This window comes from Pantherophis guttatus, chromosome 1, assembly GCF_059756535.1.
Source record: "Pantherophis guttatus breed Tessera chromosome 1, ASM5975653v1, whole genome shotgun sequence".
Lineage (NCBI taxonomy): Eukaryota > Metazoa > Chordata > Lepidosauria > Squamata > Colubridae > Pantherophis > Pantherophis guttatus.
The window spans coordinates 345,672,658-345,736,156 of record NC_142063.1 but is presented as its reverse complement, the minus strand read 5'-3'; the positions used below and the strand labels follow the sequence as shown (position 1 = coordinate 345,736,156).

Below are 63,499 nucleotides of genomic sequence, written 5' to 3'. Positions count from 1 at the left end.
CAGTCATGAAATGTCTACAGCAAAACAACCAGTCCGAGACCCAATAGGACCCAATAGTCGTTGTTATCCTCCTCCTCCTCCCGCTTTTCTCCTCTTCCCCTTCTTCTCCACTCCACAAACCCCACTCTACTAACTCTGATGATGTTACTCAGTTGGGTCATGAAACGTCTGCAAGAAAACAACCAGTTAGAGATCACTAAGGACCCCACAGTCCTCCTCATTCTCCTCATTCTCCTCATTCTCCTCCTCTTCTTCTTCTTCCTCCTCCTCCTCCTCCTCCTCCTCCTCCCCTTCCTCATTCTCCACAATCCCCACTCTTTTCTAGCACCAATGATGTTGCCTAGCTGGGTCCTGAAAGCTTCCAGGCTTTCCCCACCCAAAAGAAAGTCCAAGATCCTTCCTCCTGCACCCACATGTCCATCACATGGTCCAATCCATGCACCGTCCCAACTGGAGATGCCTCCCAGTCACACCACTTCAGGTGCAGGGCAGGATGTCCTTAACTCTCAGAGAAAAGAATGTTGTTATGGCTACATATCTCTCCAACTCCATACAATCCCCCCCCCTCCCAGTTTCCCACTGTTAAGGTAATGATTGATTTAATAGCTGACCAGCTGCTGTAAGGCTGTAAACCAGTGTTTCTCAACCTTGGCAGCTTGAAGATGGGTGGACTTCAACTCCCAGAATCCCCCAGCCACCAGTGTTGAGAAACACTGCTGTAAACCAAGATGATGCAATGAGAATGAGTCATCAGGGTTAGAGGCTGTCTATATAAGGGAGGCCATTAGAGGGCGTCTCTCTCTCGCGCTCATGTTCTATCTCCAGTGTAGTTTTCCGTGTATTTCTCTCCATGTGTACTCCGTGTTATAAGTGAAGATTGATTGATTGCCTGGCTTTGCTTAGTATGTGTATGTACCGTGTTTCCCCGAAAATAAGACCCTGTCTTATTTTATTTTATTTTATTTTATTTTAACCTTGAAATAAGTGCTTGGCCTTATTGCCATGCGCTCAAAAGCCCGACTGGGCTTATTATCAGGGGATCAGAGGTGGGTCTCAGCAGGTTCTCACCGGTTCTGGAGAACCGGTAGCGGAAATTTTGAGTAGTTCGGAGAACCGGTAGTAAAAATTCTGATTGGCCCCGCCCCCATCTATTCTCTGCCTCCCAAGACCCAGCTGATTGGGAGGAAATGGGGATTTTGCAGTAACCTTCCCCTGGAGTGGGGAAGGAATGGAGATTTTGTTTTATGTTTATGTTTTATTAAATTTATATACCGCCCTACTCCCGAAGGACTCAGGGCGGTGAACAGGCACAGAATAAAATACATAAATACAAAAGTTAGAAACGATTTAAAACCAAATTAAATAATTTAGCCCAAGACAATTAAAAATCCCCATAATTTAAAACAAATTAAAATTTCAGTTTAAAAATTTAAAAGAAAGGGGAGAAAATTAGGCCAGGCTGGCTTGCTAGAATAGGAGGGTCTTTTTACAGTATCCTTCCCCCTGGAGTGTGGTGGGAATGGAGATTTTACAGTATCCTTCCCCCTAGAGTGGGGTGGGAATGGAGATTTTACAGTATCCTTCCCCCTAGAGTGGGGTGGGAATGGAGATTTTACAGTATCCTTCCCCTAGAGTGGGGTGGGAATGGAGATTTTACAGTATCCTTCCCCCTAGAGTGGGGTGGGAATGGAGATTTTACAAGTATCCTTCCCCCTAGAGTGGGGTGGGAATGGAAATTTTACAGTATCCTTCCCCCTAGAGTGGGGTGGGAATGGAGATTTTACAGTATCCTTCCCCCTAGAGTGGGGTGGGAATGGAGATTTTACAGTATCCTTCCCCCTAGAGTGGGGTGGGAATGGAAATTTTACAGTATCCTTCCCCTAGAGTGGGGTGGGAATGGAGATTTTACAGTATCCTTCCCCTAGAGTGGGGTGGGAATGGAGATTTTACAGTATCCTTCCCCTGCTACACCAAGCCACACCCACCAAGCCACACCCACAGTACCGGTAGTAAAAAAAAATTGAAACCCACCACTGCAGAGGATGTCTTATTTTGGGGGAAACAGGGTATATATACTGTTTATAACTTGTAGATAAACCACTGTTTGAAAGACAAAACTTCTGTGTACTGTATTTTGCTCCTGGGTTGTCTCAAACTAGCAGCCACACTGTGCATCCTCTGACAGGTTATGGGCCCAGTCCAGAGAGAAGGCCAGAGGCTAGTCACTAGAGACCAGAGAGAAGAGAAACCCAGTGAGAGCTTGCACCGGAGCCAGAGAGGTTGAGCAACGTGGTTTGATCGTGGTTAGTGGCTGGTGAACGAAAGCAGGCAGCACGGGCTCCGTCGCAGTGGTGAAATGTAAAATTTGTTACTACAGTACTACTACTGTGCACGTGGCTTGGTGGTGGTGGTGGTAATGTGACTGGGTGGGCGTGGCCACCTTTTTTTTTTTTTTTTTACTTTTAAAAGCATTTTTTCGGCTGAAGAGGTTGTAGAAAAAATGCTTTTAAAAGTAAAAAAAAAAGCCTCTGATGATCGCGTGGCTTAGCGGGGCATGGGGGGAGGGGCAGGAATTTTTGCTACCAGTTCTCCAAACCACCCGCCGCCATCGCTACCGGATCGGGCGATCCGGTCCGAACCGGGAGCATTTCACCCCTGCTCTGTGTACTGTATTTTGCTCCTGGGTTGTCTCAAACTAGCAGTCACACTGTGCACACTCTGACACCCATAGCACTAAACGTGGCAGCCCTGAAGACGGACTGACCGTTTCCTTTGCAGCTTCCAGGTGGCATCGGTCCTTCTCCGTATAGGCAGCCATGACGGGCATCCTGGGCAAGATGAAAAAGCTAGGTAGCTCGGATCTGGAGGAATCCGAAACCACGGACGATCACGCGGATGGCGAAGACTCTGCAGCGGGGACTCCCAACAGCAACAACAAGGGCACCAAACATGGCATCTTTGCCAGACGGGCACGGTTCGGGATTGGCGACGGTGACAAGGACATGGCCCCCATGGATTCCTTCTACCATATGGAGCAGCTGGACTCCAACCCCATCATCAAGTTCAGCTTCAGGTTGGAAAGAGGACGGTGTGGGAACCATTGTCCCAAGTAAGTGGCTGTTGTAAACTTCGCTCAGGAGGGGGTCATATACATATACATACATACATACATACATACATACATACATACATACATATCTTTTTCTTTTTCGTAGGCTTTTATGTGCATATTCTTTCTAGCCAGGCTTTACCTATGTAAGCTAAGATGTTCTACAACCCTGGTTCTGTGAAATCCCATTCACAAGTTTCTGGGCTTTTTGTTTCTTGCTGACATACAGCAACTCTGTGCTGCTCTTTGGGAGACTCAGATAGCTATTTCTGCCTTATAAGGCATCATCAGTGAGCCACACCCTCTTCTCAGGTATCCTCCCTGTAAAGGAGAACCAGGGCTGTAGAACATCTTAGCTTACGTAGGTAAAACCTGGCTAGAAAGAATATGCACATAAAAGCCTACGAAAAAGAAAAAGAAACATTGTACCTTTACGAATGAGACTTCGTCGAAACGTTGCCAAGAAACCTCCAATTTTACGCGGGAGAAAACCCGAATAACCAAAGACCTACATATATATATAAATTTGATTTATATGCCGCCCTTCTCCAGAGACTCAGGGCGGCTTACAATGCGTTAAGCAATAGCCTTCATTCTTTTGTATGTTTTATACAAAGTCAGTTTATTGCCCCCACAAACTGGATCCTCAATTTACCCACCTTAGAAAGGATGGAAGGCTGAGTCAACCTTGCGCCTGGGGAGATTCGAACTTGCAGTAATTGCAGGCAGCTGAATGTTAATAACAGGCTATTAGTCTGCTGCGCCACCAGGCTCTATATTTGACAGATTAACAGAGTTGGAAGGGACCTTGTAGGTCATCTAGTCCAACCCCCTGCCCGAGCAGGAGACCCTACACCAGGGGTCAACAACCTGCGGCTCCGGAGCCACATGCGGCTCTTTCGGCCCTCTGCTATGGCTCCCTGTCAGGTGATCCCACCACTGCCTGATCCCGCCCTTCGCCCTCCCCTCCCAGTCACTCCTCGCCTGGCCTGAGAAGGTAAGGGTGACGACAGGGGATGGAGAAGCAGCCAGGGCAGAGACAGAGAGATACAGAGAGAGAGGAAGAGAGAGAGAGAGACATAGAGAGATACAGAGAGGGAGGGAGGGAGGAAGGGAGAGAGGGATATGTCAAAAGGATTTTGTGGTTCCCGGTGTTTTTTAACAACTGGTTCTCTGCCCTAATGACTGGCTGGGTAGGTGTGGCTAGGGGGGTGTCATGTGACTGGTAGAAGTGAGTGACATCGAGTTGGCCACGCCCACCGAGGGTTTGTGACTCCCGGTGTTTTCTTTTCTGTGGGAAACGGGTCCAAATGGCTCTTTGAGTGTTTAAGGTTGCAGACCCCTGCCCCACACCATTTCTGACAGAGGGCAGCCCAGTCTCTTCTTGAAGAGCCTTGGTAGTACAGTGGTCTAAGGCACCCTGTTATTAAGCTGGTTATTAAGACCAGCTGCCTGCAATTACTGCAGGTTCGAATCTCGCCAAGGCTCAAGGTTGACTCAGCCTTCCATCCTTTCTAAGGTAGGTAAATTGAGGACCCAGTTTGTGGGGGCAATAAGCTGACTTTGTATAAATATACAAAAGGATGAAGGCTATTGCTTAACGCATTGTAAGCTGCCCTGAGTCTCCGGAGAAGGGCGGCATATAAATCTAAATAAAAATAAAAATAAATAAAAAATAAATAAAAGCCTCCAGTGATGAAACTCCCACAATTTCTGAAGGCAACTTCTGTTCCATTCTGGTTATTATTTTATTATTTTCCTTTTTTTAAATTCTTTTTATTTCTTTTATATTGGGTAGACCAGGTTGCCCTGATAGACCTGGGTCTCACCAGAAAAAACACTTCAGCAAATCTCACCCCCTCTTCGTCCCTTCGGCAGGCTGCTGTCCACCGCATCCATCGGAGTCTGCGCCGGGAAAGCTTTCAAGATATACGATCGGAGGAGTCTTTTTGACGCCGTCGCACAAGGAGATCCCAGCCAGCTGGATGATTTGTTGATCTACCTGCTGGAATCGCTAAAAAACCTGACCGATGCGGAGTTTAAAGGTGAGTGGGGTGTGCGCATATCAGAATAATGGAATATTAGAGTTGGAAGGGACCTTGTAGGTCATCTAGTCCAACCCCCACCCCCACCCAAGCAGGAGACCCTACACCATTTCAGACAAGTTGGTAGTCCAATCTCTTCTTTAAAACCCTCCAGTATTGGAGAATTCACAGCTTCTGGTGGCAAGCTGTTCCACTGGTTAATTGTTCTAACTGTCTGGGAATTTCTCCTTAGTTCTAAGTTGCTTCTCTCCTAGATTAGTTTCCATCCGTTGCTTCTTGTCCTGCCCTCAGGTGCTTTGGAGAATAGCTTGACTCCCTCTTCTTTGGGGCAACCGCTGAGATACTGGAACACTGCTATCATGTCTCCCCTAGTCCTTCTTTTCATCAAACTAGACTGTTAAGGATATTGTTGTGTTACCAACCAGCAGAGTAAATGCACAGAGAAACGGTACTGAGAGCAATGAATACAATACATACAAAAGCTTTAACAAAGCTTTTACTTTGTAGTGAAAAAACAATTGCATAGTCTTTTAGTCAATCCAAGTCTTTAGCCATTTAAATCAGTCCGAAGTTACAGATATTTTCTTACCAGACAAACAGCAGTTGGTAATAAACAGCAATTCAACGCTGGTAACAAATCACGATGGTAACAGATCCATCCACTTCTTCACACACGACAGTAACAGTTTCAACCAACAAGTCAACCAGCAAGTCAGGCAATGATGAGAGCAGGTCCAACAATGACTATAGCTCGGCTTCCTCCTTATATACAGTTTACACTAGTAATTATCCACTTAGGATAAGTGAAGTCAGCAGTGCAATGACTCAACAATACAATGATGATAATTGCAGTCAGCATTCAGTCAGCAGTCATTAGTCATTACAATGACTCAGCATTGCATCTTAGGGTTACAGAATGCATTTAAAGTTATAGAACACATATATTCCCTGGACAACTTGTTAGATTTACACCATATTCTAACATAGACATACCCAGTTCCAGCAACCGTTCTTCATATATTTTAGCCTCCAGTCCAGGGGTGGGTTCTAAGAATTTTTACTAGCTGTTCTGTGGGCGTGGCTTATTTTATGGTTTGATGGTCATGTGACAATTCTTTAGGATTTAGCAGAGGTACTGGTCTACCAGGCTTTTAACTGCTTGCAGAGCTGTACCGGTCTACCCATTCGTTTTTGGAGGCACCGGTCTACCACCACACTGCCTTTTAACACTGATCAGCTGTAGGGCGGCCCTTTGAAGCCCCGCGGCAAGAGTTGAAACAGTTTTTTTCCTTCTAGCCGATCAGCTGGGACTCGGGAGGCAGCGAATAGATTGGGGGCGGGGCCAAATAAAAGGTAAGAATAACGTGGGGGGGGTGGGAGGGCCCAGCTCCCGAACAAAGAGAACCGGTTCAGTGACGTCATATCGTCACCGCTACTGGCTTGGCCGAACCGGGCCGAACCGGGAGGAACCCATCACTGCTCCAGTCCCCTAAAAATCATGGTTGCTCTTCTCTGCAATGAACAATCTTGATATCTCGTGGAGACCACATTCTCCAGAAAGATCCAGGTTGGATTTAGCAATCACAGGTAGTCTTCGATTTACGACCGCAACTGAGCCCAAAACTTTCTGTTGCTAAGTGAGACCATTCTTAAGTGAGTTTGCCCAAATTTGTTGTAGTTGTTAAGGGAATCGCTGCGGTTGTTTTAAGTGAGTCCCAGGGTTGTTAAGTGAATCTGGCTTCCCCATGGACTTGGTTTGTCCGAAGGTCGCAAAAGGAGATCCATTCCTACTTCCACACCATTCGAAGGGGGTTCATCCCAAATTTGTATAGCTAAAAGTCTGTAGAGATTCTCCGTCATCCATGGTTGTCCCAAAGGTGTTTTTTTTTAGGAGGCAACTGGGTTTTCTTGTTGTTGTTTTTTCTTTGAAGACGTTTCGCTTCTCATCCAAGGAGCTTCTTCAGCTCTGACTGGATGGTGGAGAACAGAAGGATTTCTACTCCTTGCAGACAGTTGGTCATTTACATCCTTTACATCTGTGTCCTCGGAGTCACCTGAGTTTTGCAAATGGTTCCTGTAGTCTGCAATTTTTTCCCCTCTGGAAATCTATTCCTACTCCCACACCATTCCAAGGGGGCTCATCCCAAAATTTATAGCTAAAAGTCTGTAGAATGCTGTGGGCGTAGGAACGGATTTCCAGAGGAAGAAATTGCAGACTACTGTTCTGTCCCCAACCACACGCACACACACCAACAGACGTTCAAGAGTTAAAGACCAAACCAGCCGGCAAAATCCTTTTCCTTAAGATAACGGAACTTGGCAACAACCTAGTGGCTGCCTGCCAAGAGTTTATTATTTACGAAGAGGAGAGATAACTTCTCCCCACTTCTGGTACATCAAAAGAAACAGCTCAATAATTACGGAGTTAATCAAGTCCAGAGATAATCCAGCTAAGTCTTATAGCAAAAGTCCGGCAATGCAGAATGGCGTGGAAGCTTTCAGCTTTGTTCGTCACAAGGTTTGACTGGCCACCATGCTCCCTTTTATACCCTGTGGGGTGTGGTCCAGTGCCTCAGCCTAATCTCGGGCACGCCTTTTCTTCTGTTGCGTGCGCTTATCTCTGCGACGCTGGCGTGGATCCAGCCAAGACTCATTACCCTCATCACTGTCCATCTGTGGCTGCGTGGACGTGCTTGGCCCCGGCCCTATCTCTTGCCCTTCGGCGGACACCGAAGGCATTGCCAGAGAGGAGGGTCCTGGAGAGGGAGGCCTTGCCAACTCCTCTTCTTCACTCTCTGAGTCCTCTCCTGCCGATGACACGGGTTCAGGTAACGGAGCCACAACAACTACAGGAACCATTTGCACCCCTCAGGTGACCCCTAGGACACAGAGAAACCTCCAAGCGGCCTCAACGACCCTCTGAAACAGAGGTCTTCAAACATGGCAGCTTTAAGACTTGTGGACTTCAACTCCCAGAATTCTCCAGCTGGAGAATTCTGGGAGTTGACGTCCACAAGTCTTAAAGCTGCCAAGTTTGGGGACCCCTGCTCTAAAAGGATGCAAATGACTAGCTTTGTCTGCAAAGAGTATCAACCCTTCCCTTCCCCACCATCCAGTCAGAGCTGAAGAAGCTTCTTGGATGAGAAGCGAAACGTCTTCAAAAGAAACAAACGAGGAAGTCCAGTTGCCTCCTGAAAAAAAGCACCTTTGGGCCCGGTGGAGCTTGCGTTGTCTCGTCGGGTGCCACCTTCTTGACTCATCCCCGTCACTCCAATCCCGTGTCTCGATGCGCAGAGCCCGACACCGGCAAGACCTGCCTGCTGAAGGCCATGCTCAACCTTCACAACGGCCGCAACGACACCATCCCTCTCCTGCTGGAGATTGCGGAGAAGACGGAGAACCTGGAGGAGTTTGTCAACGCCGGATACACAGACGGCTATTACAAGGGTAAAGACGGAAACGAGGAGAGACATTCCTCCTCCTAAATCACTCATAATCCCTTGCGGAGTGGAGTCTGGGCAACTGAATGGAATTTAGTGTTTTCATGGCCGGATGCCTTTCCCTGTTGCCAATGAGAAGTTTATTCTCATTGTGCCCAGAGAGAGAAATATCTGCCTCTACTTAGGATTGAACTCACAGCCTCCTGATTGTGAGGCGAGAGCTCCATCTCTAGGCCCCCGCACCATTGAGAGGTAGCCTTCAAATGATACCCATAATTACGGTCGTAACTCGTAATGGTCGTAACTCGGGTTGCCACCTGGCTGTTTTTTTGTGGCAGTCGTTAAGCAAAAGCCACAGATTGTTAAGCCAATCGTTGGTTTGGGTCCGATTTAAACCCATTTTGGACAAAACTAATCAATTGTAGTCACATGACCATGGGCTGCTTTAAACCAGGGGCCAACCCTTGAAACTTCAAATCTGGGTCGTAAGTACCCCCAGGTAGACCTGTCACAAACTCTGTTAAGTGATTGGTCGTAATTCGAGGACCTACCTGAAATCTACTCCTGCAGCAGCCCTGACCGATTGACTGTCAGCCAGCCTCTCTACCTGATGCATTTCGGCCGTGTTTTGAAAGCAGGGAGCAAGTTTTCCAAAGCCCCCGATAAAACGTGGATCACCTTGTGGTCTCCTTTCCGTGATGTTCCTTCATGTTGAAGTCTTCTTTCCTTCTGGGGCTCCAAAAGGTTTCTTTAACAATGTGCCTTTCTGGATACCCTTCCCTTCGAACCTCAGGTGGGATGGAAACTTTAGTTTGGACCTCTCTGCCAAAGACGGGACAGACTGTATGAGTTACAGAGGCCATCTAGACCAGTGTTTTTCAATCTTGGCAGCTTTAAGATGTGTAGACTTCAATTCATGCTGGCTAGGGAATTCTGGGAGTTGAAGTCTGCACAACTTAAAGCTGCCAAGATTAAATGTTGAGAAAGGAGAATTCCCCAGCCAGCAGAATTCTGGGAATTCCACCCATGCTGGCTGGGGAATTCTGGGAGTTGAAGTCCACCCATGCTGGCTGGGGAATTCTGGGAGTTGAAGTCCACCCATGCTGGCTGGGGAATTCTGGGAGTTGAAGTCCACCCAGGCTGGCTGGGGAATTCTGGGAGTTGAAGTCCACCCAGGCTGGCTGGGGAATTCTGGGAGTTGAAGTCCACCCACGCTGGCTGAGGAATTCTGGGAGTTGAAGTCCACCCATGCTGGCTAGGGAATTCTGGGAGTTGAAGTCCACCCATGCTGGCTGGGGAATTCTGGGAGTTGAAGTCCACCCAAGCTGGCTGGGGAATTCTGGGAGTTGAAGTCCACCCAAGCTGGCTGGGGAATTCTGGGAGTTGAAGTCCACCCAAGCTGGCTGGGGAATTCTGGGATTTGAAGTCCACCCATGCTGGCTGGGGAATTCTGGGACTTTAAGTCCACCCATGCTGGCTGGGGAATTCTGGGACTTTAAGTCCACCCATGCTGGCTGGGGAATTCTGGGAGTTGAAGTCCACCCAAGCTGGCTAGGGAATTCTGGGACTTTAAGTCCACCCATGCTGGCTAGGGAATTCTGGGACTTTAAGTCCACCCATGCTGGCTGGGGAATTCTGGGACTTTAAGTCCACCCATGCTGGCTGGGGAATTCTGGGAGTTGAAGTCCACCCATGCTGGCTGGGGAATTCTGGGATTTGAAGTCCACCCATGCTGGCTGAGGAATTCTGGGAGTTGAAGTCCACCCATGCTGGCTGGGGAATTCTGGGAGTTGAAGTCCACCCATGCTGACTGGGGAATTCTGTGACTTTAAGTCCACCCATGCTGGCTGCGGAATTCTGGGAGTTGAAGTCCACCCATGCTGGCTGAGGAATTCTGGGACTTGAAGTCCACCCATGCTGGCTGAGGAATTCTGGGAGTTGAAGTCCACCCATGCTGGCTGGGGAATTCTGGGAGTTGAAGTCCACCCATGCTGGCTGAGGAATGCTGGGACTTTAAGTCCACCCATGCTGGCTGGGGAATTCTGGGAGTTGAAGTCCACCCATGCTGACTGGGGAATTCTGTGACTTTAAGTCCACCCATGCTGGCTGCGGAATTCTGGGAGTTGAAGTCCACCCATGCTGGCTGAGGAATTCTGGGACTTGAAGTCCACCCAGGCTGGCTGGGGAATTCTGGGAGTTGAAGTCCACCCATGCTGGCTAGGGAATTCTGGGAGTTGAAGTCCACCCAGGCTGGCTGAGGAATTCTGGGACTCGAAGTCCACCCATTTTCAAGCTAGCAATGTTGAGAAATCCTGATCTCATGGGATTTGTCTTTTGCAGGTCAGACGGCCCTTCACATCGCCATCGAGAGGCGCAACATGTTCCTAGTCAACCTCTTGGTGAAGAACGGGGCGGACGTCCACGCGAGAGCCCACGGGGAATTTTTCCAGAAGATCAAGGGGAAGCCCGGGTTTTATTTCGGTAAAATCAGAAGCCAACTTTCGAAGGCTTGTCCCAAAATAATCTTAATTTGCCTTTGAAGAGGCCATGATTGATTGATGCCTCAATCAGTTTGAACTGATGCAGTTGGGAGCGGTTGGGTTGGACTAGAAGACCTCTGAGGTCCCCTCCAGCCCTATGATTATATGTTCTATGGAGACCCCTCCACATACTGGAGAGGCACCCGTCAACTTTCCACAAAGTTACCTCTCCCAATGATCATTTTAACCCATCAAAATGGTTATAACTAGCAGCTGTCACCTGTTTAACTCCCTCGTACAGGTAGTCCTGGACTTACAACCACAACTGAGCCAAACATTTTCCGTTGTTAAGCGAGAAACATTTGTTAAGTTAATTTTGCCCCGGTTTACGACCTTTCTTTCCACTGTAGTTAAGTGAACCACCGCCATTGTTAAGTTAGTCACACAGTCGTTAAGTGAATCCGACTTTCCCCATGGACTTTGCTGGTTAGGAGGTCGCAAAAGGGGATCACATGACCCCAGGACAATGCAACCGTTATAAGTACATGCCAGTTTCCAAGTGTCCGAATTTTAGTCACATAACCATGGGGATGCTGCAATGATCGTAAGCGTGAAAAATGGTCATAAGTCACTTTTTTCAGTGCCATTTTAACTTTGAATGAATGAATGAATGAATACATAAATAAAATTTCAGCTCTAGCATGGATTTCAAACTTTGAATTTTAAACCTGCAGATTTTTTTCAGCCCTGTTGCAACCTTGAATGAATGAATGAATGAATGAATGAATGAATGAATGAATGATAAATAAATAAATAAATAAATAAATAAATAAATAAATAAATAAATAAATAATCCAGCATGGATTTCAAACTTTAAACCTGTAGATTTTTTCAGGGCTGTTGTAACTTTGAATGAGTGAATGAATGAATGAATGAATGAATGAATGAAAAATAAATAAATAAATATCCAAATTCCAGCATAGATTTCAAACTTTGAACCTGTAGGTTTTTTCAGGGCTGTTGTAGCCTTGAATAAATGAGTGAATGAATGAAAAATAAATAAATAAATAAATAAATAAATAAATAAATAAATAAATAATTCAATCAATCAATCAATCAATCAATCAATTAATAAAAAATCCAAACTCCAGCATGGATTTCAAACTTTGAACTTTGAACCTGCAGATTTTTTTCAGCCCTATTGCAACCTTGAATGAATGAATGAATGAATGAATGAATGAAAAATCAATCAATCAATCAATCAATCAATCAATTAATAAAAAATCCAAACGCCAGCATGGATTTCAAACTTTGAACCTGTAGATTTTTTCAGGGCTATTGTAACTTTGAATGACTGAATGTCTGAATAAATGAATGAATAAATAAATACATAAAATCCAAGCTCCAGCATTGATTTCAAACTTTGAACTTTGAATCGGTAGATTTTTTTCAGCCCTGTTGTAGCCTTGAATGAATGAATGAATGAATGAATGAATGAATGAATGAATGAATGAAATCCAGGCTCCAGCATGGATTTTAAACTTTGAACCTGTAGATTTTTTTCAGTTGCTGTTGTAACTTCGAACGGTCACTAAATGAACCGTTGTAAGTTGAGAACTACTTGTAGTGGCCTCCTCTTCATTCCTTTATTTTTTGGATCCCTAAAGTCGTCTCCCAGCGACATAGGCAGCCTATAAATTTTATAATCACTAAATAAAGAATAAATACAGGTAGTCCTCGACTTATATTCGGTGACCGTTCAAAGATACAACGGCACTGAAAAAAGCAACTTATGACCGTTTTTCACACTTACGACCTTTTTGTAGCATCCCCATGATCACATGATCAAAATTCTGATACTTGGCAACTGATTTATATTTATGACTGTCACATATCCTGGCATCCCTTTTGCATCCTTCTGACAAGCCAAGTCAACCGGGAAGCCAGATTCACTTAACAACTGTGTTATAATTGCAGTGGTTCACTTAACAACCAAGACGAGAAAAGTCGTAAAATAGGGCAAACCCCGCTTAACCATTGTCTGACCCAACAAAGGTAAAATTTGGGGCTTCGTCGTGGTCGTACGACGAGGACTACCTGGGGATGTTTGTCTTGTTCAAATCAAGCCCGAGGGCCTTCGTCGTTTCATGTGTCTCTCTCCCTGTTGGATTTCGGCCCGCAGGAGAGTTGCCCCTCTCTCTCGCCGCCTGCACTAACCAGCTGAACATCGTCAAGTTCCTGCTGGAGAATTCTTACCAGCCGGCCAACATTGCCGAGCAGGATTCGATGGGGAACACCGTTCTCCACGCCCTGGTGGAGATCGCCGATGACACCGAAGACAACACCAAATTTGTCACCAAGATGTACAACGATGTGCTCATCCTGGGGGCGAGGATCAACCCCACCCTCCGGCTGGAGGAACTCACCAACCGCAGAGGGCTGACCCCACTCACTCTGGCCGCCAAGACGGGGAAAATACAGGTAGTCCTCGACTTACGACCTACTCGCTTAGCGACCGTTTTGAAGTTGCCATGGCACTGAAAAAAGCGAATTACGGTTGTTTTTCATACTTACGACTGTTGCAGCATTCCCCGTGATCACGTGATCGAAATTCAGCCGCTTCAGAGTCATGTTTACGACAGTCGCAGCGTCCCCGGGGTCACGCGATCCCCTTTCGTGACCAAAGTCAACGGGGAAGTGTGATCTGCTTAATAACGGTGTCACTAACTTAATGACTGCAGTGATTCACTTAACAGTGGTGAGAAAGGTCATCAAATGGGACAAAGCTCTCTTAGCAACAGAAATTTTGGGCTCAATTGTGGTCATAAGTTGAGGACTTAACCTGTACAGGTTTAGAGGGTTAGAATGACAGAGATGGAAGGGGTTGGGGAGATCATTTAGTCCAACCTGCTATGATGGGTTTAAATCAGTGGTGAAATGTAAAATTTGTTACTACCGGTTCTGTGGGTGTGGCTTGGTTGGGGGGGGTGTAATGTGACTGGGTGGGCGTGGCCAACTTTTTTTTTTTTACTTTTAAAAGCACCTTAAGAGGTTGCAGAAAAAAATGCTTTTAAAAGCCTCTGGCAATCAGGCAACTCAGCTGGGATCGTCAGAGGCTTTTAAAGGCATTTTTTTTTCTACAAGCTCTTCGGCCAAAGAGGTTGTAGAAAAAATGCTTTTAAAAGCCTCTGACGATCCCAGCTGAGCCGCGCGATCATCAGAGGCTTTTTTTTTTAACTTTTAAAAGCATTTTTTCTACAACCTTAAGAGGTTGCAGAAAAAAAATGCTTTTAAAAGCCTCTGGTAATCAGGCAACTCAGCTGGGATCGTCAGAGGCTTTTAAAGGCATTTTTTTTTCCTACAACCTCTTCGGCCAAAGAGGTTGTAGAAAAAATGCTTTTAAAAGCCTCTGACGATCCCAGCTGAGCTGCGCGATCATCAGAGGCTTTTTTTTTTTTACTTTTAAAAGCATTTTTTCGACTGAAGAAGTTGTAGAAAAAATGCTTTTAAAAGTTAAAAAAAAAGCCTCTGATGATCGCGTGGCTCAGCTGGGCATGGGGAGGAGGTGCAGGTATTTTTGCTACCGGTTCTCCGAACCACCCGCCACCATCGCTATCGGATCGGGCGATCCCGTCGAACCGGGAGCATTTCACCCCTGGTTTAAATCCGAATGAAAGCATAAAATCCTAGAAAGGCAAGAAGGGGTTTGGGAGAACATCTAGTCCAACCCCGTGCCCGGGGCTGCGATCTGAACGAAAGCATAAAATCCTAGAAATGTAATAACCCTCTTTTCTGAGATTGTCCTCAACTTACAACCATAATGGGACCCAGAATTCATCGTAAATTGTGGCGGTCATTCAGTGGGTCATCACATGACCGTGCTTGATTTTACCAGGTTTTTTGCAGCTGTCATTAAGCAAGTGCCACAGACGTTAAACGAATACTAGGGTTGTTCATCAAAAAAATGTGATAGTTGTTAAATGAATCCATTTTTTTTTTTTTGCCAAGTAGCACTATCTATACAAGTAGCCTCGACTTACGACCACAATGGAGCCCAAACTTCGGGTTGCTATGTGAGACAGTTGTTAAGTGAGTTTTGCCCCAATTTACAACCGTTGTTAAGTAAATCACTGCAGTTGTTCAGTTATTAACACGGTTGTTAAGTGAATCTGGCTTCCCTGTGGATTTTGATGATCAGAAGGTCGCAAAAGGGGATCCCGGGACACTGTGACCGTCATAAGTATGAGTCATGACCTCTGAACTTTGATCACATGACCACGGGGATGCTGCAACGGTCGTAAGTGTGAAAAACGATCCTAAGTCTTTTTTTTTTTTCCCCAGTGCCGTTTGAACTTTGAACCTGTAGATTTAATAAATAAATAAAATCAAGGATTCAGCATCCGGCCTCTCTTCCTCTCGGCTCCAGGTCTTCGCCTACATCCTTCGGCGGGAGATGAAGGAGCCGGAATGCCGTCACCTCTCTCGCAAATTCACCGAGTGGGCCTACGGACCCGTCCACTCCTCGCTTTACGACCTCTCCAGCATCGACACCTGCGAGAAGAACTCCGTCTTGGAGATCATCGCTTACAGCAGTGAGACCCCGGTGGGTTAGAGCGGACGGAGGCAGCTTTCTCCACTGGGCATGCTCCCGAGGCGTTAGGACTGCGACTCCCAGAATTCTCCAGGCGTGGAATCCTGGGAGGTCCAACATCTGGGGAAATGTCCAGTTGGAAAGCTTGGTTGGAGGATTTCGTGGTTAGGGGCTGATTCGGGATGTTCAGTTTCTTTCCTTTTCCTTTTATGCTGTCATAATTTGATTAGATTGAGATTGATTGAGACTGAGATTGATTTAGATTTAGATTGATTGAAATTGAGATTGAAATTGAGATTGAAATTGAGATTGATTGAGATTGATTGAGATTGAGATTGAGATTGAGATTGAGATTGATTGAGATTGAGATCGATTGAGACTGAGATTGATTTAGATTTAGATTGATTTAAATTGAATTGAAATTGAGATTGATTGAGATTGAGATTGAGATTGATTGAGATTGAGATCGATTGAGACTGAGATTGATTTAGATTTAGATTGATTGAAATTGAGATTGAAATTGAGATTGATTGAGATTGAGATTGAGATTGATTGAGATTGAGATCGATTGAGACTGAGATTGATTTAGATTTAGATTGATTTAAATTGAGATTTAAATTGAGATTGATTGAGATTGAAATTGAGATTGATTGAGATTGAGATTGATTGAGACTGAGATTGATTTAGATTTAGATTTAGATTAATAGATTTAGATTTAGATTTAGATTAGGTTTAGATTGAGATTGAGATCTAGATCTAGATTGATAGATTTAGATCTAGATTGATTTAGATTTAGATTTAGATCTAGATCTAGATCAGGTTTAGATTGAGAGTGAGATCTAGATCTAGATCTAGATTGATATAGATCTAGACTGAGATTAGGTTCATATATATGTATATGTATATGTATATGTATATGTATATGTATATGTATACGTATACGTATACGTATATGTATATGTATATGTACATAAAAGTCAATTCATAAAGTTAGGTCGGTAGAGAAGAAAATACTGAAACGGATCATCTAGAGTTGTCTTCCTTTCCGGCAAACATAATTAGATTCCCCTGTAGGCCTCCGTTCAATGGTTTATTGTTTTTGTTTCCTTAGTAATGAGAAAAGACCATCTGCCAGAATCATTTGTCTCGGTTACCAAAGAGACCCTGGTATGATCTCTCGTGTAATTTCCATCTCCTGAGTCAGGATTCTGTCAAAGATAGGCAGGAAAGTTGACTGGGTGACTTTGGTCCCGTCACCAGGAGACTGGGAATTCTAGTTCTGTCTTAGGCAAGAAAGCTGGTTGGGTGATTGTGGGCCAATCGCCAGGAGATGGCGAGTTCTAGTCCCGCCTTAGCCATGAAAACCGCTGGTGACTTTGGGCCAATCACCAGGAGACTGGGAGTTCTAGTCCCGCCTTAGCCTCGAAAGCTGCTGGGTGACTTCGGCCCAGTCACCAGGAGACTGGGAGTTCTAGTTCTGTCTTAGGTAAGAAAGCTGGTTGGATGATTTTGGGCCAATCACCAGGAGATGACGAGTTCTAGTTCCGCCTTAGTCATGAAAGCTGCTGGGTGACTTTGGTCCAATCACCAGGAGACTGGGAGTTCTAGTTCTGTCTTAGGTAAGAAAGCTGGTTGGATGATTTTGGGCCAATCACCAGGAGATGACGAGTTCTAGTTCCGCCTTAGTCATGAAAGCCGCTGGATGACTTTAGTCCAATCACCAGGAGACTGGGAGTTCTAGTTCTGTCTTAGGCAAGAAAGCTGGTTGGGTGATTGTGGGCCAATCACCAGGAGATGGTGAGTTCTAGTCCCGCCTTAGCCATGAAAGCTGCTGGATGATTTTGGTCCAATCACCAGGAGACTGGGAGTTCTAGTTCTGTCTTAGGCAAGAAAACTGGTTGCCGGAGATGGTGAGTTCTAGTCCCGCCTTAGTCACAAAAGGTACTGGGTGACTTTGGTCCAGCCACCAGGAGACTGGGAGTTCTAGTTCTGTCTTAGGCAAGAAAGCTGGTTGGGTGATTGTGGGCCAATCACCAGGAGACAGGGAGTTCTAGTCCCACCTTTAGGGGACAAAACCAGCTGTATGACTTTCAGCCAATGACCAGGAGACTGGGAGTTGTAGTCCTGCCTTAGGCATGGAAATCAGTTGGGTGACTTTGGGTCCAGTCATTCACTCTCAGTCTAACCTACCTCATAGGGTTGTTGTTATGGGACAACGAGGAAGAGAAAAGTGCATTGAATATGTTCACCGCCTTGAATTATTTCTAAAAGGAATAGAAGTGGGATACAAATAAACAGGTAAATAAATATAAATTAAATCCTCGGGGGTGGGTGGGTGTCTCTTCATCCTAGAATCGCCACGAAATGCTCCTGGTGGAACCCCTCAACCAGCTCCTGCAGGATAAGTGGGACCGGTTCGTGAAGCACCTCTTCTACTTCAACTTCTTCATCTACACCGCGCATATCTTCATCCTCACCGTGGCGGCCTACTACCGACCCACCAAGAAAGAAGGAACGGTGAGGCTCCTTAAGCCTCCGGGTTGTTTTTTCCCCACCTTACAGGTAGTCCTCGACTTACGACCACAATGGATTTCCCTATCCTTTCCGTTGCTAAGCAAGATAGTCGTTAAGCGAGTCTTGCCTCATTTTACGACCTTTCTTGTCACAGTTGTTAAATGAATCACCACCATTGTTAAGTTAGTCACCCGGTTGCTAAGTGAATCGGGCTTCCCCATTGACTTGTCAAATGGTCGCAAAAGGGGATTGACATGACCCCAGGACGCTGCCACCGTCACAAGTATGAGTCAGTTGCCAAGTGGTTGAATTTTGATCACGTGACCCTGGGGATGCTGAGACGGACATAAGTGTGAAAAACAGTCACATTTTATGACTTTTCGTGCCACAGTTGTTCCATCATCCCAGGGCGACAACAATTGAGCCCAAAATTTCCATCGCTAAGCGATGTCAGACTTCGATGCTATCTCATAATAAATGAATTTCCAAACTGTCAATCTTTAAGGAAATCTTCTCTTTATTCGAGCACAGCAACCGGATCATGACTCGATGCGGACAAGACTGACCTTTTGCCCCCCAATCCCTCCCTTTCCGATCCCCAAATCTCTGCTTCTCATTGGCTATCTTCCAAGTCATTCTTCAGACTTCTTGTCTCGTCATTTCCCAGGAATGTCTCCCCCCTCCTCATTTCCACGACGACCGGGCTTAAAAGGGATTTAGCAGGCAAACGTTCAGGGCTTATCTCTCTCCTCTCTATGCCAGCGGTGAGACGCTGACAAGCGAAATAGTGATAAAGTGAATTTCCCTCCATTTTTGTTCTGCCCCAGCTACGGACCCCAAAGAACGCAGCACACACAAAGTCCGTTCAAACCTTAGTTTACTGAATAAACCAGTCTTTTACAACAACGGCTGTTAATTAACTGCATTAACAGCCGCCATGAATTCAAAGAATAATAACAGAAAGCTTACTATGGTTGGCAGAATGCCCAGAAGCAATTTGCAGGAAGCTAATAAGATAAGCAAGACAAGACCCGAAGGTATGTGAACGAAGTTGTTCCCTGCAAATTGCTTCAGTCGGCATTCTTCCTTAAATAGGCTAAGGGAGTGGCCAAGTAGCCCCAAGCCTTACTCTCGAGGAGACCTCCTGAGGAGCCACTCCTGCCTTTTGGCAGCTCTGCGCGCCTGTGCATTGAGAAGAGGCTCCTCCTCTTCGTATTCTTCACTTAAGGGAGCTTCTGGAGGTTCTGAAGGCCCTGGCTGAATTATGTTGGATGTTGAAGTTGTTGGATAACCATTTGTCTGAAATGGTATATAGCCATGATGGCAAACCTATGGCACGCATTGAAGCAGAATTGAAATTTAAAGATACAAAGGGTAGGATCCTTATGATTGAAGTTAAGAGAGGGAATTCCAAGGTATTATTAGTGGGCATTTATGCCCCGAATAAAAAACAGGGAGAATTCTTTAAGAAACTGCATGAACAATTAGTGAAAATGGCATATACTGAAATCTGTATGATAGGGGATTTTAACGGCATTGTAGATCCGGAGAAGGACCATAAGAGCAATAAAGTTAAAAAAAATAAAAGGACAAACTTACCGAGAGCATTTTTTGAGTTAGTCGATGAATTAGATCTAATTGATATTTGGCGTACCCTGCACCCAAATGACAGGCAATATACCTTCTTTTCAAATGCACAAAAGTCGTGGTCCAGAATTGACATGGCATGGGCCAGTAGAAATTTGGGGTTGGAAATTGAAACTGCAGTAATTAACCCAAACGATTGGGCTGATCATAATCCATTAGAAATCAGATGGAAGTCTCTCCAGAGAAAATACCAACGGAGGTGGAGGTTTAATGCTAAATTACTGGGCGACAAAGACTGTATACAAAAATTTAAAGAAGAAATAAATTTCTTTTTCAAGGAAAATGAAAACAAAGGCACATCCCGCGCAATAGTTTGGGACACAATGAAGGCCTATCTGAGAGGAGTCGTGATTTCATATATTGCACATAAAAATAAAGAAGAAAGGAAGATCCTGGAAGAGTACTTAAATCATATAGGAGAATCAGAAAGAAAACTCCAAGATAATCCAGAAGATGAAGCAGCCAAAGAAAATTGGATGATGTGGAAGCATAAAGTAAACATCATGGAGCAAGAAGAGTTGGCACAAAGAATGAAAAGAACGAAACAATATCTTTTTGAGAATACCAACAAATCGGGGAGGTGGTTGGCCTATAAATTAAAAAAGGAAAATGAAAGGGGAATAATTCATACTTTAGTAGACTCTAAGGGCAAATTATTGATTACCGAGGAAGAAAAACGGGATAGGGTGAGAGAATATTACGAATCCCTATATAAAGAAGAGGAGATATCGGATGACAAAATAGAACAATACTTGATAAAAGCAGAGCTCCCACAAATAACTGATGATGAGAAAGAAATGCTTAACAGAAAGATCACAATTGAAGAATTAAAAATAGCCCTTTCCAAATTGAAAAATAATAAAGCGCCAGGACCTGACGGATTTCCAGGGGAAATATATAAAAAATTAGAAGAAATACTCCAACCGAAATTAGTAGAAATTTTTAATGATGCACTGTTAGACCACAAAATTCCAGAGTCATGGAAAGAGGCGCATGTCACACTTGTGCCGAAAGAAGGTGCCGACCCAAAACAAATTCAAAATTACAGACCAATCTCGCTCCTAAATACGGACTACAAATTATTCATGGGCATAATGGCCGAAAGAATGAAAAAGATTTTAAATAATTGGATATATAAAGACCAGAATGGATTTTTACCGGGGAGACAAATTAGGGATAATATGAGAATTGTACTAGACACGCTAGAGTATTATGAGGAACACCCTGAAAAACAGATGGCTCTGATTTTTGTCGATGCTCAAAAGGCATTTGACAATCTAAATTGGAAATTCATGAATAAACAAATTGAGATGATGAAATTTGGAACAAATTTTGAAATGATGATTAAATCCATTTATAATAACCAAAAGGCGAGTATCTTGGTGAATGGGGATAGGACTAAAACATTCCAAATCAGTAAGGGAGTAAGGCAAGGTTGTCCCCTATCCCCTTTATTGTTCATTCTGGCCCTAGAAGTTCTTCTAAGGAAAATTAGATTTAACGATGAAATAAAAGGATTGCAGATCAGAAAGGAGATTTACAAGACGCAAGCATTTGCGGATGATGTAGCCCTAATCCTTGAAGACCCTATAGAATCGGGACCTAAAGTATTGGAGGAATTAAGTAAATATGGAGAGGTGGCAGGCTTCATACTGAACAAAACCAAAACCAAAGTATTGATCAAGAACACAACTGAGAGCCAGAAAAACGAGATAGAAGAAGTACTAGGATTACAGGTTGCCAAAAAAATTAAATACCTAGGAATTTGGATTACATCAAGATGTTCGACCTTGAAAGACGATAATTATATTCCCCTAATCAGGAAAATAAAACAAGACCTAGATTGCTGGAAAAAAATAAGACTATCACTTTTGGGCAAGATAGCCACAATTAAGATGAACATCCTCCCCAGAATATTATTTCTATTTCAAAATATACCCATAAATTTAGATAAAAAATTCTTTTTAGAACTAGACAAAATTATTAGAGAATTCATATGGGAGGGGAAAAAACCGAGATTTTCCATTAAAATTTTAAGGGGCAAAAGAGACATAGGTGGATTTGGACTCCCGGACTGGGAAACATACTACAGGTCAGCCAAGCTAGTATGGATAAAAGATTGGATCACCCTGGAAAATAAGAGAATTCTTACCTTAGAAGGCCATGACCTGCAAAAAGGCTGGCACGCCCACATCTGGGAAACGGAGAAGAAAAGGAAGACACATTTTCATAGACACAAAATTAGAGATTCCCTGATACAAACATGGACCCAGATTAGGCAAAAATATTACAAAAAAATCCCAAATTGGCTCTCAACGATGGAGGCCCTGACCCACCCAAATAGGTGGGAGAGGGAGAAAATGGGCAGATATAAAGATATCCTAGACGAAAGAGGGTGGCTTAAACCAAATGATATTTTACGAGAGCAAGGAATAACTTTAGATTGGTGGACTTATGCACAAGTAAAATCCAGATATCAGAAAGACAAAGAACAATATGGTTTAGAACTGGGATCAAACGGACTGGATAAAGTCTTGATGGGAACAAACAAAAAGATTCTGGCAAAATTATACAATTATATATTAAACGGTGACAAGTTCGAAGATGTCACGAAGAATCAAATAATTGCATGGGAGAAAAATATAGGGCGCAATATAAATTTTGGGGAATGGGAGGAGGCATGGAACAGAAATCTTAAATTGACTAGAGCAGTGACATATAAGGAAAACCATTACAAAATGTTTCATAGATGGTACTTAGCCCCGGCCAGACTAGCGAAGATATATCCCAATATACATCCCAATTGTTGGAAATGTGGCCACGGTCAAGGCACCTTCTTTCACATGTGGTGGACATGCCCGGAAGCAAAAGGATACTGGAATAAAATTAGGAGATGGTTATATGAAATAACTGATGAAGATATTGCATTAACACCAGAGATTTTCCTCCTGGGAATAATAAAGAAGCCATATAGAAAGGAAATGATGCATTTAATGATCCATATAATTACAGCCGCTAGATTGGCATACGCACAGTATTGGAAAGAGAAAATTCAACCACCAGAAGAGCTTACAATTAAGAAAATACTTGAGTGCGCAGAGATGTCTAAATTAACCTATGAATTAAATGATGAAAAGTCAGTTTACTATATGGTGTGGGAAAGGTGGTACAAGTGGTTGCATGATAGAATGAAAGAAAGATCTAAAGGTGTATTAAATAATGGTTAAAAGTGAGTTAAAATGTCACCAAGTATTATTTATGGAAATAGTTAAAACACTGCACATCCGATACAAATTGAAAAGCTATATTATGTATATGTTGTTTCATGTTATTGTTTGAATGTTTGTTTGTTTTTTCCTCTTATTTCTCTTTTGTTTTTGTCCTTTGTTTTTTGTTTGTTTTTTTTAAAAGAAAATCTCAATAAAGTTTAATTAAAAAAAAAAAGAATAGAATAGAATAGAATAGAATAGAATAGAATAGAAGTAGAGTAGAGTAGAGTAGAGTAGAGTAGAGTAGAGTAGAATAGAATAGAATAGAATAGAATAGAATAGAATAGAATAGAAGTAGAGTAGAATAGAATAGAATAGAATAGAATAGAATAGAAGTAGAGTAGAATAGAATAGAATAGAATAGAATAGAATAGAAGTAGAGTAGAGTAGAGTAGAGTAGAGTAGAGTAGAGTAGAATAGAATAGAATAGAATAGAATAGAATAGAATAGAATAGAATAGGAGTAGAGTAGAGTAGAGTAAAGTAGAATAGAATAGAATAGAATAGAATAGAATAGGAGTAGAGTAGAGTAGAATAGAATAGAATAGAATAGAATAGAATAGAATAGAATAGAATAGAATAGAATAGAATAGAATAGAATAACAGAGTTGGAAGGGACCTTGGAGGTCTTCTAGTCCAACCCCCTGCTTAGGCAGGAAACTCTACCACTTCAGACCAATGGTTATCCAACCTCTTCTTAAAAACTTCCACTGTTGGAGCATTCACAACTTCTGGTGGCAAGTAGTTCCACTGATTCATTGTTCTCGCTGTCAGGAAATTTCTCCTTAGTTCCAGGTTGCTTCTCTCCTTGATTGGTTTCCACCCATTGCTTCTTGTCCTGCCTTCAGGTGCTTTGGAGAATAGCTTGACTCCCTCTTCTTTGGGGCAGCCCCTGAGATATTGTAACATTGCTATCATGTCTCCCCTACTCCTTCTCTTCATTAAACTAGACATACCCAGTTCCTGCAACCGTTCTTCATATGTTTTAGCCTCCAGTCCCCTAATCCTCTTGGTTGCTCTTCTCTGCACTCTTTCTAGAGTCTCCACATCTTTTTCACATCGTGGCGACCAAAACTGGATGCCGTATTCCAGGTGTGGCCTTACCAAGGCCTTATAAAGTGGTATTAACACTTCACGGGATCTTGATTCTCACCCTCTGTTTATGTTGGATGTTGAAGTTGTTGGATAACCATTTGTCTGAAATGGTATATAGCCATGATGGCAAACCTATGGCACGCATGCCACAGGTGGCACACGGAGCAATATCGGTGGGCACGTGAGCTCAGCTCTGGCGTGCATGCGTGTGCTCGCCAGCTGATTTTCAGGCTTTCTGGGCCCACCGGAAGTAGGGAAACATACTGTTTCCTGCCTCCGGAGCGTCTGTGTGTGTGTGTGTGTGTGTGTGTGAGGAAAGCCTGTTTTTTGCTCTCCCCAGGCTCCAAAGCCTTTCTAGGAGCCTGAGATGATTGAAAATGGCCTTCCCCACCACCCTTGAAGGCCCTCCGGGGGACCGGAAGTTGGCAAACGGGCCGTTTCCAGCCTCCGAAGGGCCTCCAGGGGGGTGGGGAAGGCCGTTTTCACCCTCCCCAAGCTCCTAAAAAGGCTCTTGAGCCTGGGGAGGGCGAAAAATTGGCCCACCAGGCCCACCGGGCCGTCATGTGCCAAAAGTGTGGGGAGCGTGGGGGGGTCACGCATATGCATGGGGGTGGGGCGCATAGAATTATGGGTGTGGGCACGCACGACCCCCCCCCGCTCCCCCGACTTTTGGCACGCGATAGCAAAAAGGTTAGCCATCACTGGTATATAGGGTCTCCTGCTCGAGCAGAGGGCTGGACTAGAAGACCTCCAAGGTCCCTTCTGTTATTCTCTGTTCTCTGTTCAAGCTCAGTGACCAGGTATTGTCTTTCGGTGGCCCTAATGCGCCTGGATTTTCACGCTGTGTCTCTGCTTGCTCTCCGTTCACAGCCTCCGTTTACCTTTCATCACTCGAGTGGCGAGTACTTCCGCGTCACCGGGGAAATCCTGAGCGTGATGGGAGGCGCCTATTTCTTCTTCCGAGGGGTAAGAGTTTGGAGCAGCCCCCCCCCAGGAGACTCCTCCCCACCCTCGTCCACCCCAAAACGCACGGTCACTCATGCCCTCGTCACCTCCCGCCTGGACTATTGCAATGCTCTCTACATGGGGCTCCCCTTGAGGAGCACCCGGAGGCTCCAACTGGCGCAGAGTGCGGCCGCGTGGGTGGTAATGGGAGCGACGTGGCGCTCCCATGTGACACCTCTCCTGCGCGAGCTGCACTGGCTCCCGGTGGTCTTCCGGGTGCGCTTCAAGGTTTTGGTTACCACCTTTAAAGCGCTCCATGGCTTAGGACCTGGTTATCTACGGGACCGCCTACTACCACCAATAGCCTCCCACCGGCCAGTACGCTCTCATAGAGAGGGACTCCTCCGGGTGCCGTCAGCCAAACAATGTCAGCTGGCGACCCCTAGGGGGAGGGCCTTCTCTGTGGAGGCACCTACGATCTGGAATGAGCTCCCCCCCGGAGATACGGAGGATCCCGGATCTGCGCTCCTTCCGCCGCGCTGTGAAGACCTTTTTATTCCAGCAGGCGGGCTTGGCCTAATCTCTTCCCTTTTAAATATGTAAATTTTAATCTGTTTTTAAATTATTGGGGTGTTTTAATCTGTCTGGGCCAAAATAATTTAATTTGATTTTATCTGGTTTTTAAATTTTTTATGTCTATGTTATTTTATTGTTTGGCTGTTCACCGCCCTGAGTCCTTCGGGAGTAGGGCGGTATACAAATCGAATAAATAAATAAATAAATAAATAAATAAATAAAACATGGGAGCAAAAAAGAGAGAATGGAGTTTGAATTACTGGGTATCAATAGACAATAGTCTATTGACTATTGACAATAGTCCTGTCCTGATTTTAGGGTTGGTTTTAAAATTCGATACGGATAAATTTTAAATTCGGGCCAAATTTATTTAATTATTTTAAATCTATTTTTAACTTTATGTATATATGTTTTTTATCTTGGCTGTTCACCGCCCTGAGTCCGAAAGGAGAAGGTATAGAAGTTTGAATAATTAAAAAAAAATAATAATTAAATTAAAAGAATAAAGAGTTGGAAGGGACCTTGGAGGTCTTCTAGTCCAACCCCCTGCTTAAGCAGGGAACCCTACACCACTTCAGACAAATGGTTATCCAACATCCGTATCATCCATTCATGCCGATGGGATCCAAAGCTCGCAAATATACGTAATCCTCGACTTACGACCACAATTGAGCTCAACGTTTCCGCCGCTAAGCGAGACATTTGTGAAGGGAATCGCTTTGGCCCTATTTTGCAAGCTTTTCCTGCCACCGTTGCTAAGTGAATCACTGCAATTCGGTGAGTAACACGGTTGCTAAGTGAATCTGGCTTCCCCATGGACTTGGCTTGACAGAAAGTTGGAAAAAGGGACGGCCACAATTGAGCTCTCGTCGCTAAGTGAGACAGTTGTGAAGTGAGTTTGGCCGCCGTTTACGACCTCTCCTGCCACCGTTGCTAAGGGAATCGCTGCAGTTCTTAAGTTAGTCACACGGTTGTTAAATGAATCTGGCTCCTCCATGGTCGCAAAAGGAGATCCCCTGACCCCGGGAACATGGCGACCGTCATAAGTACGAGCCAGCTGCCAAGCTTCTGAATTTTGGACACGTGACCCACAGGGATGCTGCAAAACGGTCACTTGTTTCCGTGCCGTTGCAACTTTGAACGGTCACTAAACGAATGGTTATAAATCGAATACTATCTTTATTCCCGCCAGGAATATTTTTTTTCTCTTTTTTTTTTCTCTTTTTCTTTTATTTTTTGAAGCATAAACACACAATACATCTTTTGAGAACGAAGCATTGATCCGCTCATAAATTTGTACAATTTCTAACTCCTCTTTAACAATTTTTTTTTTAAATCTCCACTAATTACCATCTTATAAAATATAAAGAAAAAGGAAACAGAAAAAAAATGACCAGCTCATAATGACTTACTCAAAACAATTACCTTTTTATTCTTTCACCTTAAATCTTAATTTTCAAATAACACAACTTAATATTTTACACAATTATTTCCCTAAATTCTGTCTGTTTAACAATACCGTTATCCAAAAACCCATTACTTAAATCTTTAAATCCTAACTCATTTCAATTTTCTTTTCTTTTTGCTTAGATGAATGTATTCTTAGAAATATTCAAATCATTACAATTGTTATGGATATTTAAACAATATTTTAACTCCCAACATAATCATCTTCATTTTTGCTGTTTATCTCAACATAATCATCTTTATTTTAACTATTAATCCCAACATAATCATCTTCTTTTTGCTGTTAATCCCAGTTTACTCATCCTTATTTTTACTATTAATCCCAGCATAATCATCTTATTTTTTACTGTTAATCCCAGCATAATCATCTTCATTTTTGCTATTTATCTCAACATAATCATTTTTATTTTAACTATTAATCCCAACATAATATCTTCTTTTTGCTGTTAATCCCAGTTTACTCGTCCTTATTTTTACTGTTAATCCCAACATAATCATCTTATTTTTACTGTTAATCCCAGCATAATCATCTTTATTTTTACTGTTTATCCCAGCTTAATCATCTTCTTCCACCGATCCTTCTCTTATTGCATCCTTAAAACAACCATGGGGGTCTAGAACCAAGCATGCTACCCCCCTCCCCAATCTAGCAAGAGAGACCCCCTGGCACACAACTTCGGAAAAGTTTCTCATCCCGTTTTCCTTCCCTCTCTCTCTCCTTTTTTTTTTTTCCCTTGCAGATCAAGTACTTCCAGCAAAGGCGCCCGTCTCTGAAAGCCATATTTACCGAATGCTACAGCGAGTTGCTTTTGTACGTAACTCAGAGACGTGCTTTGCTTTTTGGGGTGTGTGTGTGTGTGTGTGTGTGATGGTAATGGGGGGGCGGGAATTTAGCTAGCTTTTTCTTTGTGGTGTCCTAGGTGCTCTCTGAGCTTTGGGGGTTTTGCTTGCAGATGTTTTGCAATCTAGTGTTGTGGCTCCTTTACCTGAGCCTGTGTCATCGGCAGGAGAGGACTCCAAGAGTGAAGGAGAGGAGTTGGCAAGGCCTCCCTCTCCAGGACCCTCCTCTCTGGCAATGCCTTCGGTGTCCGCCGAAGGGCAAGAGATAGGGCCGGGGCCAAGCACGTCCACACAGCCACAGATGGACAGTGATGAGGGTAATGAGTCTTGGCTGGATCCACGCCAGCGTCGCAGAGATAAGCGTGTGCAACAGAAGAAAAGGCGTGCCCGAGATTAGGCTGAGTCACTGGACCACACCCCACAGGATATAAAAGGGAGCGTGGTGGCCAGTCAAACCTTGTGACGAACAAAGCTGAAAGCTTCCACGCCATTCTGCATTGCTGAACTTTTGGCTATAGACTTTGCTGGATTATCTCTGGACTTGATTGTAATTATTGAGCTGCTTTCCTTTGATGTACCAGAAGTGGGGAGAAGTTATCTCTCCTCTTCGTAAATAATAAACTCTTGGCAGGCAGCCACTAGGTTGTTGCCAAGTTCCGTTATCTTAAGGAAAAGGATTTTGCTGGCTGGTTTGGTCTTTAACTCCTGAACGTCTGTTGGTGTGTGTGCGTGGGGTTGGGGACAGAACATCTAGCTGGATAAGTTCATCCAAGAAGGGAGTGGGGTTTGTGGAGAGGAGGAGGAGGAGGAGGAGGAGAACTGTGAGGTCTTTGGTGTTCTGTGAGCTTGGTGGTTTTCTTGGAAACGTTTCATTACCCATCTAGGTAACATGCTCAGTGCTAGAAGGGAAGGGGGTTTGAGGAGAATGTGAGGTCTTTGGCAGTGGTGAAGTGTAAAATTTGTTACTACCAGTTCTGTGGGTGTGTGTGTGTGGGGGGGTAATGTGACTGGGTGGGCGTGGCCAACTTTTTAAAAAAAAAAACTTTTAAAAGCATTTTTTTTACAACCTTAAGAGGTTGCAGAAAAAAAATGCTTTTAAAAGCCTCTGACGATCAGGCCACTCAGCTGGGATCATCAGAGGCTTTTAAAGGCATTTTTTTTCTATGCTTTTTTTTCTAGGGTTTTTTTTTTACTTTTAGAAGCAATTTTTCTACAACCTCTTTCGGCTCGGAGGGCACAAAAAATGCTTTTAAAAGGCTCTGACGATCCCAGCTGAGCTGCGCGATCATTAGAGGGTTTTTTTTTTTTACTTTTAAAAGCATTTTTTCGGTCGAAGAGGTTGTAGAAAAATTGCTTTTAAAAGTAAAAAAAAAAGCCTCTGATGATCGTGCGGCTCAGCTGGGCATGAGGGGGGGGGGCACATGGATTTTTGCTACCGGTTCTCTGAACCACCCGCCTCCATCGCTACCGGATCGGGCGATCCGGTGCAAACTGGGAGCATTTCACCCCTGGTCTTTGGGGTTCTCTGAGTGACGTGTTCTAGCTTTTTCTGGAACGCTGACACTGAGCTTGGAGGTTTTCTTGCAGACGTTTCATTACCCAACTAGGTAACGTCATCAGTTAGAAGGGAGTGGGGTTTGCAAAGAGGAGGAGGAAGAGGAGGAGGAGGAAGAGGAGGAGAAGGAGGAGGAGGAGGAGGAAGAGGAGGAGGAGGAGGAGGAGGAGGAGGAGGAGAAGGAGGAGGAGGAGGAGGAGGAGGAGGAAGAGGAGGAGGAGGAGGAGGAGAACTGTGAGATCCTTGGTGTTCTCTGATGGTTCTCTGGTGGTTTTCTTGCAGACGTTTCATGACCCAATTAGGCAACATCATCAGTGCTAGAAAGGAATGGGTTGTGGTGTAAAAAAGCAGAACGGGAGGAAGAGGAAGAAGAGAAAGAGGACTAAGGGAAAGGAGAGGAGGAGGAGGAGGAGGGAGGAGGAGGACCGTAGGGTCCTAGGTGCTCTTTGAGCTTCGTGGTTTTGCTTGCAGACGTTTCATGACCCAACTAGGGAACACCATCAGTGCTAGTGAATATGAGAATTGCAATCAACGATCATTAGGTCCCAAACTCCAAGCAATAGAGACGAGAGCAGAGTTTCCACCTGTTGCCCCCTTCCCGGACGGCTGAAGGAGATGCCCGTCTGTCCCTAACCCTAACCCCTTCTCTCTTCCTCCCCTTCTCCTCCCTCCAGCTTCGTCCACTCGGTCCTCCTGCTGGGCTCGGCCGTCCTCTACTTCAGCAAGCAGGAAGTCTACGTGGTGCTGATGGTTTTCGCGCTGGCCCTGGGCTGGTCCAACCTGATCTATTACACTCGCGGCTTCCAGCAAATGGGCATCTACTCCGTTATGCTGGAGAAGGTTGCTCTGGAACGGAGGAGAGGGCTGGGCATGGGTAGCTGCTTTGGATTAGGAGGGCAGAAAAGGGCTTCAGATTAGGTGGGCTTCAGATTAGGAGGGCATCTTCAGATTAGGAGGGCCCAAAGCGGGCACGGCATTAGAGGGGCTTCAGGTTAGGAGGGCATCTTCAGATTAGGAGGGCCCAAAGTGGGCACGGCATTAGAGGGGCTTCAGATTAGGAGGGCATCTTCAGATTAGGAGGGCCCAAAGCGGGCACGGCATTAGAGGGGCTTCAGGTTAGGAGGGCATCTTCAGATTAGGAGGGCCCAAAGCGGGCACGGCATTAGAGGGGCTTCAGGTTAGGAGGGCATCTTCAGATTAGGAGGGCCCAAAGCGGGCACGGCATTAGAGGGGCTTCAGGTTAGGAGGGCACCTTCAGATTAGGAGGGCCCAAAGTGGGCACGGCATTAGAGGGGCTTCAGGTTAGGAGGGCATCTTCAGATTAGGAGGGCCCAAAGCGGGCACGGCATTAGAGGGGCTTCAGGTTAGGAGGGCATTTTCAGATTAGGAGGGCCCAAAGCGGGCACGGCATTAGAGGGGCTTCAGGTTAGGAGGGCATCTTCAGATTAGGAGGGCCCAAAGCGGGCACGGCATTAGAGGGGCTTCAGGTTAGGAGGGCATCTTCACATTAGGAGGGCCCAAAGCGGGCACGGCATTAGAGGGGCTTCAGATTAGGAGGGCATTTTCAGATTAGGAGGGCCCAAAGCGGGCACGGCATTAGAGGGGCTTCAGGTTAGGAGGGCACCTTCAGATTAGGAGGGCCCAAAGCGGGCACGGCATTAGAGGGGCTTCAGGTTAGGAGGGCATCTTCAGATTAGGAGGGCCCAAAGCGGGCACGGCATTAGAGGGGCTTCAGGTTAGGAGGGCATCTTCAGATTAGGAGGGCCCAAAGCGGGCACGGCATTAGAGGGGCTTCAGGTTAGGAGGGCATCTTCAGATTAGGAGGGCCCAAAGCGGGCACGGCATTAGAGGGGCTTCAGGTTAGGAGGGCATCTTCAGATTAGGAGGGCCCAAAGCGGGCACGGCATTAGAGGGGCTTCAGGTTAGGAGGGCATCTTCAGATTAGGAGGGCACAAAGCGGGCACGGCATTAGAGGGGCTTCAGGTTAGGAGGGCATCTTCAGATTAGGAGGGCACAAAGCGGGCACGGCATTAGAGGGGCTTCAGGTTAGGAGGGCACCTTCAGATTAGGAGGGCCCAAAGCGGGTACGGCATTAGAGGGGCTTCAGGTTAGGAGGGCACCTTCAGATTAGGAGGACCCAAAGCGGGCACGGCATTAGAGGGGCTTCAGGTTAGGAGGGCACCTTCAGATTAGGAGGGCCCAAAGCGGGCACTTTTGTTTTGTTTTATTAGATTTATATACCGCCCTACTCCCGGAGGACTCAGGGCGGTGAACAGACACAGAATAAAATACATAGATACAAAAGTTAAAAGACATAATTAAAACCAGATTAAATAATTTAGCCCGAGACAATTAAAAATCCCAATAATTTAAAACAAATTAAAATTTCAATTTTAAAATTTTTTAAAAAGGGGAGAAAATTAGGCCAGGCCGGCTTGCTGGAATAGGAGGGTCTTAAGAGCATGGCGGAAAGTGCGCAGATCCGGGATCCTCCGTATCTCTGGGGGGAAGCTCGTTCCAGATAGTGGGTGCCCCCACAGAGAAGGCCTTCCCCCTGGGGGCTGCCAGTCGACACTGCTTGGCTGACAGCACCCGGAGGAGCCCCTCTCTGTGGGAGCGTACTGGCCGGTGGGAGGCTGTTTGTGGTAGTAGGCGGTCCCGTAAATAACCAGGTCCTAAGCCATGGAGCGCTCTAAAGGTGGTAACCAAAACCTTGAAGCGCACCCGGAAGACCACCGGGAGCCAGTGCAGCTCGCGCAGGAGAGGTGTCACACGGGAGCGCCATGTTGCTCCCATAACCACCCGCGCGGCCGCACTCTGCGCCAGTTGGAGCCTCCGGGTGCTCCTCAAGGGGAGAGCGTTACAATAGTCCAGGCGGGAGGTGATGAGGGCATGAGTGACTGTGTGTAGGGACAGAGAGGGCCTTCAGATTAGGATGAATTTAGATTAGCTTCCAATTAGGGTAGAAAGTGGCACAGATTAAGATTAGGTGGGCAGACAGGAGGACAGGATTAAGAGGGTTTTAAATTAAGGGAGCCGCTTCCGATTATGAGGGCGGAAAGAGGGCATGGGGTTAGATTAGGAGGGCATCTTCAAATAAAGGGCACGAGATGAGGTGCTTCAGATTAAGAGGGCTTCAGATTAGGAGCCCTTCAGATTAGGATGTCTTCAGATTAGTTTCCGATTAAGAGGGAAGAAAGGGGCAGGGAATTAGGTGCTTCAGATTAAGAGGTTTTCCGATTAGGAAGATCTTTAGATTAAGAGATCTTCAGATTATATTCTGATTATGAGGTCAAAGAGAGGCATGGAATTAGGTGCTTCAGATTAGGGAGGGATCCATTTAGCTTCAGATTAGGAAGGTAAATTCAGATTAGGAAGGTAGGTTTAGATTAGGAGGTTGGAAAGGGGCATGGGATTAGGTACTTCAGATTAAGAGGTTTTTGGATTAGGAGCTCTTTAAAATATCTTCAGATTATATTCTGATTAGGAGATCAGAGAGGGGCATGGGATTAGGCGCTTCAGTTTAGGATATCTTCAGATTATATTCTGATTATGAGGTCAGAGAGAGGCATGGAATTAGGTGCTTCAGATTAGGGCGGCATCCATTTAGCTTCATATTAATCTAATTCGGATTAGAAAGGTAATTCAGATTTGGAAGGTAGGTTCAGATTAGGAAGGTAGGTTCAGATTAGGAGGGTGGAAAGGGGCATGGGATTAGGTGCTTCAGATTAAGAGGTTTTCGGATTAGGAGCTCTTTAGATTAAGATATCTTCAGATTATATTCCGATTATGAGATCAGAGAAGGGCATTGGATTAGGGCCTTCAGATTAGGAGGGAACCTTCAGATTAAGAGGGCAGAACAGGCACAGAAGGACTCTCCTGCCCCTTTCTGCTCTCCTAATCTGCCACACTTGGAAGGGACCCACCTCCATTTTCTCCTCTCTGTGCAGATGATGCTACGAGACCTGGGCCGCTTTATCATGGTTTACCTGCTCTTCCACCTGGGATTTTCAACAGGTGAGGGATGGTCAGGCTGAAGTTGGGCCGGGGATGGGGGGGGAGCAAGGAGGAAGAGGCGAGAGCCACACCAGGGCTGTGCAGTGCATTGGTTATGGCAATGTTTCTCAACCTTGGCAATTTGAAGATGGATGGACTTCAACTCCCAGAATTCTATGCTGGCTGGGGAATTCTGGGAATTGAAGTCCACTCATCTTAAAGCATGCTGCCTGGAGGATTTTGGGTGTGGAAGTCCACTCATCTTAAAGCTTCCTGGCTGGGGGATTCTGGGAGTGGAAGCCCACCCCTCTTAAAGCATTCTGGCTGGGGAATTCTGGGAGTGGAAGTCCACCCCTCTTAAAGCTTCCTGGCTGGGGAATTCTGGGAGTGGAAGTCCACTCATCTTAAAGCTTCCTGGCTGGAGGATTCTGGGAGTGGAAGTCCACCTATCTTCAAGTTGCTAAGATTGAGAAATACAGATCGAGGGTTGTAGCCCTCGACTTACAACCAGAACTGAGCCCATCATTTATGTTGCAAAATGAGAAATTTGTTTTGCCCCATTTTACGACCTTTCTTGCCACAGTTGTTAAGTGAATCACAGCAGCTGTTAGTTAGTAACACGGCTGTTAAGTGAATCTGGTTTCCCCGTTGACTTGGCTTGTCAGAAGGTCGCAAGAGGAAATCACGTGACCCCGGGATGCTGCCACCGTCATAAATATGAGTCAGTGGCCAAGCGTCTGAATTTTGAGGACGTGATAACAGGGATGCTGCAATGGTTGTAAGTGTGAAAAATGGTCATAAGTTTCTTTTTTGAGGGCTGTAACTTCGAACGGTCAATAATAAACTGTTTTAAATTGAGGCCTACCTACTGTACTGGGTTATGGCATCAGTTTGTTCCTCCAGTTCGGGGAGAAGTCTACCCACGATTTTCCCAGGGAAGAAATGATTGAAGAAGGATAAAATGGAGTGGATTTTAATTTCATTTATTAAATTTATTCCTGCCCCTTTTTGCTGTCACACGACTGAAGGACTTCAAGGAAGTTTAAATATAGGTAGTTCTCGACTTACAACCATTTGTTTAGTGACTGTTCAAAGTTAGAACAGCACCGAAAAAAGGGGACTTATGACCATTTTTCACAGTTACGACCTTTGCAGCATCCCCGTGATCAAAATTCAGACGCTCGGCAACTGACTCGTACTTATGACCCTTGCTGGGAGTCCCTGAGTCATTTGATCCCCTTTTGTGACCTTCTAACAATGGGGAAGCCAGATTCACTTCCCAACCACGTTACTAACTGCAACTGATTCACTTAACAACGTTGGCAAGAAAAGGGTCGTACAACGGAACCAAACTCCCTTAACAGGTCTCTCGCTTAGCCGCAGAAATAGGGGGCTCCGTTACGGTCATAAATTGAGGACTACTTTAGCAAAGGCAGGGGGGTGGTCTAGAAGACCTCTGAGGGTCCCTTCCGATGCTCCCCCGCACGTCTTTTGCCTTCTTTCCCGCCTCCGTGATATGTTTCCCCCTTCGTGACAGCGGTGGTGACCCTTATCGAGGAAGACAACGAGGGGCGTCCGGAGATCCCTCAGCTGCAGGACTCCTGCCCGTGTCCCGTGAAGGCCCGCCCGTCCTACAACAACCTCTACACCACCTGCCTGGAGCTCTTCAAGTTCACCATCGGGATGGGCGACCTGGAGTTCACCGAGAACTACCGCTTCAAGTCCGTCTTCATCATCCTCTTGCTCGTCTACGTGGTCCTCACCTACATCCTGCTCCTGAACATGCTCATCGCCCTCATGGGCGAAACCGTCAACAAGATTGCGCAGGAGAGCAAAAGTATCTGGAAGCTGCAGGTGGGTTCCCCCCCCTCCCATTTTCACCCCATCCGCCCCCCCCCGCCCGGTTCTGGAGTTTGGAGGAGGCGCGATTGTGGGTCACACACAAAGGTTTTTGAGGGAGGACGAGGAGGAAGGCTTACGGGTGTTGTTGTGTCTTGGTTTGGACATAGTCGGATGCAATATTTCCCATCTCTGGGGAATTATTCTTATTTTATTTTATTTTATTTTATTTTATTTTATTTTATTTATTCTGTTCTATTCTATTCTATTTTTATTTTTTTATTCTATTCTATTTTATTTTTTATTTTTTATTCTATTCTATTTTATTCTATTTTATTCTATTCTATTTTTTATTTTTTATTCTATTTTATTTTTTATTTTTTATTCTATTCTATTTTATTCTATTTTATTCTATTCTATTCTATTCTATTCTATTCTATTCTATTTTTTATTTTTTTATTCTATTCTATTTTTATTTTTTTATTCTATTCTATTTTATTTTATTATTTTATATTTTATTTTATTTTTTTATTTTTTATTCTATTCTATTCTATTATTTTATTCTATTCTTTTCTATTCTTTTTATATTTTTATTCTATTTTTTATTTTATTTTATTTTATTATTTTATATTTTATATTATATTATATTTTATTATTTTATTTTATTTAGTCTTTATTATTTTTATAAATATAGTAACACAAGTCAGCAATCGTAACTAATTCTCAGCTTTCCCCCTATTTTCCCACAACAACCCTGACAGGTGGGTAGAGAGGAGAGAGAGGGATTGGTCCAAACTTACCTGGACAGATTTCGTGCCTAAGGCGGGACTAGAAGTCACCGTCTCCTGGTGATTGGCCCAAAGTCACCTAGTTGCTTTTGGGCTTAAGCTGGGACTAGAACTCACCATCTCTTGGTGATTGGCCCAAAGTTACCCAGTCAGCTTCATCCCTAAGGCGGGACTAGAACTCACCATCTCCTGGTGATTGGCCCAAAGTCACCCAGCTGCTTTTGTACTTAAGGCGGGACTAGAACTCACATCGCCTGGTGATTGGCTCAAAGTCCTCCAGCCAGCTTTTGTGCCTAAGGCAGAACTAGAACTCACCGTCTCCTGGTGATTGACCTTCACCCAGCCCCTGACGCATACTAGAATCTTTATTATGAAATCAAAAATCGTCATTCAGGAAACCCAGGAGTGTCTGTCTAAATTGCATCTGATTCCATGTTCAGCTACTTTTGCATCCCCTTTTATGATTTTTTTGCCACCGTTGTTAAGCAAATCACTTGCAGTTGTTAACCGAACCATGTGGTTGTTAAGCGAATCCAGCTTCTCCATTGACTTTGTTTGTCAAAAATCAGCAGGGAAAGTTTGCAAACGGTGATCACATGACCCTGGGAAAATGCAACCGTCGTAAATAAATGCTGGTTGCCAAGCACCCAAATTTTGATTCTGTTTTTGCTGGGATGCTGCCACGGTCATAAGTGGAAGGACCAGTCATAAGTCTATCTTTCCGTACAGTTGTTGCTTCGAGCGTTCGCTAAATGAATGCTTATAAGTCGAGGGCTACCTGTATAATTTTATAATTATAACAGTAAAGCTGCAATGACTTTGGTTTACAAATCGGGTCTACCTCGCAGGGCTGATTTTTCTCTCTCTCGTTTCTGCATACAGCGAACCATCACCATTTTAAACATCGAGAACAGCTACTGGAACTGCATCATTAACTCCTTCCGATCCGGGAAACGAGTTTTGGTGGGGATCACTCCAGATGGCAAGGAGGATTATCGCTGGTGCTTTCGGTAATCGCCGTTCTAATTTGGGGAGGTGGGCATCCTTCGAACTGGTGCCACGACTGCACCATCAAAACCCTGCACGCCTATTGAAGATTGTCAGCCTTACGAGATAGACCAGACTGGAAACATGACTGATAAGCTAATTCAGGCGTGTCAAACTCAAGGCACGCCGTGTGGATCTGGCACGCAGGGTGCTTAACTCTGGCACGCAGGGCCGATCTGGATATATCAAAGGACCGGCCCGCAGTGCCTCTGTTGGCCAAAACGTTTTCGGCCTCTCCAGCCTCCAGTAGCACTTTGTCAGCCAAAAATGGGCCTCGCGCAGACCTCGCAGGCCTTGAGTTTGACACCTCGCGGGGCCTCCGTGCGGCCCGTTTACGGCCAGGAGAGTGCTGCAGGAGGTCGTGGAGGCCGAAAATGAGGCACGGGGAGCCTGTGTGTTCTGCCCCAGCTCCGGATTCCTGAGAATATTGACACATACCAACGGTCCTTATCAAATTTATTAAGTAGCAAGGATAAACAAGACCGGCAAAGGTTGGCAATCAGCCCAGAAAACAAGATACGATAAACCAAAATACTCTGATAATAAATACGAGTTGTTTCCAGCAAGAAAGCACTAGCTGCGTGCGACTTAAATAGGCTAAGGGAGTGGCCAATTATCCTCAAGCCCTACTCTCGAGTAGACCTCCTTCTCCTCCTGAGTAGCCACTCCTGCCTTCTGGCAGCCCTGCATGCCCGAGCATTGAAGAGAGGCTCCTCCACTTCACTCTCTCCACTTGAAGGAGCCTCTGGAGGTTCTGAAGGCCCTGGCTGAGTCTCTGCCTCTGACATCACATCCTCTTCAGCCTCCTCGCTGTCCGACACAAGCGCCGGCTGCTGGCGCAACACCACACCAGCCTCCTCATCGTTGGGATCAACCACGATCCGTGTAGGCCGCTGGGGGGCCACTGTGTGTGGTCCCCCCGTGCTCCGTTTTGACCGGCAAAGTGCTGCAGGAGGCTCTCCAGGCCGAAAACAGAGTGCCGCATGCAGCCCCCTCCCCCCGGGCCCCATTTTGGCCGGTAGGGTATTGCAGGAGGTATCCGTCCCATCTCCCCACCCCACCCCGCCGGCCCGCTTAGGAGAACTACAATGCTGATCCGGCCCTCGAAGAAATCCAATTTGACACCCCTAAAGGTAAGAGGTAAAGATTTCCCTTCCAGTTGTGTCTAACTGTAGGAAATGATACACATCTCCATTTCTTGGCCGAAGGAGCCGACGTTGTCCAAGGACAATTTCCGTGGTCATGTGGTCAGTACGGCTATACGCCGAAGACGCACGGAATGCTGTTACCTTACAGAGGCCGACTCTGTAAACCGCTTAGAGAGGGCGGTAAAAGCACTGTGAAGCGGTATATAAGTCTACGTGCTATTGCTAAGTGCTTTTGCTTTCTCAGGCTGTAAAAGAGACAGCGGCTGTTTCATACTTTCATACTTGCAAGATTCTATTCACGCAGCCTTAGAATAAAATGAAATGATCTCACCTGGGTCTGTTTCCTCTTTTCCCCTACCTGGCAAGGCTGAGCTACCATTAAAAGATGTACATTTGTTAAAAAAGAAGAAGAAGAAAAAGAAAAAGAAGAAGAAGAAGAAGAAGAGGAGGAGGAGGAGGAGGAAGAAGAAGAAGAAGAAGAAGAAGAAGAAGAAGAAGAAGAAGAAGAAGAAGAAGAAGAAGAAGAAGAAGAAGAAGAACAACAACAACAACAACAACAACAACAACAACAACAACAACAACAACAAGTCGGGAGGGGTGCAATTACATGACAGCTGCCATCTTGACCTCTTTGCCCTTGCTCTTTCTGTAGGCCACTTTGAGAAGCTAGAACAGGGGTCAGCAACTTTAAACACTCAAAGACCCATTTGGACCCGTTTCCCAAACAAAAGAAAACTCCGGGAGCCACAAAATCCTTCCCGTGCCTGATTATTTCCTGAGCGGCCACAAAACTAGCATATGTCATTGAATTAAATGTTCTGTTTTCTTCTGAAACTTTTCTTTTCTTGGATTTATCCACGGTTGGCCTACCGGGAGTTGAAAAGCTCAATAAATCATGTGCCGGTGGGTGTCGCACATTGATGGCTGTGACGCATATTTTGAGCAACAGGGAGCCGCAGCAGAGAGATGAAAGAGCCACATACGGCTCCAGAGCCACGGGTTGCTGACCCCTGAGCTAGAATCAGACCGCCCCCATACCCTCAATTTGGAGTCCCATCTGTACATTGTCAGCGTCCCAGCGCTGACATATATATGAGGAGAGGAGAAGCTTGAACTTTTGCCTACTTAATTCCTTTGAAGATTCTGTCTCCTTGGAGATGGGAGGAGGGAGACATTCCTGTGATCTGACGGAGAAGGCATGAGGAGAGTGGCTTGGAAGATAGCCAATGAGACGCAGAGAATTGGGGATCGGAAAGGGAGGGATTGGGGGGCAAAGGTCAGTGCTGACCTCATAAAACGGCAGAGCAGTATTTGGGGGAATTATCATAAATTCTGGAAGTAATGTTTGAGAGATATGATATTTGCCGGCTCATGAAATTAATTAAATTAAAATTGTAATGTTTCCCTTCGGACACGCTTGAGCAGGGTGGACGAGGTGAATTGGTCCACATGGAATACCAATCTCAGCATCATCAACGAAGACCCCGGAGGACACACGGAAGAGCTGAAACGCAACCTCAGTTTTTCTTTCAAATCCGGCCGAGGTGAGGAGGCTCTTAAAGGGACTAGTCCTCATTGTTATTCTGCCAGCCAACAGGGAGGATTGCGGTGTGAGTGGTGGCGGGGGTGGGTGGGGCTGAAGTACAGAAGTACAAGTAAGGTCTGAAGTATATAGGTAGTCCTCGACTTACGAAAAAGAATTGGGCGCAGAATTTCTGCTGTTCAGCAAAGCAGTTGCTAAGTGAGTCGTATTAACAGCAAGAGACGACGACCTCAAAAAGAGATCGCCTCTCGTGGATGGATTAATCCTGCATACCAGAGAAGGTTGGACTAGATGGCCTTTTTGGGAGTCCCTTCCAACCAAATGATTCTGCAAATCATTCCCCTTCTTGAAACGATGATTAGGAAGGATTTTGTAGGATAATAATAACTCAGGTTTTGGGGTCTTCTTTAGATGGGTTTTGTCTGGCTTCAGGAGGTCAACCCTGCAAAGAGAGATCCCAATTTTTGCAGAGCAATGTCTGCAAAGAAAAATGGGATCTCTCCTTACAAGGTTGACCGACGTCTGCCAAAATTGGGATCTCTCCTTGTAGGATTGACTGACATCTGCCAAAATTGGGATCTCTCTTTGTAGGGTTGGCCAACATCTGCCAAAATTGGGATCTCTCCTTGTAGGGTTGGCCAAAATCTGCCAAAATTGGGATCTCTCCTTGTAGGGTTGACTGACATCTGCCAAAATTGGGATCTCTCCTTGTAGGGTTGGACGACGTCCACCAAAATTGGGATCTCTCCTTGTAGGGTTGACTGACATCTGCCAAAATTGGGATCTCTCCTTGTATGGTTGGCCGACGTCCACCAAAATTGGGATCTCTCTTTGTAGGGTTGGCCAACATCTGCCAAAATTGGGATCTCTCGTTGTAGGGTTGGCCGACGTCCACCAAAATTAGGATCTCTCCTTGTAGGGTTGACTGACATCTGCCAAAATTGGGATCTCTCCTTGTAGGGTTGGCCGACGTCCACCAAAATTGGGATCTCTCCTTGTAGGGTTGACTGACATCTGCCAAAATTGGGATCTCTCCTTGTACGGTTGGCCGACGTCCACCAAAATTGGGATCTTTCCTTGTAGGGTTGGCCGACGTCTGCCAAAATCGGAATCTCTCGTTGTAGGGTTGGCCGACATCCACCAAAATTGGGATATCTCCTTGTAGGGTTGACCGACGTCCGCCAAAATTAGGATCTCTGTAGGGTTGGCCGACATCTGCCAAAATCGGAATCTGTCTTTGTAGGGTTGACTGACATGTGGAAAAATTGGGATCTCTCTTTGTAGAGTTGACCAATGTGTGGAAAAAACTGGGATCTCTCCTTGGGGTTGATTTCTTGGAGAACCCCAATGAAAGAATGGCTAATGAATCTTGCTGACCTTCGCAGAGAAACAGGCTTGGAGTTCAAAGGATTAAGCAAGCGACCTAACATTAAATCTTAATTATTGTGTCAGTTTCGGGGAAAAACTGGAAGACCTTGGTGCCGATTCTAAGAGACGGGAAACGAGAAGGATCCCTCAAGCCGATTTCCGAGGATTACACTGAGTCAGATGAGCAAGACGTCCGGAAAAAGTCCCTGCCCAAGTTGGTCTAATTTTTATATTTTGTCCCCTGCCTGTCTTTCTTTTGTGGTCCTGATTGAGTTATTTAAAGGCAGTGCTCGACATACAACCACAATGGAGCCCAAAATTTCTGTTGCCAAGTGAGACAATGGTTATCTGAGTCTTGCCCCATTTAACGACCTTTCTTGCTGCAGTTGTTAAGTGAGTCACTGCAGTTGTTAGTAACACCATTGTTAAGCGAATCTGGATTCCCCATTCAGAAGGTCACAAAAAGGGATCACACGATCCCGGGACACTGCAACCGTCATAAATATGAGTCAGTTGCCAAGTATCTGAATTTTGATCACATGACCAGAGGGATCCAGCAACAGTTGTAAATGTGAAACACGGTCATAAGTTACATTTTTTTCAGTGCTGTTCTAATTTCAAACAGTCACTAAACGAACTGTTGTAAGTCGAGGTCTGCCTGTATTAATATCCCCTTGAAGGGTGAGGAGAGGAAGGTCTCTTACAGTAAAACAAAATTCCCACAGACTTTGTCAGGAGTGGTCAAAAAAATCAAGGATAGCCCTGATAATCTGATTGAAGCCCTGTTTATTTATTTATTTTTGTTTATGTCAGTCGTTATTTCATTTCTTTTCTTTCTTTTCTTTTCTTTTCTTTTCTTTTCTTTTCTTTTATTTATTATTTTATATTTTATTTTATTTTATTTATTATGAAATTTATTTGCAGCCCATCTCGTATCCAACGACTCTCGTCGCTGTATGATTTAATGTAATGATTTAATATTGGTTGAAGAGAAGAGAGGAAAAAGATATTTTAGATCTGTTCAGCTAGAATATAGAATACCAGGGTTCGAAGGGGCCTTGGAGGTCTTCTAGTCCAACCCCTGCTCAGGCAGTAGACCTTATAGTAGGGATATCCAAACTGGGCAACTTTAAGACTTCTGCACTTGAACTCCACAGATCTTAAAGGTGCCAAGGTTGGACACCCCTATCCTATACCATTCCAGACAAATTTTGGAACAGACGTTCTTGAAAGACGGCGGGCTATCCTTGGCAGGAGATGTTTTGTCAGGGTATTGCGCAGTAGGCGTCCAACGTACGTCCCTGACATGAACTTGTAGTTTTATATACATAAATATATGTATATATATGGCAATATATATGGCAAACTAGATAGTCAGGCAAACAAGGGCATTCTGAGGTAAATTGACACAGCAGTAGCATCCTGAGGTAAATCCACACAGGAGGAGCATCCTGAAGTAAATACTCACAGCAGGAGCATCCTGAGGTAAATTGACACAGCAGGAGCATCCTGAGGTAAATCACACAGCAAACAGGGCACACAGAAGAAAAAGGCGGGAAAAAAGGGAAACTCCCCCTTCACACCCACAGCAGCCAATCACAGCGCAGCTTGCCTCACACAGGAGCCAGCGCTCGCCAACTAATCAACCATAACTGTGTGTTCTGGCTCACTGCACAACCTCATTGTTTTAGCTGCTAAATTTAAATATCTTAACATGTTTAAACGCAGGTTGGCTGGCCATCAGTTGGGGAGGCTGTAGCACTGGGTTCCTAAATGGGCAGCGGATTGGACTAGTAGTTGATCTCCAAGATCCCTTCCCAACTTTCTGTTCTACGACTCTCCGACACAAATCTAATTACGGTAGACCTCCACTTACTACCGCAATTGGGCCTGGGATTTTGGTTGCTAAGAGATATGGTTGTTAAGTGAGTATCCCATGACCAGACTTGATTTTACAACCATTTCTACCAGTTGTTAAGTGAATCATGCAGTCGTTAAGTGAATCACAGTCATTAAGCGGATCCGCATTCCCCAATTGACTGTTGGAAACCAGATGGGAAGGTTGCCAGTCACAATCAGGTGACTTCAAGATGCCGCAACTGTCATTATTCAGAGATGGTTGCCAAGAGCCCAAATGGCGATCACGTGATCGCAGGGGTGGTGTGACGGTCATAACTCCAAGGATGGGCCATAAGTCAGTTTTCCTGAGGCTGTCGTAACTTTTGAACTGTCTTTAAGTGACATATGGGTTTATTTTCTCCTTGTTTACTTGCAGCCCTGTCTTGTAATCGTTCGGATGGAAGATGCAACTTGTGCTGCTTCGGTGGGCGCAACGTGGCGCAATGCGTGCGCACCGGAGGTCGTTCTCTTCTTCCAGGAGCATCAGATCATCAGATCTCATCCATATCGAATGTCTCAATTATTTATCTCCAGCCGTCTTAGCTTCGTCACACCCGTCTGTTTGTGTCATTCGTATCAGTATTTTTCAAAGTCACCGAAAGGAAATTTGCAAGTTGCATTAAGTTCACAACCTGAGCAACTTTAAGATGTGTGAACTTCAACCCCCAGAATTCCTCAGCCAGCATGGTTGGCTGGGGAATTCTGGGAATTGAAGACCAAACACACTGCCAAGGTTGGAAACCCCTTCAACAAGCATCCTGAAAAACATCATTTCAATGTGAATCCTTGTTAAGTTCCATGTAATAATGATTGAAAAGCTTACTAAAAATATCATCTTATTGCTTGCATTTTAGCCCTCAGCCCCTTTGTCCCGAACGGACTTTGCTATGGCTTTACTCACAGGTAAATCCTATAGGGTAAGAAGGGGAAAAAAGACAATGTCTTCACTATAGTAACTGGGAGAGGGATCTAGGTATCCTGGTGGATTATCACTTAAATATGAGCCAGCCTTGTGCTGTAGCTGCCAAAAAAGCCAACACAGTTCTAGGCTGCATCAACAGAAGGATAGAATCAAGAACACGTGAAGTGTTAATACCACTTTATAAGGCCTTGGTAAGGCCACACTTGGAATATTGCATCCAGTTTTGGCCGCCACGATGTAAAAAAGATGTTGAGACTCTAGAAAGAGTGCAGAGAAGAGCAACCAAGAGGATTAAGGGACCGGAGGCTAAAACATATGAAGAACGGTTGCAGAAACTGGACATGTCTAGTCTAGTGAAGAGAAGGACCAGGGGAGACAGGAGAGCATCTTCCAATATTGGAGGGGCTGCCCCAGAGAGGAGGAAGGGGGTCAAGCTATTTTTCAAAGCACGGGAAGGCCAGAAAAAGGAATAATGGATCGAAACTGATCAAGGAGAGATTCAACCTGGAAATAAAGATAAATTTTCTGACAGTGAGAAAATCAGACAATGGAACAGAAGTTGCTTTCGGAAGTTGTGGGAGCTTCATCTCTGGAGGCTTTCAAGAAGAGACTGGACTGCCATCTGTCAGAAATGGTGCAGGATCTCCTGCTTGGGCGGGGGGGTTGGACTAGATGACCTATAAGGTCCCTTCCAACTGTAAATCTGTATTCTAATCAAGGAGTGAACCAACCTAGAACTAAGGAGGAATTTCCTGACAGTTCATCAGTGGGACAACTTGCTTCCAGAAGTTGTGGTTTCTCCATCGCTGGAGGGTTTTTAAGAAGAGATTGGACAACTATTTGTCTGAAATAGTATAGGGTCTCCAGCTCGAGCAGTGGGTTGGACTAGACAACCTCAGAGGCCCCTTCCAACCCTAGGCTTCTTTGTTCTATGGAAATTCAGAGATATGTTAGTTTGATAGATATCTCAGCTGCTTTCAGCAAAATCTTCACCGCCACTAGATGGGTGCAAAACCTCAGTTTTCTCTTGACTGACCAGCTAGTGAAATTGAGATATTTTCTCAGACAGATTTAATTGGTCTTTTCCTGTGTCTTCTGCTCTAGTTACACCGTGCAAAAGGAAGCATGTGCGCTAACCACATCTGGCTTAATATTAGTAGTAAAGGGCACGCAACATGAGTGTGCAGCAGCATTCTGGTGAAAGCACCCAGCCAAAGATACAGAAGGATCTGCACAGACTTGAATGTTGGGCGCTATCTAACAAAAGTAAGGTTCTACATTTAGGCAAGAAAAACCAAATTCACAAGTATAGTATAGGTCAGAAGTCAGCAACCTGCAGCTCTGGAGCCGCATGTGGCTCTTTCACCACCTCTGCTGCGGCTCCCTGTCGCTCAAAATAGGCATCACAACCGCCAATGTGTGACACCCGCCGGGACGCGATTTATTGAGCTTTTCAACCCCCAGTAGGCCAACCATGGATAAATCCAAGAAAAGAAAAGTTTCAGAAGAAACCAGAGCGTTTAATTCAACTACATACAGTATGCTAGTTTTGTGGCCCACTTAAGAAATAGTCAGGCACGGGAAGGGTTTTGTGGCTCCCGGTGTTTTCTTTTCTGTGGTCCAAATGGCTCTTGGAGCATTTAAGGTTGCAGACCTTGCTCAATAGTAGTAACGGTGAGAGGGATCTTGGAGTCCTAGTGGACAACCATTTAGATATGAGCCAGCCGTGTGCAGCAGCTGCCAAAAAAGCCAACACAGTTCTGGGCTGCATCAACAGAGGGAGAGAATCCAGATCACGTGAAGTGTTAATGCCACTTTATAATGCCTTGGTAATAAGGCCATCCTTGGAATCCTGCATCCAGTTTTGGTCGCCATGATGTGAAAAAGATGTGGAGACTCTAGAAAGAGTGCAGAGTGCAAGTCAATACTTACCGACGGATTTTTATTTATTTTTTAAATTTGATTTATATGCCGCCCTTCTCCAGAGACTCAGGGCGGCTTACAGTGTGTTAAGCAATAGCCTTCATACATTTGTATATTTTATACAAAGTCAGCTTATTGCCCCCACAAACTGGGTCCTCAATTTACCCACCTTAGAAAGGATGGAAGGCTGAGTCAACCTTGAGCCTGGCGAGATTCAATCTTACTTTAATTGCAGACAGCTGGTGTTAAATTACAGTGCTTCTGTCTGTTGAGCTATCCCGGCTCTTCTTTGAAAATAATATATAAAATTAATGAGTGTACGGAATCAGATAGATTAACTAGATTGATCAATGGTAAAAAAGATTCGGAATTTTATAACAGTTGGAAGTTATGGTACGATTGGGTCCAGAAAAGGTGGGATGGAATAGATATAGGATGATGTATATATATATATATTTATTTATTTATTTTATTTTAATTTGATTTATATGCCGCCCTTCTCCGGAGACTCAGGGCGGCTTACAATGCGCTAAGCAATAGGCTTCATTCTTTTGTATATTTATACAAAGTCAGCTTATTGCCCCCACAATCTCGGTCCTCAATTTACCCACCTTAGAAAGGATGGAAGGCTGAGTCAACCTTCAGCCTGGTAAAATTCGAACCTGCAGAAATTGCAGGCAGCTGTGTTAATAACAGGGTGCATTAAACCACTGTACTACCAAGGCTCCTTGGTGATATATGATGCAAGTATGTATGTATAAAGGAATGACTTTATATTTATGGGCAATGTCATCACATTATACCATGGCGGCAGGATTGTATATTTCATTTGTGTATTGGTGCATAGAATATATTAATAAAAATTTAAAGAAAAGAAAGAGTGCAGAGAAGAGCAACAAAGAGGATTAAGGGATTGGAGGCTAAAGCAGATAAAGAACGGTTGCTGGAACTGGGTATGTCTAGTCTGATGGGAGACATGATAGCAGTGTTCCAGTATCTCAATCTGTGTCCTCGGGGTCACCTGAGCCTTCAGCCTTCTGGCTGAAAGGACCATGTTGTAGAAGGCTCCACATCCACTTGCACCACTCAGGTCACCCTGAGGACACAGACAAATCTCCAAGTGGCCTCAACGACCCTCTAAAAAGGATGCAAACGACCAGCTGTCTGCAAGGAGTAGAAATCCTTCCATTCCCCACCATTCAGCCAGAACTGGAGAAGCTTCTTGGATGAGAAGCGAAATGTCTTCAAAAGAAAAAAAAAAACCCAGTTGCCTCTTGAAGAAAGCATCTTTGGGACCACCATGACCTGGATGATGGACAATCTCCATAGACATCATTTGTATCGTTCAATGCCAGTGTCAGAACTTCAAGAGGACAACTACAATCAAAGCCCCCGACTCTTTTTAATGTGTGAGGTTTGAAAGGCATGGGTTGGGTTGTGTTTTTTTCCCTTGTTTTTTTGATTCATGGACCGTGGTCACATTTGTACAATGATATCAAAGGATATAAAAAGGGTCCTTGCCCATTTAGCCCAGCATTCCCTAACACCCAACAGTTCCTCAGATCCTCAGATGCCAACTGAGGATCTGAGAACAGAACAACAGAGTTGGAAGGAACCTTGGAGGTCTTCTAGTCCAACCCCCTGCCTAGGCAGAAAACTCTACACCACTTGGTTGTCCAGTCTCTTCTTAAAAACTTCCAGTGTTGGAGCATTCACAACTTCTGGTGGCAGGCTGTTCCACTGGTTAATTGTCCTCACTGTCGGGAAATTCCTCCTTAGTTCTAAGTTGCTTCTCTCCTTGATTAGTTTCCACCCGTTGCTTCTTGTCCTGCCCTCAGGTGCTTTGGAGAATAGCTTGACTCAGTGGTGGGATTCAAATAATTTAACAACCGGTTCTCTGCCCTAATGACCAACTGGGTAGGCGTGGCTCGGTGGTCATGTGTCCGTGTGGACGTGGCCAACTCAATGTCTCTCACATCGATGGGCGCTTCGTCTTAGCTGTTACAATGTAATAAGGGTTAACCAGAGAGGCAGTTTCTGTAAGCAGGGCAATAACGGTTAGGCTAGAAATACCAGCAGAATGTTCCCTTCCTGCCTTCCTTACAGGATTAGCCCTGTAAAGTGTAAAAAAACAAGATTTCTTCCAACAATTGGGTCTCCAAACTGCTTAGAAAGTTAACAACCGGTTCTCCCGAATAGGTGCGAACTGGCTGAATCCCACCACTGGCTTGACTCCCTCTTCTTTGGGGCAGCCCCTGAGATTTTGGAACACTGCTATCATGTCTCCCCTAGTCCTTCTTTTCATTAAACTAGACATACCCAGTTCTGGGAGTGGAAGTCCACCCATCTTAAAGCAGGCTGGCTGGGGAATTCTGGGAGTTGAAATCCACCCCTCTTAAAGCAGGCTGGCTGAGGAATTCTGGGAATTGGAGTCCACCCCTCTTAAAGCAGGCTGGCTGGGGGATTCTGGGAGTTGAAATCCACCCCTCTTAAAGCAGGCTGGCTGGGGGATTCTGGGAGTTGAAATCCACCCCTCTTAAAGCAGGCTGGCTGGGGAATTCTGGGAGTTGAAATCCACCCCTCTTAAAGCAGGCTGGCTGGGGAATTCTGGGAGTTGAAATCCACCCCTCTTAAAGCAGGCTGGCTGGGGGATTCTGGGAGTTGGAGTCCACCCATCTTAAAGCAGGCTGGCTGGGGGATTCTGGGAGTTGAAGTCCACCCATCTTAAAGCAGGCTGGCTGGGGGATTCTGGGAGTTGAAGTCCACCCATCTTAAAGCAGGCTGGCTGGGGGATTCTGGGAGTTGGAGTCCACCTATCTTAAAGCAGGCTGGCTGGGGGATTCTGGGAGTTGAAATCCACCCCTCTTAAAGCAGGCTGGCTGGGGAATTCTGGGAGTTGAAATCCACCCCTCTTAAAGCATGCTGGCTGGGGAATTCTGGGAGTTGAAGTCCACCCATCTTAAAGCATGCTGGCTGGGGAATTCTGGGAGTTGAAATCCACCCCTCTTAAAGCATGCTGGCTGGGGAATTCTGGGAGTTGAAGTCCACCCATCTTAAAGCAGGCTGGCTGGGGGATTCTGGGAGTTGGAGTCCACCTATCTTAAAGCAGGCTGGCTGGGGGATTCTGGGAGTTGAAGTCCACCCATCTTAAAGCAGGCTGGCTGGGGGATTCTGGGAGTTGAAGTCCACCCATCTTAAAGCAGTCTGGCTGGGGGATTCTGGGAGTTGAAATCCACCCCTCTTAAAGCAGGCTGGCTGGGGAATTGTGGGAGTTGAAATCCACCCCTCTTAAAGCATGCTGGCTGGGGAATTCTGGGAGTTGAAATCCACCCCTCTTAAAGCATGCTGGCTGGGGAATTCTGGGAGTTGAAGTCCACCCATCTTAAAGCAGGCTGGCTGGGGGATTCTGGGAGTTGGAGTCCACCTATCTTAAAGCAGGCTGGCTGGGGGATTCTGGGAGTTGAAGTCCACCCATCTTAAAGCAGGCTGGCTGGGGGAATTGTGGGAGTTGAAATCCAACCCTCTTAAAGCATGCTGGCTGGGGAATTCTGGGAGTTGAAATCCACCCCTCTTAAAGCATGCTGGCTGGGGAATTCTGGGAGTTGAAATCCACCCCTCTTAAAGCATGCTGGCTGGGGAATTCTGGGAGTTGAAGTCCACCCATCTTAAAGCAGGCTGGCTGGGGGATTCTGGGAGTTGGAGTCCACCCATTTTAAAGCAGGCTGGCTGGGGGATTCTGGGAGTTGAAGTCCACCCATCTTAAAGCAGGCTGGCTGGGGGATTCTGGGAGTTGAAGTCCACCCATCTTAAAGCAGGCTGGCTGGGGGATTCTGGGAGTTGAAATCCACCCCTCTTAAAGCAGGCTGGCTGGGGAATTGTGGGAGTTGAAATCCACCCCTCTTAAAGCATGCTGGCTGGGGAATTCTGGGAGTTGAAATCCACCCCTCTTAAAGCAGGCTGGCTGGGGAATTCTGGGAGTTGAAATCCACCCCTCTTAAAGCATGCTGGCTGGGGAATTCTGGGAGTTGAAGTCCACCCATCTTAAAGCAGGCTGGCTGGGGGATTCTGGGAGTTGGAGTCCACCTATCTTAAAGCAGGCTGGCTGGGGGATTCTGGGAGTTGAAGTCCACCCATCTTAAAGCAGGCTGGCTGGGGGATTCTGGGAGTTGGAGTCCACCTATCTTAAAGCAGGCTGGCTGGGGGATTCTGGGAGTTGAAATCCACCCCTCTTAAAGCAGGCTGGCTGGAGAATTCTGGGAGTTGAAATCCACCCCTCTTAAAGCAGGCTGGCTGGGGGATTCTGGGAGTTGGAGTCCACCTATCTTAAAGCAGGCTGGCTGGGGGATTCTGGGAGTTGAAATCCACTCCTCTTAAAGCATGCTGGCTGGAGAATTCTGGGAGTTGAAATCCACCCCTCTTAAAGCAGGCTGGCTGGGGAATTCTGGGAGTTGAAATCCACCCCTCTTAAAGCAGGCTGGCTGGGGAATTCTGGGAGTTGAAATCCACCCCTCTTAAAGCATGCTGGCTGGGGAATTCTGGGAGTTGAAGTCCACCCATCTTAAAGCAGGCTGGCTGGGGGATTCTGGGAGTTGAAATCCACCCCTCTTAAAGCATGCTGGCTGGGGAATTCTGGGAGTTGAAATCCACCCCTCTTAAAGCATGCTGGCTGGGGAATTCTGGGAGTTGAAATCCACCCCTCTTAAAGCATGCTGGCTGGGGGATTCTGGGAGTTGAAATCCACCCCTCTTAAAGCAGGCTGGCTGGGGAATTCTGGGAGTTGAAATCCACCCCTCTTAAAGCATGCTGGCTGGGGAATTCTGGGAGTTGAAGTCCACCCATCTTAAAGCATGCTGGCTGGGGAATTCTGGGAGTTGAAGTCCACCCATCTTAAAGCATGCTGGCTGGGGAATTCTGGGAGTTGAAATCCACCCCTCTTAAAGCAGGCTGGCTGGGGGATTCTGGGAGTTGGAGTCCACCTATCTTAAAGCATGCTGGCTGGGGAATTCTGGGAGTGGAAGTCCACCCATCTTAAAGCATGCTGGCTGGGGAATTCTGGGAGTTGAAATCCACCCCTCTTAAAGCATGCTGGCTGGGGAATTCTGGGAGTTGAAATCCACCCCTCTTAAAGCAGGCTGGCTGGGGGATTCTGGGAGTTGGAGTCGACCTATCTTAAAGCATGCTGGCTGGGGAATTCTGGGAGTGGAAGTCCACCCCTCTTAAAGCAGGCTGGCTGGGGGATTCTGGGAGTTGGAGTCCACCCATCTTAAAGCAGGCTGGCTGGGGGATTCTGGGAGTTGAAATCCACCCCTCTTAAAGCAGGCTGGCTGGGGAATTCTGGGAGTTGAAATCCACCCCTCTTAAAGCATGCTGGCTGGGGAATTCTGGGAGTTGAAGTCCACCCATCTTAAAGCATGCTGGCTGGGGAATTCTGGGAGTTGAAGTCCACCCATCTTAAAGCATGCTGGCTGGGGAATTCTGGGAGTTGAAATCCACCCCTCTTAAAGCAGGCTGGCTGGGGGATTCTGGGAGTTGGAGTCCACCTATCTTAAAGCATGCTGGCTGGGGAATTCTGGGAGTGGAAGTCCACCCATCTTAAAGCATGCTGGCTGGGGAATTCTGGGAGTTGAAGTCCACCCATCTTAAAGCATGCTGGCTGGGGAATTCTGGGAGTTGAAATCCACCCCTCTTAAAGCAGGCTGGCTGGGGGATTCTGGGAGTTGGAGTCCACCTATCTTAAAGCATGCTGGCTGGGGAATTCTGGGAGTGGAAGTCCACCCATCTTAAAGCATGCTGGCTGGGGGATTCTGGGAGTTGGAGTCCACCTATCTTAAAGCATGCTGGCTGGGGAATTCTGGGAGTTGAAGTCCACCCATCTTAAAGCAGGCTGGCTGGGGGATTCTGGGAGTTGGAGTCCACCTATCTTAAAGCAGGCTGGCTGGGGGATTCTGGGAGTTGGAGTCCACCTATCTTAAAGCATGCTGGCTGGGGAATTCTGGGAGTTGAAGTCCACCCATCTTAAAGCAGGCTGGCTGGGGGATTCTGGGAGTTGGAGTCCACCTATCTTAAAGCAGGCTGGCTGGGGGATTCTGGGAGTTGAAGTCCACCCATCTTAAAGCAGGCTGGCTGGGGCATTCTGGGAGTTGGAGTCCACCTATCTTAAAGCATGCTGGCTGGGGAATTCTGGGAGTTGAAGTCCACCCATCTTAAAGCAGGCTGGCTGGGGGATTCTGGGAGTTGGAGTCCACCCATTTTAAAGCAGGCTGGCTGGGGGATTCTGGGAGTTGGAGTCCACCTATCTTAAAGCATGTTGGCTGGGGAATTCTGGGGGTGGAAGTCCACCCATCTTAAAGCAGGCTGACTGGGGGATTCTGGGAGTTGAAATCCGCCCCTCTTAAAGCAGGCTGGCTGGGGAATTCTGGGAGTTGAAATCCACCCCTCTTAAAGCAGGCTGGCTGAGGAATTCTGGGAGTTGAAGTCCACCCATCTTAAAGCAGGCTGGCTGGGGGATTCTGGGAGTTGGAGTCCACCTATCTTAAAGCATGCTGGCTGGGGAGTTCTGGAAGTGAAGTCCACCCTTCTTAAAGCAGGCTGACTGGGGAATTCTGGGAGTTGGAGTCCACCTATCTTAAAGCATGTTGGCTGGGGAATTCTGGGGGTGGAAATCCACCCATCTTAAAGCATGTTGGCTGGGGAATTCTGGGAGTTGAAGTCCACCCATCTTAAAGCAGGCTGGCTGGGGGATTCTGGGAGTTGGAGTCCACCTATCTTAAAGCAGGCTGGCTGGGGGATTCTGGGAGTTGAAGTCCACCCATCTTAAAGCAGGCTGGCTGGGGGAATTGTGGGAGTTGAAATCCAACCCTCTTAAAGCATGCTGGCTGGGGAATTCTGGGAGTTGAAATCCACCCCTCTTAAAGCATGCTGGCTGGGGAATTCTGGGAGTTGAAATCCACCCCTCTTAAAGCATGCTGGCTGGGGAATTCTGGGAGTTGAAATCCACCCCTCTTAAAGCATGCTGGCTGGGGAATTCTGGGAGTTGAAGTCCACCCATCTTAAAGCAGGCTGGCTGGGGGATTCTGGGAGTTGGAGTCCACCCATTTTAAAGCAGGCTGGCTGGGGGATTCTGGGAGTTGAAGTCCACCCATCTTAAAGCAGGCTGGCTGGGGGATTCTGGGAGTTGAAGTCCACCCATCTTAAAGCAGGCTGGCTGGGGGATTCTGGGAGTTGGAGTCCACCTATCTTAAAGCAGGCTGGCTGGGGGATTCTGGGAGTTGAAGTCCACCCATCTTAAAGCAGGCTGGCTGGGGGATTCTGGGAGTTGGAGTCCACCCATTTTAAAGCAGGCTGGCTGGGGGATTCTGGGAGTTGAAGTCCACCCATCTTAAAGCAGGCTGGCTGGGGGATTCTGGGAGTTGGAGTCCACCCATCTTAAAGCAGGCTGGCTGGGGGATTCTGGGAGTTGGAGTCCACCTATCTTAAAGCAGGCTGGCTGGGGGATTCTGGGAGTTGAAGTCCACCCATCTTAAAGCAGGCTGGCTGGGGCATTCTGGGAATTGGAGTCCACCTATCTTAAAGCATGCTGGCTGGGGAATTGTGGGAGTTGAAATCCACCCCTCTTAAAGCAGGCTGGCTGGGGAATTCTGGGAGTTGAAGTCCACCCATCTTAAAGCAGGCTGGCTGGGGGATTCTGGGAGTTGGAGTCCACCTATCTTAAAGCAGGCTGGCTGGGGGATTCTGGGAGTTGAAGTCCACCTATCTTAAAGCAGGCTGGCTGGGGGATTCTGGGAGTTGGAGTCCACCCATTTTAAAGCAGGCTGGCTGGGGGATTCTGGGAGTTGAAGTCCACCCATCTTAAAGCAGGCTGGCTGGGGGATTCTGGGAGTTGGAGTCCACCCATCTTAAAGCAGGCTGGCTGGGGGATTCTGGGAGTTGGAGTCCACCTATCTTAAAGCAGGCTGGCTGGGGGATTCTGGGAGTTGAAGTCCACCCATCTTAAAGCAGGCTGGCTGGGGCATTCTGGGAGTTGGAGTCCACCTATCTTAAAGCATGCTGGCTGGGGAATTGTGGGAGTTGAAATCCACCCCTCTTAAAGCAGGCTGGCTGGGGGATTCTGGGAGTTGAAGTCCACCCATCTTAAAGCAGGCTGGCTGGGGCATTCTGGGAGTTGGAGTCCACCTATCTTAAAGCATGCTGGCTGGGGAATTGTGGGAGTTGAAATCCACCCCTCTTAAAGCAGGCTGGCTGGGGAATTCTGGGAGTTGAAGTCCACCCATCTTAAAGCAGGCTGGCTGGGGGATTCTGGGAGTTGGAGTCCACCTATCTTAAAGCAGGCTGGCTGGGGGATTCTGGGAGTTGAAGTCCACCTATCTTAAAGCAGGCTGGCTGGGGGATTCTGGGAGTTGGAGTCCACCCATTTTAAAGCAGGCTGGCTGGGGGATTCTGGGAGTTGAAGTCCACCCATCTTAAAGCAGGCTGGCTGGGGGATTCTGGGAGTTGGAGTCCACCCATCTTAAAGCAGGCTGGCTGGGGGATTCTGGGAGTTGGAGTCCACCTATCTTAAAGCAGGCTGGCTGGGGGATTCTGGGAGTTGAAGTCCACCCATCTTAAAGCAGGCTGGCTGGGGCATTCTGGGAGTTGGAGTCCACCTATCTTAAAGCAGGCTGGCTGGGGCATTCTGGGAGTTGGAGTCCACCTATCTTAAAGCATGCTGGCTGGGGAATTCTGGGAGTTGAAGTCCACCCATCTTAAAGCAGGCTGGCTGGGGGATTCTGGGAGTTGGAGTCCACCCATTTTAAAGCAGGCTGGCTGGGGGATTCTGGGAGTTGGAGTCCACCTATCTTAAAGCATGTTGGCTGGGGAATTCTGGGGGTGGAAGTCCACCCATCTTAAAGCAGGCTGACTGGGGGATTCTGGGAGTTGAAATCCGCCCCTCTTAAAGCAGGCTGGCTGGGGAATTCTGGGAGTTGAAATCCACCCCTCTTAAAGCAGGCTGGCTGAGGAATTCTGGGAGTTGAAGTCCACCCATCTTAAAGCAGGCTGGCTGGGGGATTCTGGGAGTTGGAGTCCACCTATCTTAAAGCATGCTGGCTGGGGAGTTCTGGAAGTTGAAATCCGCCCCTCTTAAAGCAGGCTGGCTGGGGAATTCTGGGAGTTGGAGTCCACCTATCTTAAAGCATGTTGGCTGGGGAATTCTGGGGGTGGAAATCCACCCATCTTAAAGCATGTTGGCTGGGGAATTCTGGGAGTTGGAGTCCATCTATCTTAAAGTGTGCTGACTGGGGAATTCTAGGGGTGGAAATGCACCCATTTTAAAGCATGTTTGCTGGGGAATTCTGGGAGTTGAAGTCCAGGGCTGTGCTATACAAATGCCAACCACCACCAGAGGGCGCAACGAGATGAAACTTGCCCCCCAGTACTTCAAGGGCAGCTGTATTGCTCACCTCTGCACACTGGGCCGTCTCCCTCCCCAGACAGCTGTGGAATTCCCAGACAGAGACAAGAGAACATCTGCAGGGCATAGAAGGGCAAGAGGTGTGACTAGTATAATACTGCCCGTCTTCCTATGCTGGTTGAACTCATTGAAAGGGAAAATTATGTTTGGAACAGCCCTTTTTCGAAATGCTGCAGTCTGTTTAACTCTATTTAACCCCAACTGAAATGCAAATATTTTCTTTCTTTCTTTCTTTCTTTCTTTCTTTCTTTCTTTCTTTCTTTCTTTCTTTCTTTCTTTCTTTCCTTCCTCCCTCCCTCCCTCCCTCCCTCCCTCCCTCCCTTCCTTCATCCACCTCCGCCTCCTTCTTTCTTTCACTTTCTTCTTTCTTCCAAAAGCAACACAACTTATTAAACCTAATTTTACAATTTTACCAGCTCCTTCCTTTGGTCCTTCCGTCCTTCCCTTCCTCCTCTTCCTCCTCCTCCTTCTTTCTTCCACTTTCTTCTTTCTTCCAAAAGCAACACAACTTATTCAACCTAATTTTACAATTCTACTCTCGTTCCTTCCTTCCCTCCTTCCTTCCTTCCCTTCCTCCTCTTCCTCCTCCTCCTTTTTTCTTCCACTTTCTTCTTTCTTCCAAAAGCAACACTTATTCAACCTAATTTTACAATTCTAACTCCTTCCTTCCTTCCTTCCTTCCTTCCTTCCTTCCTTCCTTCCTTCCCTCTCTCCTTCCTTCCTTCCTCCCTCCCTCCCTCCCTTCTCCTTGTCCTTTCTTCTTTCTTACAACAACAGCAGCAGCAACAGCAACAACTTATTAAATCTCATTTTGCAATTCTGTTAATAACCCAAACCCAGGAAACCCTTATGAGTTGTCTCTGTTGTACCGTTAAAAGCCTTAAGAGAAATGCCACATTTAGTCAACATTAATTTTGGCTAGAATAATTTTAGGCTATTTGAAAACTGCTGTCAACGTGCATTTTTGTAGGGAGAAGTCTATCTCCCAAGTATTTTCTGGCCTCAGTAGAATTACCTGCTTAGGGTCCAAAGCCGAGCGAACAATTCCCCCATTTTATAAAATTATAAAGTCCCAAAACTGTGGAATTTGAAGGAAGTACCCTAAAGATCCTCTATTCTAACCCTTCACAAGGTGCAGGAAAACACACTCAATTATCTTCAAGAGGCAGCTCTTGAGTTTCTTCTTTAAAAACCTTGAGGCAGCTTAATATTTCATATCCCCAAATCATACTAGCTCCCCCATATTTTTCTAACAGCTTCAAAAACAACTGAGGGATTTGCTTCAAAATAAATGTAAAAAGATTATGAGGAATAGGGCCAAATGCTTAATTTAAGAGTGTATCTCACTATAGTTAAGCTGTATTTAAATGTTCAGGAAAAGTTTGTATATATTTTAATTGAAGTTTAATCTCTACTTTCTTTGGCCAAGTGTGGTTAGGCACACAAGGAATTTCTCTTAAGAATTTGAATGATTACATTATTTTGGTTATTTGAGAAATTATTAAAATTATTATGAAGTTATAACATTTATTACATTTAATTTTTAAAAAAAAATTATTAAAATTAAAATGTTAGTAAAATGTATTAAATTTTTATTGGAAAAAGAAAGTTCTCCACAACCCTCTGATTCATACAGACAACGGATTGATCCTCGTTTCTGATCAACGCAACTTGCGATCAAACAAAAAAAAAATCTTGAAAAAAATTAAGGAATTAAGGAGAAACTTCCTAACAGTGAGAACAATTAACCAGTGAAACAGCTTGCCTCCAGAAGTTGTGGGTGCTCCATCACTGGAGGCTTTTAAGAAGAGACTGGGCAGCCGTTTGTATAGAGTCTCCTGCTTGAACATGGGGTTGGACTAGATGACCTCCAAGGTCCCTTCTAATTGTTATTCTGTTTAATTGTGGATGCTCCATTACTGGAGGTTTTCAAGAAGAGATTGGACAACCATTTGTATAGAATCTCCTGCCTGAGCAGGGGGTTGGACTAGAAGACCTCCAAGGTCCCTTCTAACTCTGTTATTCTGCTTGCTTTCTTCCTTCCTTCCTTCCTTCCTTCCTTCCTTCCTTCCTTCCTTCCTCCTCCTCCTTTCTTCCACTTTCTTCTTTCTTCCAAAAGCAACACAACTTATTAAACTTAATTTTATAATTCTACTAACTCCTTCCTTCCTTCCTTCCTTCCTCCCTTCCTTCCTCCTCCTCCTTCTCCTTTTTTCCACTTTCTTCTTTCTTCTGAAAAGCAACACAACTTATTAAACCTAATTTTACAATTCTACTAACTCCTTCCTTCCTTCCTTCCTTCCTTCCTCCTCTTCCTTCTTTTTTCCACTTTCTTCTTTCTTCTGAAAAGCAACACAACTTATTAAACCCAATTTTACAATTCTACTAACTCCTTCCTTCCTTCTTTCCTTCCTTCCTTCCTTCTCCTCCTCCTTTCTTCCACTTTCTTCTTTCTTCTAAAAACAACACAACTTATTAAATTTTACAATTCTACTAACTCCTTCCTTCCTTCCTTCCTTCCTTCCTTCCTTCCTCCTCCTCCTCCTTTCTTCCACTTTCTTCTTTCTTCTAAAAGCAACACAACTTATTAAACCTAATTTTACAATTCTACTAACTCCTTCCTTCCTCCCTCCTCCTCCTTCTTTCTTCCACTTTCTTCTTTCTTCCAAAAGCAACACAACTTATTAAACCTAATTTTACAATTCTACTAACTCCTTCCTTCCTTCCTTCCTTCCTCCTCCTCCTCCTTTCTTCCACTTTCTTCTTTCTTCCAAAAGCAACACAACTTATTAAACCTAATTTTACAATTCTATTAACTCCTTCCTTCCTTCCTTCCTCCTCCTCCTTCTTTCTTCCACTTTCTTCTTTCTTCCAAAAGCAACACAACTTATTAAACCTAATTTTACAATTCTATTAACTCCTTCCTTCCTTCCTTCCTCCTCCTCCTTCTTTCTTCCACTTTCTTCTTTCTTCCAAAAGCAACACAACTTATTAAACCTAATTTTACAATTCTACTAACTCCTTCCTTCCTTCCTTCCTTCCTTCCTTCCTTCCTTCCTTCCTTCCTTCCTTCCTTCCTTCCTTCCTTCCTTCTCCATCACTGGAGGTTTTCAAGAAGAGATAGGACAACCATTTCTATAGGGTCTCCTGCCTAAGCAGGGGGTTGGACTAGAAGACCTCCAAGGTCTCTTCCAGCTCTATTCCGATTGAAATCGTTCCTCGTCAGCCAATTAAGAAAGCCAAAAAGAGATCAGAAAGGATGAAACGTTTTTTTTTTTGCAAGCGTGCAATTCAGGGATCCAGAAGTCATCGCTCCCGTGAGTCAGCCTCATTTCCATGGCTAATTATCAGCGGAAACATTTTCCGAGTGCCTCAGAAATTTGTGGTCCAACAAGTTTCCTTCTCTCCACCCTTTGCGGCTCAGGTGAAGTCAAAAGAAAGCATCACCAAGGTGTATTTATCCAGGGAAACTGCACTTGACTCGGCCGGGGAACGCCGGATTCCCAAATTTTAAGGATTATTTCGTGGGGCGGCCGTATCTTGACTCAGAGGTTTTGATGGAATCAATCCAAGTTTAGCAGAAAGGTGGAATTTATTCTGATTTTCTCCCGATTCCTTTATCAGCTGATGGAGCTTCAGTAAGGAAGGTAACGATGGGCCTTCATCCTTTTGCTTTCTGGAATTTGTAATGTTTTTTCTTTAAATTCTTTTTTTTTTAACTTCCCTTTTTTCTTTTCTTTTTCTGGACTTTATTTTTTAGATTTGGGAGAGATTCAAAGCGGTTAGGGATGTGCTTATTCCTTATTCTTTTTTGTTTACTTTATAGTTCTCGTAGTTGGAATATGGCTTGAATAGCTCTCAACTTGTTGTACCTGATTCAAGGAGGACAGCTCAGCACTTTGCTTTTGAGATGAGAGTTTCTCAGGCTGCCAGGCTTAGAAACAGAAATAGGAAATAGAAATAAATAGAAATAATAACAATATATAGAAATAGAACTAATAGAAGAAGAACTAATAGAAGTTGTATCGACATAATAGAAACAACTAGAAATAGATTAAAATAATAGAAATAGATAGAAATAGAAATATAGAAATTATAGAAATAAATAGAAATAGAAATATGTAGAAATTATAGAAGTAGAAATAAATAGAAATAATGAAAAGAGAATAGAAAAAATAGAATTTGAAGGAGAAAGAAGATACTGTTTATAAAAATAAGAATAAAAAAATTAAGATTTGATTAACAAATATGGAAAAAGAACACTTTGGCAGAAACTAAGTAAAATATATTTGGATATGATGAATTTGATATGATATGATATGATATGTATGATATGATATAATATGATATGATGATATGATATGATATGATATGATATGATAGGATATGATAAATACTCTGTTTCAAAAAATATGTGGATGTGTATTGGGGGGAAACCAATAAAACTTGTCAAAAAAAAAAGAAAAGAAAATAGAAATGAAATAGAAATAATAGTATATTGAGATAATAGAAATAATAGAAATAAATAGAAATAGAAATAATAGAAATAAATAGAAATAGAAATATATGTAGAAATAATAGTTGAAATATACCGAAATAATAGAAATATATATTGTATAGAAATACAAGTAGGCTTCAACTTGCGAACTCTCAATTGAGCCCCAAATTTTCGTCCCTAAGCAGGGACAGTTGCTAAGTGAGTTTTGCCCCACTTTACGACTTTTCTTGTCACAGTTGTTAAACGAATGACTGCAGTTGTTTAATTAGTAACACCGTTTGTAAAGTGAATCCGGCTTCCTCATGGATTTTGCTTGTCAAAAAGTCGCCAGTTGCCAAGGGTCCCAATTTTCATCACCTGACCTGCTGCAACGGTCGTTAAGTGTGAAAAAACGGCCCTACGCAGTGGTGGGTTGCTCCCGGTTCGCGCGAACCGCTAGTGGCAGTGGCGGTAGGCTCCGCCCACCCGCCCAGACGTCATCAAAAACGCTCTGTGCAGAAGTGCCGCGAGCGCGCAATACCGATAGCGAAGCGATTTGAAACCCACTACTGGGTCATACGTCCCTTTTTTCCACGCCGTTGTAACTTTGAACCGTCACCAAATGAACTGTTGTAAGTTGAGGACAATCTGTGATGTGTGAAGAAAGGAAACAACAGACATTCGATTTTGGAAGGGCGTGACTGTCAGGGTTCTCCAAGCAACACCTCAAAAATGACCTCAATTTCCCCAACCTGGAACTTTCCAGGAAGTGGGACTCCAGTTCCCATTCTCCCCACCCTTCGGTTGGGGAATTGGTGACTGGAAGGCTAAAAGGATCACCATCGAAGCTGTGTCATATCCCAAAAGAGGAGGCGGCGAAGAATTTAGAAATTGGTGATGAAACCTTATGTGATCTGAGTGGGCGCCCTCGATTGTGATGTAAACTCAGCCGAGAGGTTGTGTCTTTTTCACTTTTAATGGCATCCTTTCCCCAAATATTAATAAAATATTAAAACCCTGAATGGAGCCTGTAGTACAGTGGACTAAAGCACTGTTATTAACAACTGCTGCTTGCAATTACTGCAAGTTCAAATCTCACCAGGCTCAAGGTTGACTCAGCCTTCCATCCTTTCAACGGTAGGTGAAATGAGGACCCAGATTGTGGGGGCAATAAGCTGACTTTGTATAAATATACAAAAAAGGATGAAGGCTATTGCTTAGCACATTGTAAGCCGCCCTGAGTCTCCGGAGAAGGGCGGCATATAAATTAAAGCAAAAAAATAATAATAATAATTTTAAAATGTTTTTATAATGGTTTTTTAAATGCATTGTAAGATGCCCTGAGTCTCCGGAGAAAGACGGCATATAAATTGAAATAATAATAATAATAATAATAATAATAATAATAATAATAATAATAACATAACAATAGTTGAACACCTGACATAACAAGAGTTGAAAAGAAAAAAGTATGGTTCATTGACATTGCAATACCTGGTGATGCACGGATTGAAGATAAGCAGCAAGAAAAAAATCACAAAGTACCGGGACTTGCAAATTGAAGTTGAGCGACTGTGGAAAAAGAAATCGTGTGTTGTCCCGATTGTAATTGGAGCCCTCGGAGCAATACCCAAAGGGCTACCCCGCTATTTAGAAATTCTAAATTTGCCAGACTTGAACATTTTGACTCTCCAAAAAACCACCTTACTCGGAAGAGCTTACATCCTCCGACGATACCTTAACAGTTCCTAGGTCCTTGGTTAGGACTCGAGCTGCTGAGCTGTTAACCAGCCTCAAAGGCTGTGAATCTCACTAAAGATTAACCAATAAATAATAATAATAATAATAATAATAATAATAATAATAATAATAATAATATGCGTTTGTCAGTCCCAGGCAGGGATAAAACAACTTGATCGGTTTTATAGTGTGGATGGCATTTTCGATACGCTCGGTTTTTGCTGTTTTTTTTTGTTTTTTTTGCAAAAAGGTTTTTTATTTTTTTCCAAACATACAAATTACATCCTTTCGGAACAGAGCTTTGATCCACTTTGTTCAATTTTTAACAAAAACTTATCTATACTATTTTGCCATAGCACTTATTTCTAAATCTTATATCACATATTCAACTAATACCATCTTAAAAAAATTAACACATATTTACTTAATCAAAACAATAACCCTTCTATTAACTCACCTTAATTCTTAATTCAATTAATAACTCATAATACAACAATTCTTACCCTAAATCCTCACTATTAACAATACAATTCAAACATATTTATATATCATTATGCTCATTAAATCTTTATTCCATTATTAATCAAATTTACATCTTATCTTTTTAATTTTAGAAATATAGCAATTTAACATTTAAACATAGTTCTTAGTTCAAATAATGATTTTCAACACAATTTCCCAATTATCCTAAATTCTATCTATCAAACCATACCATTTATATAATACCAATTAAGTAATTTTTGTTTATAAGTCATAATCATATATTGTTTCAGTTTTCTTTTCTTTTTCACTTAGGTAATAGATGCTCAAATTATCACAATTGTTATACATGCTTAAACAATATCCCAATTATTATAGCTATCAATTTTCTAATTTAACCTTTTCTTTTATCCTTCCACTGTTAATCCCAATGTACAAAATACATCTTTATTCCACTGTTGGTTTTTGCTTATTTTTAAGCCGTCCCATGGGCGTCTTAGGGGAGATAAATCCGATTTTAAAGCTTAAATAAATAAAGAAATACGGGTAGTCCTCATTGTACGACCACAATTAAGCCCAAAATTTCTGTCACTAAGCCAGACATTGGTGAAGTTTGCCTCATTTTTAGCACCTTTCATGCCACGGTTGTTAAATGAATCACTGGAGTTGTTAAGGGAGTAACAAGGTTGTTAAGCAAATCCAGCTTCCTCGTTGACTTTGCCCGTCAGAAAAAGGATCACGTAAGACCCCGGGACACTACGACCGTCATAAATATGAGCCACTTGCCAAGCATCCGAATTTTGATCCCGTGACCACGGGGAATGCTGCAACGGTCGTAAGTTTGAACAACGGTCCTAAGTTACTTTTGTTCAGTGCCGTTGTAACTTTGGACGGTCACTAAACAAACTGTTGTAAGTGGAGGACTACCTATATTACATAGTAAACACCTGGATTAACAGGAGGAGAGGGGAGGAGAGGTGGATCTCAAAAGTCTGTTAAATCCACATTTAGCTCACCTGCAAAACAACATCATTATGGAAAAAACAACACACACGTCTGAATCATTTCGCTGTGACACGAGCAATACACACAGATGTATTTCCCGTCATTAATTCGATTCGTCTGGACACTTTGAGATACAATGGACTTTTAGGGGGGCTGTTCAGAGGATGGACAGTCATTTTTTTTGCAGTGGGGTCCTCAGTGCTCTCAGGGCTTGGTGGTTTCCTCGTAGACGTTTTATTACCAAACTAAGTAACATCATCAGTGCTACAGATGCTAGCATTGACGATGTTACCTAGTTGGGTAA

At 44.9% G+C, this 63,499-nt stretch overlaps 2 protein-coding genes across 2 annotated transcripts in view; both read left to right on the top strand.

Moving 5' to 3' along the window:
• Positions 1-2,784: 2,784 nt before the first annotated feature.
• Positions 2,785-44,048, top strand: TRPV1 (transient receptor potential cation channel subfamily V member 1). Its single transcript, XM_060688478.2, has 16 exons — positions 2,785-3,109; positions 4,988-5,154; positions 8,449-8,601; positions 10,935-11,075; positions 13,257-13,555; positions 15,501-15,677; positions 18,018-18,182; positions 25,060-25,155; positions 27,918-27,988; positions 30,247-30,412; positions 33,523-33,589; positions 35,106-35,422; positions 37,078-37,205; positions 39,816-39,934; positions 41,386-41,515; positions 43,577-44,048. The coding sequence occupies exons 1-16, from the start codon at positions 2,817-2,819 to the stop codon at positions 43,587-43,589; spliced, it is 2,502 nt and encodes an 833-aa protein (XP_060544461.1). The 5' UTR covers positions 2,785-2,816; the 3' UTR covers positions 43,590-44,048.
• Positions 44,049-58,934: 14,886 nt separating this feature from the next.
• TRPV3 (transient receptor potential cation channel subfamily V member 3) overlaps positions 58,935-63,499 on the top strand; it is an 86,313-nt gene continuing 81,748 nt past the window's right edge. The window contains exon 1 of the mRNA XM_087883470.1: positions 58,935-59,140. The gene's annotated coding sequence lies outside the window, so the exon portion shown is untranslated. The remainder of the gene's footprint in view (positions 59,141-63,499) is intronic.

What these genes read in the sequence shown, in the direction of transcription:
- TRPV1 (XM_060688478.2), top strand. Translation starts at nt 2,817, where the DNA reads ATGACGGGCATCCTGGGCAAGATGAAAAAGCTAGGTAGCTCGGATCTG. An exon ending in GACCGATGCGGAGTTTAAAG is followed by an intron (nt 5,155 to 8,448) that starts GTGAGTGGGGTG and finishes CTCGATGCGCAG; the next exon opens with AGCCCGACACCGGCAAGACC. An exon ending in CCTATTTCTTCTTCCGAGGG is followed by an intron (nt 25,156 to 27,917) that starts GTAAGAGTTTGG and finishes TTTCCCTTGCAG; the next exon opens with ATCAAGTACTTCCAGCAAAG.